This window comes from Eurosta solidaginis, chromosome 1 (genome assembly GCF_040869045.1).
Source record: "Eurosta solidaginis isolate ZX-2024a chromosome 1, ASM4086904v1, whole genome shotgun sequence".
Taxonomy (NCBI): Eukaryota; Metazoa; Arthropoda; class Insecta; order Diptera; family Tephritidae; genus Eurosta; species Eurosta solidaginis.
In genome coordinates, this window is record NC_090319.1 from 96,745,308 (window position 1) to 96,797,327 (window position 52,020).

The 52,020-nt window shown below is 37.4% G+C and overlaps 7 protein-coding genes across 17 annotated transcripts; 3 read left to right on the forward strand and 4 right to left on the reverse strand.

Moving 5' to 3' along the window:
- Positions 1-905: 905 nt before the first annotated feature.
- Positions 906-1,866, forward strand: awd (nucleoside diphosphate kinase). Its single transcript, XM_067759713.1, has 2 exons — positions 906-1,148; positions 1,425-1,866. Exons 1-2 carry the CDS (start codon positions 975-977, stop codon positions 1,755-1,757), a joined length of 507 nt encoding a protein of 168 aa, XP_067615814.1. The 5' UTR covers positions 906-974; the 3' UTR covers positions 1,758-1,866.
- Positions 1,867-4,146: 2,280 nt separating this feature from the next.
- LOC137236533 (uncharacterized) lies at positions 4,147-5,054 on the reverse strand. Its single transcript, XM_067759265.1, has one exon. It carries the CDS (start codon positions 5,026-5,028, stop codon positions 4,222-4,224), a length of 807 nt encoding a protein of 268 aa, XP_067615366.1. The 5' UTR covers positions 5,029-5,054; the 3' UTR covers positions 4,147-4,221.
- Tbca (Tubulin binding cofactor A) lies at positions 4,982-5,830 on the reverse strand. 2 transcript variants are annotated; one of them, XM_067759267.1, is made up of 3 exons: positions 5,762-5,816; positions 5,442-5,707; positions 4,982-5,312 (listed from the first exon to the last, which is right to left on the reverse strand). In XM_067759267.1, exons 2-3 carry the CDS (start codon positions 5,648-5,650, stop codon positions 5,183-5,185), a joined length of 339 nt encoding a protein of 112 aa, XP_067615368.1. In that variant the 5' UTR covers positions 5,651-5,707; positions 5,762-5,816; the 3' UTR covers positions 4,982-5,182. The 2 variants fall into 2 exon arrangements, with proteins under 2 accessions (XP_067615368.1, XP_067615367.1); XM_067759266.1 differs by having other exon boundaries at positions 5,442-5,830.
- A 7,657-nt stretch (positions 5,831-13,487) lies between these two features.
- On the forward strand, positions 13,488-25,939 carry LOC137236535 (protein Jade-1-like). Of its 7 annotated transcripts, none has more exons than XM_067759268.1 (10): positions 13,488-13,989; positions 14,046-14,923; positions 14,989-15,109; positions 20,171-20,365; positions 20,426-20,641; positions 20,731-20,920; positions 21,157-21,701; positions 23,639-23,738; positions 25,218-25,431; positions 25,497-25,939. In XM_067759268.1, exons 7-10 carry the CDS (start codon positions 21,666-21,668, stop codon positions 25,564-25,566), a joined length of 420 nt encoding a protein of 139 aa, XP_067615369.1. In that variant the 5' UTR covers positions 13,488-13,989; positions 14,046-14,923; positions 14,989-15,109; positions 20,171-20,365; positions 20,426-20,641; positions 20,731-20,920; positions 21,157-21,665; the 3' UTR covers positions 25,567-25,939. The 7 variants fall into 7 exon arrangements, 5 of the variants coding, with proteins under 5 accessions (XP_067615369.1, XP_067615370.1, XP_067615371.1 ...); XM_067759269.1 differs by having other exon boundaries at positions 14,046-14,320; XR_010948477.1 differs by having other exon boundaries at positions 13,489-13,989; positions 23,639-24,659.
- A 4,183-nt stretch (positions 25,940-30,122) lies between these two features.
- Positions 30,123-32,858, forward strand: LOC137236538 (protein transport protein Sec24C-like). 4 transcript variants are annotated; one of them, XR_010948479.1, is made up of 6 exons: positions 30,123-31,222; positions 31,287-31,696; positions 31,753-31,800; positions 31,858-31,935; positions 32,066-32,200; positions 32,254-32,858. XR_010948479.1 is itself a non-coding variant. In XM_067759275.1 (6 exons), the coding sequence occupies exons 3-5, from the start codon at positions 31,648-31,650 to the stop codon at positions 32,169-32,171; spliced, it is 411 nt and encodes a 136-aa protein (XP_067615376.1). In that variant the 5' UTR covers positions 30,135-31,222; positions 31,287-31,503; positions 31,569-31,647; the 3' UTR covers positions 32,172-32,200; positions 32,254-32,854. The 4 variants fall into 4 exon arrangements, 3 of the variants coding, with proteins under 3 accessions (XP_067615376.1, XP_067615377.1, XP_067615375.1); XM_067759275.1 differs by having other exon boundaries at positions 30,135-31,222; positions 31,287-31,503; positions 31,569-31,696; positions 31,858-32,200; positions 32,254-32,854; XM_067759276.1 differs by having other exon boundaries at positions 30,135-31,222; positions 31,287-31,488; positions 31,569-31,696; positions 31,858-32,200; positions 32,254-32,854.
- On the reverse strand, positions 30,209-36,271 carry LOC137236537 (uncharacterized). The gene is made up of 4 exons (XM_067759273.1): positions 35,874-36,271; positions 35,624-35,818; positions 34,167-34,336; positions 30,209-30,559 (listed from the first exon to the last, which is right to left on the reverse strand). Exons 2-4 carry the CDS (start codon positions 35,814-35,816, stop codon positions 30,341-30,343), a joined length of 582 nt encoding a protein of 193 aa, XP_067615374.1. The 5' UTR covers positions 35,817-35,818; positions 35,874-36,271; the 3' UTR covers positions 30,209-30,340.
- Positions 36,272-37,685: 1,414 nt separating this feature from the next.
- Positions 37,686-41,812, reverse strand: LOC137236747 (uncharacterized). Its single transcript, XM_067759723.1, has 5 exons — positions 41,743-41,812; positions 41,493-41,687; positions 40,002-40,171; positions 38,963-39,074; positions 37,686-38,803 (listed from the first exon to the last, which is right to left on the reverse strand). The coding sequence occupies exons 3-5, from the start codon at positions 40,154-40,156 to the stop codon at positions 38,549-38,551; spliced, it is 522 nt and encodes a 173-aa protein (XP_067615824.1). The 5' UTR covers positions 40,157-40,171; positions 41,493-41,687; positions 41,743-41,812; the 3' UTR covers positions 37,686-38,548.
- Positions 41,813-52,020: the final 10,208 nt, after the last annotated feature.

Consider the following 52,020-nt stretch of genomic DNA (forward strand, 5'->3'; position numbering starts at 1 on the left):
ACGCTTCCTCATCCGCACCTCAAACCAACGCTGAGCTCAATCTTTAAGTACGTTTTTAATTTATTATAATAGAAAAAGCCTTTGAAATATGTTCGTTCTTAATACATAAGATTTTAACCAAATAAACGTATTTAATATAATGAAACAATGAAAATTTCGCAGATTTTAAATAATTGAATTTAATTGCGCATCACTTGAAAATTCTCATTAGAAACTCATTAGAATTTGACGTTATAATTCGATTAGAATTCTAACCCTTTTCTCGATATCGAGAACGAAGTCCCCTTTTTGTCGAGAACTCTATAATTCGCGACAATTTCGCAAATCGTCCTCTAACCTTCTACCTTAGAGAAATACATTAGAATTCGATTCGTCTTCTAATCGTTTTCTAACCTAAATATTTGTTGGGTTATGGATCTAATGAGTACTATTTGTCACTAGTTCAAATATGCCATTAATGCAACCATTCAGAGCTATTGTGATTTAAAAAATGAGAATCGATCACGGGATCGTAACACGTAATACGGGCCCTGATATGAGTATGTTGACGATACATTCATATTTATGTTGAAATACCCCATCATTATATTATTTTCTGATTCCTTTACATATTCAGTGATGGTGTCATTGAGAACCCTTTTACCAAAGAGGATAAATATGATATCTCTTGGGTCCTCTAAAAGCTCAGAGAAGCGAGTAGGGGGAAATCCATTGTGTACAAGTGTGTATTTCTTCTTCCTGCAGTTTTTGACTAATACTGACTGTTAGGGAACGGGCTTCATTGAAATTTGTTCATATACATATTAAACAAAGCTTGTTTTGACATAAGCCATTCGAATTTCCAAGAGTTTTGTGCAACCCTGGCCGGCAGTCGTTTGTCAAATTTCCAATATCTTTTGCGCAACAACACGAAACTTGCCTTCCCGCTCTTTCAACCGGCCGAGCAAGCAAATTAACTCGCCAAAAAAGTTGCCATGATTGGAACAATTTTGGCATTCTTCTCGTTGTTCTCGTACGCAATGGCAGCAAATAAAGAGCGCACTTTCATCATGGTTAAACCCGATGGAGTCCAACGTGGACTTGTCGGCAAGATCATCGAACGCTTCGAGCAGAAGGGCTTCAAATTGGTGGCTATGAAGTTTACATGGGTAGGTGCTGCACCTGGTAGAGACAGTCTACTATTCGAATTAGCTGTATTCGCTTGCAAAATGGGGTAGATTGGAATTCGTACATTCCAGTGTGGATTTTCCCGGGAGACAGTGAGGTTATGTCCCTTGGAACTTACATATATGTACGCCACATTCATAAAATTTGCAAAAACAAATGCCGATAATTTGACAAGAAACGGATTCTTTTGACTTTACTGCCATTTCTAATATGGGAATTAACTTGAACTTAACTTTTTGTTCTCCATTTCTTTACAGGCATCAAAAGATCTCTTGGAGAAGCATTATGCTGATTTGTCTGCCCGTCCCTTCTTCCCCGGTTTGGTCAACTACATGAGCTCTGGCCCAGTGGTTCCCATGGTGTGGGAGGGTTTGAATGTTGTGAAAACTGGTCGCCAAATGTTGGGTGCCACAAACCCAGCTGATTCCTTGCCCGGCACCATTCGTGGTGATTTCTGCATCCAAGTCGGTCGCAACATTATTCATGGTTCCGATGCAGTTGAATCGGCTACCAAGGAAATCGCTTTGTGGTTCAACGAGAAAGAGTTGGTTTCATGGCAGCCAGCTGCTGAAAGTTGGGTTTACGAATAAGATGTATTATTTATTTATTAACTTAAAAAAAACACCATAATTCAGAATATGTTAGGAAAAAAGTATAAGTTTTGCCATTGAATTCCAATAAAAGAAATATTAATGTTGATAGATCGTTGTTCCATTTGTTTCCAACCAGAAAATTGGAAAAGTTTTGTAAGGTTAGCATTTAACCGACATTCATTCAAGAGTTATTTCCTCACATGACGCCAACCATCTCTTTAATTGTAGAGTGGAACCAACGCCTCTTAACACCGCTCTAATTACCCCAGCGGGTCAGGGAATCAGAATATACCCGCGGTAGGTATGCCTGTCGTAAGAGGCGACTAAAATACCAGATTCAAGGGGCTGTGTAGCGCAACCCTTCAGGTTGCCAGCGCCATATATAGCTTCTTTAAACCCAATTGTCAACCTCACCTATCCGCGGCGAATCCTGTTTCACTAACAGACGAAGCTCTGGCGACCCAAGATCGTGGAACTTGTGGGTGGGGAGGGAGGGAATGGCCTGAAGGTTTAATGTGGCCACATAAATCGTTCCCAAGATGGTCGGGATAGCACCTTAATGGTGCTGTGTTACCGGAGCGTACCGGATCTGTATCCGGCAAAGGACCATCACATCGATAACACTCCCGAAAGCCTTCGGGGAGCAACCTTATCGCTACAACAACAACCCCTCATTATGGTCCACCCCTGTTGAAAAAGCAAGTTTCCTTGGACTCCCTTTAGAGGATATTGATGACAATTTGTGATCGGTACCACCTATTGGATGGGGCGAAGCAATGCTACAAAAATAACAACAGTTATTTCAAAGATTCAACTGGCAGCACAAAATATAGCTGCTCCAACCCAATTGTCAACCTCACCTATCCGAGGCGAATCCTATTTCATTAACAGCCGAGACTGGCGACCCCTAACTCTTCATGGATCTGGGAGGCGGGAGGACGGTATGGCCCAAAAGGTCGCATGTGGTATTAGCAAATCGTTCCCGATAAGGTCGGGCTTGGACCGGATCTGCTTCCGCCAAAGGACCATCAACATCTATAACACTCCCCAAGGCCTTCGGGAAGTGTCCTTATCGCCACAACAAGATTTTCTGGCATCATTATTTTGCTTCCGCGGCAGTCGCCATGCAAATTAACGTCTTAGTTTACATATGTTACGCTCCGCTAGAAAAGGCCCCTAACTGGAAAAACTATTTGGTAAAAGCGGAGAAAGATATCTTTATTACTTTTAGAGTTATGAGCAGGCAAAGTTGTAGCAGAGCTTCGCCACATCCAATGGTGGGACCACTCACTAATTGTCATAAATGTGCTCTAACGGAAGTCCGAGGAGACTTGCAGTTTCAGCAAGGTTGGACCAAAGTGATAATGGTGTTACAGGTGTTGGTTCTACATGGCAATTGAAAAGATGGTTGGTGTCATGTGAGAACATATTACAACCGGGACATAACTTGGGCATTCGGGTGGGTTGATTCTGGATAAGTTAGAGTTTAACCTATTACATTATCCTCATCGAAGTTGAGTTAGAGTGAAGCGCGTCTCCATGGAAGAGTTTTTTTCATAATTGCGAGTTCCTGGTTGTTTTCTTTCTGATTTCCTTATCATGCTTCCTTTTTCACACCGCTAAATTCTTAAGTGTCGGATTTCTTAGTAGTGCTTACAGAGATGACTTCTTAAGTTCCTGAAATCAGATGAAAAATGTATGTACAGCTTTCAATTCGAGTTACAGAACAAGACCCTACTCTCAAGCAAGTCAGGGGGCTAAGAATATACCCGCGGCAGATATGCCTGTCGTAAAAGGCGACTAAAATACCAAATTGATTCAAGGGGTTGTGTAGCGTAACCCTTTCAAGGTGTTGCTAGCGCAAAATATAGCTTCTCCAACCCAATTGTCAACCTCACCTACCCGTGGCGAATCCTGTTACTTTAGCAGCCGAGGCTCTGGCGACCCCAAGCTCCTCACGGATACAGGGGGTGGGGGAGTGGAATGACCGTGAAGGTTTCATGTGGTCATACTAAATCGTTCCCGAGATGGTCGGGCTGGTGCGTTAACGGTGTTTGGTTACCGGAACGTACAGGATCTGCATCCGGCAAAGAACCATCAATATCGACAACACTCCCCATGGCCTTCGGGGAGTGTCCTTATCGCTACAGCAACAACAACTCTCCGAGTCAGATATCTAACCCAAATTTAGTGTTAGAGCGAAACTTTGAACAGCAAAGTGCAACACATTTAGATTGGTGATGAAAAATGCAATAGGTCGGCGGATAGTAATCCTGTAAGCTTAGAAACCAGCCCGTCTTTCAGCGCGAGCGACGTAATACGGAAAAGTCGAAGTGCCTGACTTACATCCCTCTCCTTCCGTAAATATAGATAGTTTACTGCTAAATTAATTTTTTTGCAAATTATCAAGTAATTTTTATTTCAAGTTTAATGCAACAAAAAATGTATCAATTGTAACTTATCATGTGGTTCTGTATTTCTGCCAAACTGCCAAAGCATTTTCATGAGGTAAAACCCAACCGCATGGTATGGAGCTACCCTGCTTACTACGAGTTAAATAACTATCCCAAATGTGACGAACACGTAGGAAGTCACTAGTTTTGGGCGGTTCACCACCATAGTAGGAATGTACTCTAGCTCCAAAAAAAACCTCATTCCATTGATCTTCTACTTGTTGCTCGTGTCTACATTCTGGACGATTATCTTCTAATACTTTACTCCAAGTGGCACGTAAATCGCTGAGTTGCTCTGCAAATTCTCTAGTACTTTGCGAATCTTGACTTCGTGTATAATGTAGCATTTTTAGCAACTCAAATGTGCGTAGAAAACGCTGAGCATCATGATGTCTTAGCAAACGATTATGAAGTTTGCTTCCTCTGCTTTTGGCACTTTTTATTGGTGCTAGCTCGACAGCATCGACAGAACTGGTAGATGTTTCATTTGGTGGCGATACTTTAGTTGTTCTGGATTTCTGGACCGTTTCGTTGTTTTTGAAGCACTTTTTTATGTGGTTGAGTCTCAACTTTTTGCGCCTGCGTAACTGTTTCCTTTTATTTAATTTTTTCGCATAATACTCCAAAGGCGCGTTCTCCAGCCGTTTGAGCAGTTTATCAGTATCGTGCTTTAGTTTGGCAACATTTGCTACAGATGCTCTGTCATCGTGTAATGAACGCTCCAAATCGTTTATATTAGTAAGGATATTATAAATACTATTTTTTAACAATGCAATACTTGGAATTTTAAGGTTTGTTCTCTCAGAATTAGACATTTTGATTTTTTTAAGAGTGCTTCCTCCTCCGCAAAACTAATTATATCTTTATGTAGCAATAAACTAAGTTATTATTTTAGAAATGAAATTAATGGCAAATTTTGCTAATTATATAAGAAAAGATACTTATTTTCTATTTTTTATATCACTAATATTAATCCGTTTTTGCAAGCACTTCTTTAGCGTCGTTTACCACCTGCAATGCCGTCTCGTATTCCTTTGTTTCTTTTAGCTCTTCCTCATCTAACAAAAATTTCTCCAAAGCTTCCAACTCCTTTTTCAATCTGCAACAAAAATATACCATCTGTTCACTACTAAACAGTACACACGTATATACATGCATACATACGCCATCTGTTCGCTTAAATCCATGGTTCAATTGAGTATATAGTTGAACCATGCTTAAATCTTACCTCCGCAATGTATCAGGCAACATCATGAAACATTCTGAGATTACTTCCTGTTGTTTGTTTAAAACATGCTCGTCTGCACCTTCACCTTTGAAACGTTCTAGGCGCTTCTGCTCCGTCACCACTTCTTTCTCGCAGACGGATTTCTCCTTGGTCAAACGCTTCACAACTCCAGTTTTGATTGTTAGTTGTCTCAAACGGGGATCGGCCATGAAGTCTGTTGTTGAGGCTGCTATCAAATGTTAAACGATTTTGGCCACTTTAATAAGCTGAATATTAGCTGATTTATATTTTATTTCTATTAAATTGTTGTTCAACTCAACCCAAATTATAATGTGTCATTTGTTGCAATGACTCAGAAATCGACCGGCTTCCTCTGAACATAGTGTACCTATCATTGTGAATGATGACAAAGTGTGATCTCTTCTGCATAAACGTCAAAATTCCAAAGTTATTGGATCACCTGATACGTATTTGACTATCGCTGTCTCATTCTGTATCTCTTTCTATCACCCGCTGAAGATAGGCGCCGCCATATTGAACAGCCTGTCAAAAAGCTGAAAAGTAGCCATATTGAACAGCCTGTCAGGCAGTTGACAGATAAGAGATCACACTTTGTCATCATTCACAATGGTACCTATACCATAGTCTACCTATACAAGTGTGTTCACTAAGCGATAAACGTCAAAACTACAAACAGCCTCGCTCACCTGATGCAAATCTCAGGTCTAGAGTTGCATTTTTGGTACCTAAGAGTACTTCAAGCTAAGTTGCATTTGATAGTTTAATAAAACTTTATAGTATTTACAGATGAAATAGTTGCATATATTTCCGCGGGTAATAGTCTAGTTGAGGGGTCGACTGCTAATACGCTATAAAAAATATCGAGAGAGGTGTCAAACGACGCGTCTTGACATCAGTATTAATACTCCGAAGGCGGAAAATAAAAATATTAACTCGTTTAAAAGATATTAACGAAAAACCGAAAAAAGACCCGCGGGTACCTCCGAAATCGGGGGTGGAATCCATAGTATTTTTGCGCAGAACACCTTTCTGAGTTGGCGGCCTTCGGCCGCGCTTATAAAAAATAACCCTGGGGTACGCCATGCCAAGTTCGGGTGTGTGGTATAACCGTGGCTACCGCCACGGTGATGCACAATTTTTTTTGGTGGGTACAAACACAACAACAACCACATGAAAATCGCCAACTTCAACTGCAAATATCTCCGGATATAGATAAAATTTTTCTTTTCCGCCATCGGATTATTGTTCTCGGGATTAATACGCGTCTTTTGACACCTCTCTCGATATTTTTGGTAGCGTATTAGCAGTCGACCCCTCAACTAGACCTTTCCGCGGAAATAAGAATACTGGAAGATTTGTAGCCTGCAACAATGCGGACACATACGGAAAGCAAAATTTATTTAAATTAGAGTCAAAATATAAAGCGCCACACGTGTAACATGGAAGAATTTCACTTCTAAGGCTGTTTACACAAATGCATAAGGGCAAAATTATATAAACGCTTTGGTCGCTTCAAATAACGTACGGCGTTTTATTGTTTTTCGTATGGCGTTGTCAAAGCGTAGGCACGCAACCAAAGCATTTATGTAAATTATTCGATACTTCGCCCCACAGATAAATTAATGAATGCAATACAACTAAAGCGTCTGTGGAAATCCGAAAAATACAACGTAGTTCATTAAAAACAAACAAGCCAGGTTGTATTTCGATTGGGTTTTTGACATTAGGCGGTTTTTTCTTTATTTTTTCTGACAAATGAAAATTTTGTTTTTAGTTTCAAAATTTTGTGCATAAAAACACAACTAAATTCATAGTGTAAATTGTGTGTGCAAATGAGTTTTCAATAAGTGTACATTTTTCAGTTTTTCATACTTAAAGCTTGGTACGCAGATCACAAGTAATTGCTCAAGAAAAATGTTGCCTTTTTTCTTGCGTGAAAAATAGTAGTATGGAAGTAATTTTGACGTTAAAAATCTACGGTGAATAGTGAAACAAGCAAGAGGAAGAGTACATAAACAAAAGAAATATAAAGAATATCACTTCCTTATTAGGGAAAGTATTCGCAAACATATATTTTTGATAATTTTCTGTCTAATATATGTTGTTATTTTTCTGGAGTGGTCCTCAAATTGGTCAGCTACACCACCAACATCAATTGCCGGCAGTGTTAAATCTCCATACCAGCAAACAGATGAACAGCAAATGCCACCGCAACTGGGTCCAATGCCACGACAGCCTGGTCTAATGCAGTCAAAATCCGGTCAAATGCCACCTCAACACCCTATGCGCCAGTCATCTGGTGGCCATGAGGGTAATAGTCTAGTTGAGGGGTCGACTGCTAATACGCGACGCAAAAATTCGAGAGTGGTACATAGAGACGCGTTTCGGCCCCAGGATCTCGAATCCGGTGGCGGAAAACCTCTATCTCTGATACTTCTCGAGATATTTGCGAAAACCCCCCCAAAAATGCCCTATCTTTAAACCCCACTTAAACACTCACTGCGCACTAGAGTTGTGCTTTTTCGTTCATTTCAGAGATTCGATTCTTTAGTTCTTTTTCAGATGAACGAACAAGTTGTTCTTTTTGTTCATCTGTTCTTTTTTGTTTTCAAGCAAATTTGTTCACTGCTGCTTGCACCCGCGAAAAAAGCCAACAAGTATAGATGAGGGTGTGTATGCAGCAATGCTTTGTGTAGGTATTTTTAAATATGTTATGAATAAATAAGTTAATATATACATATATGTTTAATTAACTTCAAAAAAAGTTACAAATTTCGGAAGATCCAGGAAATTGAAAGAGTACAGACACAAATTGTAAATATGATCTTTTCAAGTTTAATAAATGTAATTAGTTTCTTACAAAATATGTTTTTCATAATTAGTCCATACCATAGTGTACCTATACAAGTGTGTTCACTAAGCGATAAACCATAGTGTACCTATACCAAGTGTGTTCACTAAGCGATAAACGTCAAAAATACAAACAGCCTCGCTCACCTGATGGAAATCTCAGGTCTAGAGTCGTATTTTTGGTCTCAACGACAACATTTTTGACTACCAATCGTATCGACTTTTTCAATTTTTCAATCATTCGGCGCACTCGGTAATGGTATCCATTTTGAATTCGCTGTCATTCCGAATCCAGCGAGTGCCTGTCAGAATGCTTGACAGATAAGTCAACACACTTGTACTTGTACACTATGCGATAAACGTCAAAACTACAAACAGCCTCGCTCACCTGATGGAAATCTCAGGTCTAGAGTCGCATTTTTGGTCTCAACGACATTTTTGACTACCAATCGTATCGACTTTTTCAATTTTTCAATCATTCGGCGCACTCGGTAATGGTATCCATTTTGAATTCGCTGTCATTCCGAATCCAGCGAGTGCCTGTCAGAATGCTTGACAGATAAGTCAACACACTTGTACTTGTACACTATGGTCCATACATATATTGATGTAGCAGTGCCACACACAAAGTGGCATCATCGACATTCGTGCTCAGAATTTCTGCGTATGTATGTATGAATTTACAATGTTCGCGAACGAGAAGTGAGAAAGAGTAACATTAGATAAAACGAACTAAAGGAACAAATGAACTAAAAGAACAAATAGAACCGAAATCGAAGATCTAGTTCACTTGTTCAGTTGAGAGACCCGGTCAATTGAACAAGTTCAGAACGAAACGACCCAACTCTACTGCGCACTGACCACTCACTTCACCACTTTTAATCATTTTATTAACATGTTTTCTCTTTTTTTTTATCAAAACATTCAACCAAAATGGTTTTATTTTTATTATTTTCTTTGTTTTATAGCACTCACCATTTATGCCCGAAAAAATTTTTACGTGAAATTGCCAGCGTTGCCACCGGACCGGCGTTTTTTAGGACCTTGTTTTCCTTACATAGAGTCTACACTTAAAACTTGTTTGTATTTTGGTCTTAAAATCTAATTATACAATTAAAGAAAAAAACTTTATAAATTCTAATAATATCATCATAAATATTCTATACGCATTTGAATGCTACGAGTTGAGTATGACTACGGGGAATAATGAAATATCAAACGGTAAAACTCTATTTGAGGGATTTTGCACGCATTTAATTTTGATCCCACCCCATTGGTGGACCGCCCACCGTAATTTTTTATAATCGCGGCTGCCAACCCAGAAAGGTGTTCTGCCCAAAATTCTGTGGATCCCACAGTAGTAATTTTTCGAGTTTTTGTTAAAATCTTTTGAACGAGTTAAGAATTTTCTTTCCAACTTCGGATTATTATTGTCGAGGTAAATACGCGTCTTTTGTCACCTCTCTCGATATTTTACCTGGGTTACGCCCCAGGGCTCAGAGCCACATAGTCACATTTAACTCGTAGAATACTTGACAAACTTAAGTTGATTTGAGAACTGTCACATAAGTTGCGGGCTCTAAAGGTCGAAGATAATGCGTAGGTCTTACAACCTTAGGCTAACAAAGTTGCTTCTATCATTAAAAAGAGAGGGCTGTAGACTCATTAGGGGATTTTGACTGGACACTGCCGTCTGGCATCACATTCCTTTAACTTAGGCTTGGTCAGTGATATCAGATGTAGGAAGTACGGGTTGGAGGAGGAAACGATCGTGCTCCTGCCCTGCGCTTATCAGGATTCAGCTATTAGGAGTGATACATAGGTTCTGGGTTTTATAAAGCTATTCAGTTTGGTCATTAAATAAACTTCTAGTAACACTACGGACCCATTCAGTCTATGTGAAGTATTCACGGACCGCCCAGTTCAACCTAATGTTAGTTGTCTCATAAGATCCTTTTTAGTGAATTCTACATGGCTACTCAACACAAAGAATAATTTACTTGGTATTTCATTACCAAATATATATGGATACTCGTAGCAGACTGAAGTTGATTTGCGAACTTTCACATAAGTTCTGTTGGTAATTGTATACGACAGCATGACACCGCTAATACGCGTCCAAAAATATCGAGAGAGGTGTCCAATGACGCGTATTGACATCGACAACAATAATCTGAGGGCGAAAAAAAAAATGTAGCTCGTTCAAAAAATATTAACGAAAAACCGTAAAGCAGGGGTGGGATTCATAGTATTTTTGCGCAGAACACCTTTCTACATTGGTGGCTTTCGGCCGCGCTTATAAAAAACTAACTTGGGTGGGTCCAACAACGGTTTGGAAACCAAAACTATACCCGAGCAAAACACCTATGCGATCCTAGATCCAAAACACTTTTTTTGATACCCCTCTTGATGTTTTTGGACATGTATTAATAGTGTCATGCTGTCGTTAGAATTACTGTTCCGTTTAATGACTTTTGCATGTAATTGTTTACTCAACACATGGAATTACTTTACATGGTATTTTATTACCAAATATGCTGCAAAATTAAAAGTGTACATACCTAAAGCTGTTCGTTTTTTTTTGTGGATGCTATTTGGCACTGTTGTACTTCTTAGCAACAAAAAAAATTTAGTAGTTGCTATCGAAAACTGCTTAAAATTTTTATTGTTATATTACAAAGAAATATACTTATTTACTTTCAAACGAGCACTTAATTACATCTTTCTTTAATATCCATATATTTTGGACAATTTTATTTAACAAATTGTGATACTTTATTACCGGGGAAGATTGCTAAAACACGACCAAAACCGTCGGGGGAGGTATTAATAGACGCGTTTTTGCCTGGCTTCCAATAATTCGAATACTTTTCCGCCTTTGGACTATTGATAACAGGACAAAACGCGTATTTTCATTTTTTTCAGCTTTTTTGGACGGGTTATTGCAGTCGACCTCGGTTTCAAACTGTTTTTCGCGGAGAACTTTTGAACGGGTAGAAAAACTTAACTCCCGTGTTTGTATTCTTAATACTGGAATAACTACGCGTCCTCAGATACCCCAATTGAAGACTTTTTTATAATTTTCTATGGGTGCACTTAAAATTTCCTACTAAATTCGTTTAAAAAAATTTACCATCACAGCAACCCATATCTAATATTCCGATCCCTTTTTTGCTTCCCTGTGTCGCTTTCGACGAAGCAACCCCGGTAATTTTGACACTTCGTTCAGTGTCAAAACTCATGTTCCACGCAGGTTCCACGCTAGTTTGACACTGACCTAAGTGTCAAACTGCCGTGTGTTAGAAAGGGAAAGAAATTGTTTCCCTCTCATACATATCATACTTGTAAACCTGTACAATGTACACAGCCACGCTCACCTGATAAAATGCTTGTTCTTGTTCGTTTTTTTTTTGTGGATGCTATTTGGCACTGTTGTACTTCTTAGCAACAAAAAAAATTTAGTAGTTGCTATCGAAAACTGCTTAAAATTTTTATTGTTATATTACAAAGAAATATACTTATTTACTTTCAAACGAGCACTTAATTACATCTTTCTTTAATATCCATATATTTTGGACAATTTTATTTAACAAATTGTGATACTTTATTACCGGGGAAGATTGCTAAAACACGACCAAAACCGTCGGGGGAGGTATTAATAGACGCGTTTTTGCCTGGCTTCCAATAATTCGAATACTTTTCCGCCTTTGGACTATTGATAACAGGACAAAACGCGTATTTTCATTTTTTTTCAGCTTTTTTGGACGGGTTATTGCAGTCGACCTCGGTTTCAAACTGTTTTTCGCGGAGAACTTTTGAACGGGTAGAAAAACTTAACTCCCGTGTTTGTATTCTTAATACTGGAATAACTACGCGTCCTCAGATACCCCAATTGAAGACTTTTTTATAATTTTCTATGGGTGCACTTAAAATTTCCTACTAAATTCGTTCAAAAAAATTTACCATCACAGCAACCCATATCTAATATTCCGATCCCTTTTTTGCTTCCCTGTGTCGCTTTCGACGAAGCAACCCCGGTAATTTTGACACTTCGTTCAGTGTCAAAACTCATGTTCCACGCTAGTTTGACACTGACCTAAGTGTCAAACTGCCGTGTGTTAGAAAGGGAAAGAAATTGTTTCCCTCTCATACATATCATACTTGTAAACCTGTACAATGGTCAGAATAAAAACAAAAAAAAAATGGAGTCTTGCAAACAATTTATTACTTGTAGGACGCTCACAAATCGTTTTTAAATGATGTAAATACCAAATTTTTCGCTGTGTATGATAGTCATGGGGGAGTCGAAGTGACAATGTATTTCGCCGGTATGTTATCACAATTTTCCAAAACCACAATCCCCATATTAACGTGACAGACGCTATGCAGCAGTAATAGCTGATCATTGTACAGGTCTACAAGTAGGATATGTAGCAGCACGCACATACACAGCCACGCTCACCTGATAAATTGCTTGTTCTTATTCGTTTTTTGTGTGGATGCTATTTGGCAGTGTTGTACTTCTTAGGTCCAAGAAAATTTAGTAGCTGCTAACGAAAACTGTGTAAAATTTTTATTGCAAAATTACAAAGAAATATCCTTATTTACTTTCAAATGAGCACTTAAATTCATCTCTTTTTAATATGCATATGTTTTAGACAATTTTAATTAACAAATTGTGATACTTTATTACTGGGGACGATTGCTAAAACATGGCCACAACCGTTGAGGGAAGTATTAATAGACGCGTTTTTGCCTCGGTTCCAATAATTCGAATACTTTTCCGCCTTTGGACTATTGATAACAGGACAAAACGCGTCTTTTCATTTTTCTTTCCGCTTTTTTGGACGGGTTATTGTAGTCGACTTCGGTTTCAAACTGTTTTTCGCGGAGAACTTTTGAACGGGTAGAAAAACTTAACTCCCGTGTTTGTATTCTTAATACTGAAATAACTACGCGTCCTCAGAATGAATTGAAGACTTTTTTTATAATTTTCTGAAGGACCCATATGGGTGCACTTAAAATGTCCTACTAAATTCGTTCAAAAAATTTACCATCACAGCAACCCATATCTGATATTCCGATCCCTTTTTTGCTTCCCTGTGTCGCTTTCGACGAAGCAACCCCGGTAATTTTGACACTTCGTTCAGTGTCAAAACTCATGTTCCACGCAGGTTCCACTGGGTTCCACGCTAGTTTGACACTGACCGAAGTGTCAAACTGCCGTGTGTTAGAAAGGGAAAGAAATTGTTTCCCTCTCATACCTATCATACTTGTAAACCTGTACAATGATAGCTGATGCCACTAATGAAGGTGTTTTAGATCTGATCCAGATTCTAAGCCGCAGGGCTCTTCTACATCAACAGCAGCTATATTAGATGCCGATGACGAACCTGGGCCGAGTTCGTCGCGTAAAGCCATATCAAGCACTTCGTCATCTAAAATAGAATCAGGTCCTAGTTCTTCAAACAACAGGAATACAATAAATATGGAGACCGATGAACCAGAAGAGGATTATACCGTTCGAGTGCAAACAAACCCAATAACAACAACAGCGCAACCATTGAGACGGAGAATAATACAAAATCTGAGAGCAATGTAGAAAAAACGCCAACAAATAGTCCGGCAGGCACAGAGGCTACCACTGCAAATGCAACATCAATCGCCACCAATTTTGGTGAGTGTGCTTTATCGTAGGTGCCCCCTAATTTAGTATATGATTTATTCTTATAGCATTCGTCATATGCATAGGTTTTCTAAATTGGATAACATTTGCAGTGATGTGTTAATTAACAAAACGAATCGTTGTCTGTTAATCACACAATATTTTCGCAAGATGTCGAGTCCCAATTGTCTAGTTTATCAATTGGCGATAATAATAGTACTGGCTATGACAATGGAAAATCAAATATGGATTCAATGCCTAATACTTGGCGGCCTATAAAGACACAATACACATTATGCTGCTTCTATAAATAGGACGTGTAAAGCACCGAAGATCGATGAGAGTACGATCACTATTTTATTCAGGAGCAAACGTTATATATGTAGTACACATAGCAGTCAGGTCTAAGTATCACAGTGGATCGGTCTGATATTTCCGGCCAAGGATTGTCACACCGATGTTTTAACAACAACATTAACTTTAACGTATTATTCCTGATATTCTACTTTCATTTCTTTAGATGAAGGTCTCATAACTCCAAATAGAACTTTAGAGTCCTTGGATATTGTAGAAGCTGAATTGGCTCCGTTTTTAAAGACAGGACGATCATTTGAGCCAAATGATTGTATTCCGAAGCATCACGTTGCAATAGTTGTTCCGTTTAGGGATAGTTACGCTCATTTGGCAGTTTTCCTGCGAAACATTCATCCATTCCTAAGGAAACAGCATATCGATTATAGAAATTTCTTATCGAGCAAACAAATGGAAAAGCTTTCAATCGAGCTTAACTAATGAATATTGGCTTCCTAGAAGCATTAAAAATATTTCCATGGGACTGCTTTATTTTCCATGACTTTGACTTGTTACCTTTAGATAATCGAAATTTATACACATGCCCGCGGCAACCGCGGCACATGTCGGTTGCTATAGACACATTAAACTTCAAGTAATTCATAATTCACATTTTAAAACTTGCATTTTTTGGTCTAAAACTTGCAAATACGTTTTCAGGTTGGCTTATCGATAAATATTGGGGGAGTATCTGCTATGACACGTAAACAGTTTCAGCTGGTGAATGGCTTCTCAAATTAATACTTCGGTTGGGTGGGGAATACAATGATATGTCGAACAGGTAATATTTCTTTGTTGTTTGGTATTGTTTCTAGTGTTCCAGTAAGTACATACCTATGAGTTAAAATGTGTATCAAGCAAGCGCTAGTGACTATATGGCTGATGATTGCAAATAAATTATACAAATCAAGCAGGACTAAACGGGGGAGGCAACGGATGGTGCCCTACTTCCACTTTCGTTGATTCTCTCCATCAGAAGGAGTCAATATAGTTACGCATACAATGCGCCTCGTAATTTCCAATCCTGAGATGGTCGGGCTAGTACCTTAATGGTTTTTGTTACTGGAACGTACGGGATCTACATCCGACAAAGGACCCAAAACCTTCAGGGAGCGCCTTTATCGTTAATACAACAACAACGGCAGAAGTTTCATAGCAGGAAAAATTATAAAGACGCACTACAGACTTTAAAAGGACATTAGAAGACATTAAAGAGCTTCTAAAAGCAATAGAGTAATGACATCAATTTAAAAATTAAACATCATGCAATCAAGAACTATTACGCCTGTATTTGCAAGGATAAAAAAATCGTTTAATTATTCCACAACACTACACATAAAATCATTCTTAGGAGCATACCGTTGTTATTGTAGCTGTGTTGCAGGAGCATACCGCCGCAAATGTTCGTTCGACCACGTCGAATGAGTTTCTGATTTACAAACTCAAACTTGGTACTCAGAAATGCCACGGTTGTCTCTGGAAATGCTCAATATTTTGAACCGCAGACAACTGCTTGATGCGGCTACGTCTCCAAGACGGTTAAGGCACGTCCGCTATGTTATTAAACCCAGATTTGCATCACCCTGTTCGCCTTCGATCTGCAGTTAGGTTAATGTCTAAATAACGTGATGTAAATCCTGTATCCGATGTACAATCGACGCCTCAAACAGCAACTTTTTTTGTCAATCTTGGTCATACTACTACTTTCCTTGGACTTCCTTTAGAGTGTTTCGAGGACAGTTCTTGAGTGGTCGTGTACAGAAAAATTAATAGAATTACTTATAGTTACAATGATTCAAAATAAATAAAAGGTAACTGTTTTATAATCGGTGTGAAATGTGCTAATGTTAATTTCAAACAACTTTTGTTGTTGTTGTAGCAGTGTTTCGCCCAATCACAAAAGGATCGGTTTTGGCACCGGTCCTATTTAACATATATATAAATGATATATCTTCGGCGCTAAAACATAGTAAAATAAGGCTGTTTGCGGATGAACTGCTCGAAGTAAGTGAACTTGATATCATGTTAGCTAGGAGCAAAATGCAGGAAGACTTGAACATCCTATACAGGTGGCTTTGTAACAATAAGCTTAAACTTAATGTTAATAAAACCCATTTTATGGTCATATCTAGGGCGACGAATAGGGAATCTTGTAATATCGAGCTAAAAATAATGAACTCAAACATTAACGAAGTTAAAACTTTCAAGTACTTAGGGGTTCAGATTGATAATAAATTAAAATTTAATGATCATATTGATTATATAGTTGCCAAAATAGGCAAGAAAATTGGTTTTTGGAAAAGGTCATGCAAATTTATCAGTAGAAAATACAAACTGAAAGTGTATAAATCCATCATAGAGCCGCATTTCATATATTGTCCCACAATATTCTTTCTGGCCAATGTAACTCAGGTAGATAAGCTACAAGTTATGCAAAATAAAGCTATGAGATTTATATTAAACATGAGGTATGATACTCCCATTAATAACATGATAGAAGCACTAAACTGGTTGAGTATAAAACAGCTCATATTCTACCACAGTATGAAATTTGTATTTAATATTAAGCACGGTAAATTACCAACATACCTCAGCGAAAAGCTTAGATATGTAAATGATGCACATTCATACGTAATCAGAGAAAACAATAATTTTAGATTACCTCTTTTCAAAACAGAAGTCGACAAGCAAAATATATTTTATAAGGGCCTGAAATATTTCAATGAACTTCCTAATCACTTAAAAAGTAGTAATAACTTCAATACCTTTAAAAAAAGTTTATTGGAGCATTGTAAAACCCTTCCAATAAGATAAAGTTTTTTTTTTTCTTTTATTTTTTACATGACATACCGATACTGGAGCGCGAAAAGGGAATGGTAATACTGGTAGCAGCAAAATACAATGCACCCGGCCCTATGGAAAAGAAAATCAGTCGCCCCACCTGTAACTCCAGACAGTTCCAACAACAAATTTCGCTGGAATCCGGTATTTTCAGCCTATATTTACTGTTGCTGATCGGGATCACTCGCATTCCGACAGCATTAATATAACAATAAAATTATATGATGTGTAACCAAAATAAGGTCAAACAAAGGTTGGAGCAGGGGGGATTGGAAACACGTCCTTTTCAACCTCCCAATATATTTTGAGATGTGCTGATCGGAATCTTCATGCGTTCCGACAGCGTCTACTAAACAAAGTTGAGGGGTGTTTGGGTACACTTCAATTTCCAACATCCAAAGACATGTTTAGCTGTGTTGATCGGAGACCAATACATTCCGACAGCTTAAAATACAAATATAATTGAAAAATATAAGTTCCAAATTTTGTTGCCTTAAGCTGGGAGCCCTGGAGGATTGGAAACGCGTCCTTTCCAACCTTCCTTAAATGACTGGCTCCCACACTCGTCCGTTTGTTACGCCAGTAAATATGCTGATCGGAATCACATGGCATTCCAACAGCATATTCAATAGAAATAAATGATATAATAATGAATTGTACTTAGTAGTTCAAGTTTTAGGCCTAAACAGCCGTAATAATAAATAAATTAAATTAAATTAAATAAACAAATTGTCATCAATATCCTCTAACGGGGGTCCAAGGAAACTTACTGTTTCAACAGGGGTGGACCATAATGAAAGGGGTGTTAGAGGCGTTGGTTCCACATTACAATTAAAGAGATGGTTGGTGTCATGTGGGGACACTTTGCAAGCGGGGCATACATTTTGTATGTCGGGGTTGATTCTAGATAGGTAAGAGTTTAACCTGTTACAGTATCCAGAACGAAGTTGAGCAAGAGTGACACGCGTTTCCCTGTGGAGTATGCGTTCCGCCTCCACAAGTTTTGGGTACTTTTCTTTGAGTACTGGATTCACCGGGCAATTCCTGACATAAAGGGCCGACACCTGTTTTTGGAGTTCGCCAAGGACCTGCTTGTGTTTTTTTTGCTTCATACGGCTGGGTTCTCAGGTGCCGTATTTCCTCAAAATGCTTACGGAGATGACTCCTTAAGCCCCTAGGCGGTGTTGGCTCATCAATCAGATGTCTGTTTGGATGCCCAGGTTTCTGGGTATTCAACAGGAACTGTTTGGTTAGCATCTCATTTCTCTCCCTGATGGGGAGTATTCTCGCCTCATTATGCAGATGGTGTTCTGGGGACATAAGAAGGCAGCCCGTGGCGATTCTTTGAGCAGTATTTTGGCAGGCCTGTAGCTTCTTCCAGTGAGTAGTTTTTAGGCTTGGTGACCATATGGGTTACGCGTAGTACGTAAACGGCTGGCCAATTGCTTGTATGTAGTAACGAGCGTTTCTTTATCTTTTCCCCAGGTACTGCCAGTAAGGGATTTGAGGATTTTATTACGGCTCTGGATTTTCGGATTTGTCGAGAATGTGACGTAGTTCTCCGTTGTAAGCTCCTTTCATATTGGCGCCGTTATCGACAATCTTCAATCAAGTATGGAAAATTAGATCAGTTTCTGACCAGTTTTTTGGTTACAATTCACGAAAGTCAAAAACCGTTCTTGAATTGAAAAATTTGTTACTTGGCTTTCTTGCGTTGATCTAATATAGTTTTCCTTACGTGTTTAGCACAAATTTCTGTAAACTCGTTCTGAATGTCTGGGGAAAGATAGTGAACTTGTAAACGTTTGTGCTGCTGTTGTGAAATCCTAACTTTCTCCAAATGATGTCTAAGTATTGGATCATAATGGCTTATGAGACCTTAGATGCCCAAAAAATGTCCATCGTTTCGTTCACCTTCGCCTTGAAAATTAGACCTTTTTCACCCAAAAATAAAATAGTGTCTAAAATTCTATATACAATTTCTTTCCACTTCGGAGTTTCAGTTATTAGGTGGTCATTGTTGATAAGTGTATCAATTGTAGCCTTCTTTTTTGAATAAGATTTTGTAAAGATCATCATTGAATTTAACATTTATGCTATGCATAGATGTTATTTGAGGCTAAAATACTTTTTTATTACATTTTATTACATAATATGTATACTTTTTATTACTTAATATATATATATATATCATACACGTCTGTGAAATGAATGTGATATTTAAAATTTATTGTGAAATCAAAAAATATGTAAAAATAATAGTAAATATCAATCTAATCTAATTTAATGTGATGTTGAGTATTTTCGTGTGATGGCAGTTTATCGTATAGCTTCTTCCATACTTGGAATTTCGAATATCCGCCAGGGCAACAAATTTTAGGCGACTTAAAGTATTGGTGCTTAACAGACGACATGGTAGGCAATAAAAAGCATTGCTACTGGCACTCCACACTAACCAGTCAGGAAATGGCTCGTCATGACAATCACGAAGTCGTTTAAATAATCTGGACTTTGATACAGAGTTGGTGGTATTGTTGGAAGACTTTTTGAAGATGAAACTTTATCAGTGTCACCACAAAACTTTACGATTTCGGATTCATGTAAACATACATTTTTGTTTGATGTTTTTATTGTCTCCTCAGGCCCATGCAAAAAATCATTATCAATATTCGTTGCTTTTGAAATTAGGCTTAAAAAAGTGGGTTTTTGCTAATAGAACGTATTCTAGCGTATGGGACTAAACTTATACCATTCAAAAATGCCTTAATACCAGAGATTGATTTTTTTGAGTTGTGTCACTTCTGAAGCGGGGGTGCGATATCCTAATAGAAATATCGTAACTAAGATGCCTTGTTAACAAGGAAGGTTATAACTGAATAAATGTTATTTTTTTACAAAGTTGTTTAATTTAATTAAGTTTAATATGGTTTAATTAAGTTTAATATGGTTTAGCGGTACATATAAGTTTAAAATTTGAATTTGTTTTCTCTTTCACTTACAGAAAGGATGTCATAAGTGCAATGAAAGTGCCGGATTCAGAGCCTTTGGCTAATTACGAGTATCTCATTGTAAATGATCAATGGAAGCAAGAGTGGGAGAAGGGCGTGCAGGTGCCTGTCAATCCTGACTCTTTGCCAGAGCCAACCGTTTATGTGCTATCAGAACCAATTATGCCGCCTTCGCATGACTTTAAACTGTAAGTTCTACATGTTATTCACTCAAGTTTAATATGCTTAATAAATTTTTGTAATATTAGCTCCAAATACGCTTCCTGCGTATAACCAAAGACGATACCTACTCGAGCGATTTGCATTGTCTAACAAATGTGGTTACGCAAGCGGAAAATACATGTACCTACGACAATGACCCGGTCGATGAATCATGGCTGCAATTACTCAATTCCGATCGTAAGCAATATGGTGCTTATTCCATAACGGAAACGCAATTTGAGCGCGTCATCGAAGAACTGGAGGTACGCTGCTACTTTTCTGTTTAATTTGTGTATATACAAATGTATACATAACATAGTACTGAAAGAAATATATTTTTATATATGTACAGATACGATGTTGGAAACAAATACAGGTGATCCTGAAGAATGAGGAAGGCCTTGGCATTGATTATGATGAAAATGTTATATGCGATGTGTGTCGATCACCAGACTCAGAGGAAGCAAATGAAATGGTTTACTGTGATAATTGCAATATTTGTGTAAATCAGGCATGTTAGGGTATTACAGCGATTACATCAGGTTTGTTTTTGTTTTACTTTTAAATAAAAAATACATATTTGAACCTAATCAAAAGAACAAAGATATGAAAGCGTTTAGAAATAGTTGTTAAATGTGTAAATTAACTTCATATCCCACCTATAAATGATTTTCGCCTCTTACGAATGTTCACTTAAAAAAATCTAATTATCAAAAGTATTTTATATTAATTGAACAATCACTAAATTTAAACAAAATATTGTTTTCTTTTATACCAGGACAATGGCTCTGTCGGACATGTTGAATGGGTATTAATCCAGACTGTTTGCTCTGCCCAAATAGGGCTGGCGCCATGAAATCAACCAAATCAGGCAAACATTGGGCACATGTTTCCTGCGCTCTATGGATACTCGAAGTAAGCATCGGTTGTGTTGATCGCATGGAACCAATAACAAAAATATCGAGCATTCCATCGAGTCGTTGGGCACTCGTTTGTATTTTGTGTCGAGCACGAGTCGGTGCTTGTATACAATGTTCCGTGAATACATGTAAAACCGCCTATTATGTGGTTAGCGCATTTCAATATGGTCTTGAGATGCGTGCAATTAATTAGTGTTAAATTGCATTGCTACTGTCAAAAAGATAGCGTTAGTAAAGGCAAAAGGGAAGGTGGCGGTGGTGCTCATAGCAGTAACACAAACAAACATAATACAACACATGGAGCAGCTAATGATGAGGACGATTGCCGACGACGTAAAAGCCGAAAATCAGATATGTGTTCTGAAGAATGATGATGAATGAAGCACGGGCGCATCGATTACAGGTAAGTTATTGTTTACGTGAAAATTTTCTTTTTCAACGAAGTCTGTTGAGGCGGCTTTTTCCAGATTTTGAAATATTACTATATCATTTTATCTTACTATACAAAAATAAAAAATAAACTAAAAGAAGTGACAGAAGAAATTCGTGAGCGAGTGGATGAAAGTTACATTGCCTTCTTACCACTTCTTGATCACTCTAAAGCTTTTGATTCTGTAGACCACACTCTGCTCTGTAGGAAGCTGGTAAACTTATTTAACTTCTCTGGTCATGAAGTTGCCCTTATAAGATCATATCTTGGCGATAGGACTCGAGCAGTATGTATTGATGGTGAAAAGTCTGACTTCCTACATGTCTTAAGAGGCGTCCCTCAAGGCTCTATCCTGGGTCCTCTGTTATTTGTTCTGTATATCAATGACTTACCCGATGTCCTTAAGTATTGTAATGTTCATATCTACGCTGATGATGTGCAGTTGTTTACGTGTTGTCCTCGTGATCAAACTAGCTTGTGCATAAGTAACTTAAACCACGATTTGAATTAAATATTTTCATGGGCTAATATGACTGGCTTATGTATAAACCCGAATAAGTCAAAATGTATTGTTATTCATAGAAGGTCTTTTCCCACTAATGATTTAGAGAATGTTGTAACAAGTGGTTGTGTTAAGTGCTATGTTGAGTGATTAAAGACAACAACGATTGTTATTTTAATATAGTACTTTAATTCTATAAGTTTAACATGTGGTGTTTGCCACGTAGCATACAAGTAAAGTTAAGTAAGTAAGTAAAATTATATGTGTGTATAGGCCAGTTCACATTTGGTGGAAACGCGTTCGATTATTTTGGTAATATTGTAAATCGTATATAATATGGTGGTTACATTATCAAGCTATTATTACAAATGTAGTGTTCGACAATTCCGTTATAGAATACGTAGATACAGCGAAAAACTTAGGTGTAATTTTTAACAAAACATTGACATGGAAAGACCATATTTTTATAACGGTTGGAAAAGTGTATGGAATGCTTCGTAAACTATGGTTAACACAGTATTTCACGCCTTTGCACATAAGACTACTTCTGGCTAAAGCGTACTTAATACCTACGCTACCCATGGTTGTGTGATTTACTCAAACTGTGACTATCTGTGCAAGAACAAACTAAATGTTGTTTACAACAACATTGCTAGATATGTTTATGGGTTGAAAAGACTTGACCACGTATCACAACATGCTGAAAGGTTGCTAAACATTTCTTTCGAAAATCTTTTAAAAGTCAAAACACTGTCCTTCCATAAATTGATACACACGAAGAAACCTGACTATCTATATTTAAGTAGTGCTCTGCACTTCAAAAAAGAGCTAACATCATTTTTTAACGACTCTTAAACTGGATCGCAAATTGTTGTTAAAATGTTCATTTCTAAGTCCTTTTCCTTTCTCTGTGTCTTCTTCCTTTATTTGTTAAATACTATTCGATCTATAACCAGCCAAAGGCTATCATCACTACTGCTGTCTTTTAATATTTATTAATTACTTTTCTTTAGTTTTAAGATTTACATTTACATACATAAATATTTCACTATTATCCGTTATATTTAATTTGATTAATCTAATTTATTATTATTATAAATGTTAAATTTTTATAGCTCATGCTATTTATGACTAGCACTGTTAAATAATTTGTCAAAATTGTTGTGCTAGGAACAAATTTTCAAATAAATACATACATACATACATACATACAAGTAGCTACTGAAATTTATTAATTAATTAGAAGACAAATAAATTCTAAATCTTTTGTTGCAGTTATACTTTGTTGTATTTTCGTTAAACATAGAACTTTGCTAAATATTTTTTTAAATAAAATTTTTTACTTTGGCAGAACTTTTTTTGAATGAATGATATACATTTTTTAATTAAAATTTTATCTCTTCAACAGCATGGCGATTCCACTAAAAGTTTAAATCGAGAGAAACAACAAAATACGGAGTTATATACTGAAAATGAACGCCTAAAATTGCAAATCAATGAAATGACGGGTGAGGTTAAAAAGAGTGAAGTTATTAACATGGAAAAACGAGCCTTAGAAACACAAATAGAAACTCTTACATTTGATTATAAGTAGTTAGAACGCGAACATGAATAATTTTAAAAAGAGGAACAAAAACACGCTACAAATAGAACTAACGAAATAGCTGAATCAACTGCTAAAATACGCTTACAAACATTTCCAACAATCAGCGCTGGACGTGTCACTTACCTTGCGTGAATTCAAGAGCTTCGTAGCAGAAAGCACCACGGGGCTAATTAGTTGGCAAGCATCGATTGCCTTAGCTGATTATCTTGCACATAATACGGATATAGTAAAAGGGAAAATGTGTATTAGAGTTAGGCGCTGGTACCGGTTTCTGTGGGATGATACTAGTGCAATGCAGCGATGTGCGTCACGTGCTTATAACTGATGGTAGCCTCGAATGCGTTGAGTCGATGAAAGAAAATGCGCGACGAAATTTCGTTGATGCCGAAACTTGACACGATTTATTTATTTATTTATATAGTATACAACATAGCTGCAAATAATGTATATAAAAAAACAGGTACATATGTACACTCAAAAGTGATGATTAATCACAATATATACAACACGAACATATTCACTGCGAAAACTTAGAACCAACCCAAATTTAGAGAATGCATTTGGGGGACACATCGTACACAAGCTTGCCAGCGAATGTCAGCGCACTTATATAAGACAAACTGGAAGTCATTAAAAAAATTAGAACAAAAAGGCTAATACACGGAGTTCCACAATCATATAACATGGTCGGAAATGTATATTGCTAGCAAATATCAATAAAACCGTCTAGTATGACTTGACGCCGAAATAGTGGTGTCCCCGCACCAAATATGGGAAAGGATGTCGCAAAATCCCTAAAATATTCATCAACGGCAAGTGGCTAGTACGTAAGGAAGTATTTATTACAAAAACAAAAATTTTGTAAAAATGTAATACATACTATTTTAGCTTAAATAATTATATAGGAATACATTTATTACAGTTGCAAACAGAAAGACTTGCAATTTTTGTATGTACATATTATGTTTCCAATACTTTATAAAGATCATTCGTTTGTTACCATGCTATTTTACTATAGGGGAGTTCAGGACTTTGTGCAAATGGTCTAGCATCATAGTATTTGCAAACTGGTGTAGTACTTTTACACAAAACGACAAAAAATTATATGGATATGCATTTTCTACGTCATGGTAAATACGCTACATCAAAAACCGTAGTTTATTTTTTCAACATTGAATAGCAAATCAGCACTTGCCAATACAAAACAAAATGTGAAAAAAAAATTTTGAAATGAAAAAAGCTGCTCACAATCCATAGCTTATAATTGCTATTGCTACGTTTCCAATATCAAATGCACAAAACTCTTGTACTGCCTTTATGTTTATTTATTAATTTCTGATACTCAAATAAATTTGTTCCATCTCTTTTTTATGAAAACTAGAAAACTGTAAAAATGAGAAACGTTTGAATATGGAAAAATTACAAATATATTACATTCCTGCTAGGAACTCTAGGAAGTACATAGAACCGACTGCCTTGGGCAGCGCGGTTACATGGGTCAAATTATGCCACCAACACAATCTCGACAGGCGTCAATGCCCAGTCGGCCACCCATTCCGGGTCAACCTCCAATACCCGGACGTCCTGGTTATAATGTATGCTAATACAACTAATATATTTCAAATATTGCTGATGATTCTTTTTATATTATATTCTTTAGCAACCACCCGCACCTGGTACTGGTATGTATCAACAGCCGCAACAGTATGCTCAAGCCCAACACCGTTTAGATCCCGATCAGATGCCAAATCCTATAAGCGTTATGATTGAAAATCAAAGTAGCTTCTTCAACATGGATAGAGGGCCGCTCTCCACTTTATCGTAACGCCAACAACGAATCACATTTTGGTGAATCGCATTATTCGAACAATTCACATTTCAGTGGACGTCCTCGTGACCGTGTTCGCTCAAGAAAAAATAAAATTTTAGATCAGTTATTAAAAATAAATGTTTGCTCTTTTTTTTATTTTTTGATGGCCCTGATAAGGGCCTCTTATGACGTCCCGAAAGGACGAAAGTAATATCAATTAGTTAAATTTAATCTCTTTGTTAATTTTTTGGTGGCCTTGATAAGGGCCTTTTGCGACCTCTCGAAAGGATCAATAAATGTCTGCATATATCTGAAAGAATAATAAATTTAACATCTTTTTTTACATATATACTTTTTACTCACCATGCTAAGGTTGCGTTGCTCAGCTTAGGGACCATGCGGCGGGAATTCCTAGTGCCTTAAGTGCCGCTTGGAGCATCATATGTTTTCCAGCAATCGCTTATTATAGTAGTTCCAGGCGCTATTTTTTCCTTAATAACCTGGAGAAGTGTTTCCCTGGTCCTGTCTGAGACAGCCGAGACAAACATTTTGCGAGACCCTCTCTCTGTGCCACCAAACACCCATTGGCCCTCTATCATTCGGCCGCGATTGTACTTTCTGCGGCCCATTTTGGCCTCGTCTATTTCCACGGTTTTTTCCGGGACCGCCTATCGTACTATCCCCGTTGTGTATGCTCCAGTCTACCAACACCTCTCTAATGAAGCTTACCCAGTCACTGCAGCTTTGCTTTGATATACTAAGGTCTTCCATTATTGCGTTTATAAAAAGCACCACAAGCTTGCAAATGGTTCTTGTGCTGAGCCTGGCTCCCGAAAAGAAGGTGTTGGCTTTTCGGCTATGTTTAAAAGAGCAAACGACCTTACGTTTTTTATTGGTGTTTGTGGTCATGGTCCTCTGCCGAGTGCATACCCACATGTCGTCTACCAGTCTACATGGGTTGGAGCACTGGCCGCATGCCATGGCCCCAGCTAATACGCCATGCGCCACCAAAAAATCGTCCAAGTCCTCGTCATTTAATTCCATGAATGATGACCGCGTAAATTGGCACAATTGGCAGTCCATTATTCTAAACAAAAAAGTAAATTTACCAAAAATCTTTATTTTCGAATAACGTATTCGAATAGTAATGGAAGGTATTTTAATTTCATTTTATTTATTATTCGAATAAAGAAATAAAAATTTCTAATAAATATCATTAGACAACATTTCGATGAAAAATTAAATTTAAAAAATAAGGAAAAACATCAATTATTGTTTTCAATATTTTATTTATATGTCCTTGTATGTGTATGTTACATAATGTTGATGAACTTTGATTTTGAAATTTTTTGTAAACAGTTTATCAAAAACAAACAAACATTTTGTTTATTAAATAGAACAACTTAATACATTTGTGGGGAGGATCCTTAAATCTAGAAAGTAAAATTTTCAAGTTTTTTAATTAGAAAATTTTGAAAAAATATATGGGCTATTCACGTTAGCCTGCTTATCAAGTTATCTACTTAAAATTTTTTTTCTATCTAATGCATTTTATTTTTGTAATTGAGTAAAAAAGAGAACTAAATGAGCTGATAACCTGATATGTTCCCCAAATGATCCCGAAATTATCCAGAAAAAGCCACGAAATGATCCCGACGCTATCGCGGACGGATACCGAAAGCCATCCAGAAACGCCCCGGAAGGGTCTCCAAAAGTTCCCGTAATAGTCCCAAAAAAAACCCGAAATGACACCGACACGATTCTAGACTTATCCAGAGAACCACACAGAAATGATCCCTGAAGGGTACCAAAGTGATCCCGAAAAAGTTCCGAAATTACCCTGACGGGCTCCCGGACGAATCTCAAAAACCATTCAGGAAGGGCTCCTAAATTATCAAGATCGCGACAACCATAGAGAAATGATTCCGGAAGGGTCATAAAATGGTCCCGAAATAGTCCGAAAATGGCTCCGATGGGATCCCGCACGGATCCAGATGTGATCCCGGAAGGGTTCCAAAACTATCCCGAAAAAGTAACAAAAAAAAAATCTCAAAATGACTCCTACGGCATCCTGTACGGATCCAGAAATGACCTCGGAAGGGTTCCCAAATGATCCCAACATGGTACCGAAATGACCCTGATGGATCCGGCAAACGATCAATAATTGATGCCGGAAGGGTCCCCAAATGATCCCGAAATAATACAGAAAGTCATGGAATGACCCCTTAGGGGTCCCCAAAGGATCCCGAAATAGTCCAGAAAAAGTCCCGAAATTACCCTGATGGGTCCCCGTACAGATCCCAAAATCCATCCAGAAGTGATGCCGGAAGGGTCCCCAAATGATCCCGTATTAGCCCCGAAAAAGTCCCGAAATAACCCCGACGGGATCCCGGACGGATCCCGAAAACCATACAGAAATGATCCCAAAATAGTTCCTAAGAAGTCCCGAAATGTCCCTGGCGGGATCTCAAAAGGATCCCTAACTGACCCCGACGGGATCCCGGACAGATCCCGAAATTCATCCAGGAATGATCTTGGCCCAAAATGATCCCGAAATAGTTTCGGAAAAGTCCACAAATTACCCTTACGGGATCCCGGACGAATCCTGAAAACCAAGCTTAAATGATCCCGAAAAAGTCCCGAGATGACCCCAACGGGATCCCAAACGGATCACGAAAACCATCCAGAAATGATGGCAGAAGGGACCCCAAATGATCCCGAAAAAGTCCCTAAATGACCCGACGGGATCCCGGACGGATACCGAAAACCATCCAGAAATGATGCCGCTAGGTACCACAAATGATCCCGAAATGACCCCGTCGCGATCTCGCACGGATCCCGAAAACTATCCAGAAATGATGCCGGAAAGGTCCTCAAATGATCCCCTAATAGTCCCGACATGACCTTGACGGGATCCCGGACGGACCCCGAGAACCATCCAGAAATGATGCCGAAAGGGTCCCCAAATGATCCCGTATTAGTCGAGAAAAGTCCCGAAATGACCCCGACGGATTAGATTAGATATTTGATTAGATATTAAATAAGCTTAGATATTAGATTAAGATTAAGATGTATTTAAAAGATATTTAAAAGACCCTATACGAGTAGACAATATCTTTGCTAACGTGGTTAGTCGTCGAAACACTTGATAATATTTAGAACAGGGGTAGAGATAAAAATTTTATTTTCCGGTGGGATCTACAGTATTTAGACAGAAACTTTTCTGTTTTGGGTTAACGTTAACCACGAAGGAGTCATTTCTTAAGGTAAGCCAATTACGCTGCACGACATGTAGCAGCAGCGGCGCTTTACAGTACGACATATTTTGGTAATTCATATTAAAGGCTTGATTTCCTAGGAAAGCGGTACCGCTTTCTTGTAAAGTCAGGTGTTAACGTAATTATTCTTTGTCAAATTATATCCGTCATTATTTTTGACTGTCCAATATTGTTTATGTTTATAAAAGTCAACATATCTTAATGCACTTCACCGTGTTATATTTATGGAAAACTCGCGCCGGTGATCGCGGAAACCACTTCAAGAATTTTTATGAAATCTGGTCAAGTCCCTTTTACTTGATACAAAATAGGCTACTCTATAATTTGTATCTCAATCCGAGAATCAACTAGGGGCCGACCTATACGAAATAATCAATTTATTTGCACAGTCTATTCTTGGATTGGGTATTCCTATACATAGCTGATTTGACATTGTAGAGCCACTCATGCTTTCGCACAAAATCAATAAGTGCCTCGTCCTCTTCGTTTCTCCTTGTTTTCGTTTCCATTTTCTAATCTGTTAATTAAAGATTAATAAGTATTCACGTACTTAAATATATTCCCTGCATTCCAATGAAGAGTATCTCGATAAAAATTTAATATGCAAATGCAATAATAATCACATTGTTGTTGCATTTGTATGTTAAATTTCTATCGGGATCTGGATCACTGTTCATTGCCTTACCTTTTATGGCAATAGTTCCAAAGTACAGTAAATAAAATAAAAAATTAATGTTTATTTTTCCAAAAGAAATTTTTATTTTTGAAAAGCAAAATGACTTGAGTTATCAATCACATTCAAAAATCATTAAACTGAACTTATCTGACAGTTGTCAAATCAACTTAAGTCTGCCAAGCATCATTGTGGATTAGACAAGTGTGATAACTTCTGCATAGACGTCAAAATTACAAATAGAACCGATCAACTGATTTTTAATTTACTATCATGGTCTCATTCTGCATCTCTTTCTATCACCCGCTGAAGATATGCGCCGCCATATTGAACTTGCTGTTAGAATCACTAAAAGGTAGCCATCTTGATCACCCTGTCAGGGAGTTTACGGATAGGATATCATACTTGTTTTATCCACAATGCCAAGCATGACAGTTCTCAAATCAACTAAGTCTGCCAAGTATGCTACGAGTACCCATATATATTTGGTAATGAAATACCAAGTGAAGTATTTCTATCCTTATGTGACAGTTGAGTAAGAGGCGCTGAGCTATGATGAAATACCATCATAGGTATAAAACCCATTTTTCGGAATAAATAAAACAAACGTGTAATTTATGTAACTTATATAATTTAACGTGGTTTTATAGTGGTTGACAATAATTTATTGAAATAAAATTTTTTTTTTGAGAATGTTAAAAATAGATGTTTTCAGCATTACTTTTCGATCTTGCGTTGCCTTTTCAATATTTCTCGTGATCCTTTAGTAGTTTTACGTAAAAGTAACAAAAACCGGAATGACGATGGCGAGTGTAGGTAAGATTCCGTGGTATATTTGTGGAACTTGTTTCTAAAGCGCATAGTGTAAGCGGGGTGTAATAAATGGAACTAAAAGTAGAATCCAGTGGCAAAGTTGGCAGTTTTTCATCGCAAATATTTTGGTGGAACATAAATTTATTGTGCTATAAAACAAAGAAAATAATAAAAATAAAACCATTTTGGTTGAATGTTTTGATAAAAAAAAAGAGAAAACATGTTAATAAAATGATTAAAAGTGGTGAAGTGAGTGATCAGTGCGCAGTGAGTATTTAAGTGGGGTTTAAAGATAGGGCATTTTTGGGGGGTTTTTCGCAAATATCTCGAGAAGTATCAGATAGTGGTTTTCCGCCACCGGATTCGAGATCCTGGGGCCGAAACGCGTCTCTGGGTACCACTCTCGAATTTTTGCGTCGCGTATTAGCAGTCGACCCCTCAAGTAGACTATTACCGCCATGAGCAACAAGGTCCTCCAGGTATGCCGCCCGAATCTACTGGACCAGGTGGGGCAATGACACCACATCCAGTTATGCCAAGGTATATACCACAACAGCAACCGGGTTATGCAATGCCACGATAACAGCAGCAACAACCTCCCCAGGATGGCTATCTGCCAATGCCACAAAATCCGGGCTATCCACCACAACTTCAAAATCCAGGTTATCCTCTACAACAACCAGGTGCACCACGTGGTTACATGGGTCAAATGATGCCACCAACACAACCTGGACAGACGCCAATGCTCAGTCAACCACCCAAGCCGGCTCAACCCCCAATACCCGGACACGTCCGGACGTTCTGGTTATTATGTATGCTAATACAACTAATAATTTACAAATTTGCTGATGATTATTTTTGTGTTATTTTCTTTAGCAACCACCTGCAACTGTTACTGGTAAATATCAACGGCCGCAACAGTATGATTAAGCCCAACGCCGTTTAGATCCCGATCAGATGCCAAATCCGATAAGCGTTATCATTGAAAATCAAAATAGCGCTGGTGGTGCTTTTATTACTAATGAACAGGGTTTATTACCACCATTGGTGACCACAAAATATGTGGTAGAAAATTAGGGTAACTCCTCGCCACGTTACGTATCGATAATCGAAATTAATGTTTTGTTTGGCAATTACATTGATCTTTCTTCTTTGCAGGTCGTCTTTGTATTGCATACCTGCCACAGCTGATTTATTAAAAACAACAGCTTTGTCCATTACACTTACCGTCTCACCAATGGCACGCACGGTTGAGGGTGAATATGAGCCACCCATTATAAATTTTGGTGAATTGGGTGCAATTAGATGTAATCTTTGCAAGGCTCATATATACAATTTGTAGATGCTGGTCGTCGTTTCCAAAGTCTTGTGTGTAAAGTAACAACAGATGGTAAAAAAAATCTGTAAATTTTGCTTGTGTTCATTGATCCATATTTTTTCTCAACAGTGCCAACTGAATATTTCCAACATTTGGGCCACACCGGACAGCGTGTAGATAAATATGAATGTCCTGAACTTGTATTGGGTACGTATGACTTTTTGTGTAAAAAATGTTTGGGTACCGATAGCTCTCAAGGTAAACCTCAACTCATATCCAACATCAATGCCTCGCAATCAATTGTGGACGCTATACGCACTACATTGGGTCCACGCAGTATGGACAAGCATATTGTTGATTCCAGTGGTAAGGCCACAATTTCAAATGATGGGGCAAGCAGTATGAAACTATTGCATATTGTGCATCCAGCCGTAAAACTCTAGTCGACATCGCCAAATCTCAAGATGCTGAGGTAAGTTTTTTGTTATATTAAAATGTGTAGAATAAAAATGTTTCTCTTATCAGGTCAGCGATGGCACCACTTCAGTAGTACTTTAAGCAGGAGAAATCTTAAAACAAGTTAAGCCATATGTTGAGGAAGGCGTGCATGCACATATCATCATTAAATCTATACGTAAAGCATTACAATTATGCATGACCAAAATATGACATGGCTGTACATGTAGAGGCGCCAATCAAAGGAATAACAACGTACTTTATTGGAAAAAGGCGCTGCCATAGCAATGTCCTCCAAACTTTTTCATCAACAAAAAGATTTATTTTCTAAAATGGTTTTGGACGCTGTACTTTCCTTGAATGGACCCAAAGTCATACAAAAAATATAAAATCGCAAAATTAAATATAGAATTGGAATTGAAGGCTTTTATTCAGTCTATAAATTTCACTTTCAGACAATGTATGTATATACAAAGAAACATTAAAAACTAAAAATAAATATACAAACAAACAGTGGCTCCGAAATCTATAATAGAAGCCACCTAAACCAAAGTTGCAAAAGCTACAAAGAATAAATCAAACTTTGAAAAACGGACATCAAAATGTGCATCTTTTTTGGCAGAGAGTCTAGCAAATTTTTGAGTACGCAGTTTTGTAGCCCAATCAATTTCAAAATAATAATGTAAATGGTAGAACGACTAAAAAGTTTATCTGAATTTTCAGAACTTTTTTGTAGAGGCTGTTCAACATTTTCTCCATACAAAAGAAAATTTTTCTCATGCGTTGTATGGAAGAAATTTCTCAACAGCCTCTACAAAAAAAATCTGAAAATTCAGATAAACTTTTTAGTCGTTCTAGCATTTACACCATTATTCTGAAATTGATTGGGCTACAAAACTGCGTACTCAAAAATTTGCTAGACTCTCTGCCAAAAAAGATGCAAATTTTGATGTCCGTTTTTCAAAGTTTGATTAATTCTTTCTAACTTTTGCAACTTTGGTTTAGGTGGCTTCTATTATAGATTTAGCTATATTTTGCAAATTAGAGTGCCTTTTTGTTATGCAAATTATACAGTACAATGTTAACATTTTTTGAAGTATACACACAGAATTCATGACAATGGATCAAACTTCAAAAACTTTTTTTTATCAAAACTTGAATTTTTTTATCCGAATTTCAAAAAATTTTTCGAATATGCAGTTTTGTAATGTCCAAGTTAGAAGTTTCTCAGAAGTTTCCCCGAATTTTCAAAACTTTTTTTGTAGACAGTGTTGGTTATTTTCTTAAAAAAAAATAAAAATATTTCGTTTTTTATTCGATATTCAAAAGTTTCATTTCGTTGATATCAAAGTAAAAAAAAAATTGATTTTTATAGTTTGAGTATGTTTTTCCATACAAAAAACGCTCAAAAAATTACTAAAAAATTCTAAGTTTTTGATGTTGTTTCTGATGCCAACATAACGAATTTAAAAAAAAAAATGAAAAAAATTTGTTTATTTCGTTGTGCAGCCTTGTTTTCTTCCATACAACTCATGCACAAAAAGTGATTTTTCAATCAAAACATATGGAAAAAATACTCAACACTCTCGACAAAAAAAAATTCTGAAATTTCGGGGAAACTTATGAGGTACTTCTTTCTAACTTACACATCTATCTATATATATAAAAATCAAATTATGTATGTATGTATGTAGGTATAGATCGAGTTGCGTCCTAAACGTATCAACCGATCACAACCAAATTTGCACAACCCACTAGAAACCTTCCAAGGATGGTCATAGGCTAAAAATAATATCGATATATAAAAGGGGCGTGGCACCTCCCATGCAAAATGAATATTTAGTACTACATAACTCTGAATATATTCATGCTAGAACATTGAAATTCAGTAAGGAGTTATATGAGGTCAATCCCCAACACAAACAAAATGTGGGGAGGGGGAGGTCATCGGGAAGTTAGTTAAAAGTGGATTGCAAAATTACCTTCGTTTTTGTGAAACGTTTGGCAAGAATGCCATTTCCCCGGCAAACTCCCAATATAGCCGCATCCAACGCAGCGCCGCCGCTACTGCCACTCTTTTGCCGCTTGGATGCTCTGGCGTGGTAGCAATAGCTTTCCCGAAGGGTGGTCCACGCATCTTTGCTTTCAATCACTAATGTAAATAACACATAGAATTAAATGTGATATTTTGCATTTGCTCACAATTGTTAAAACATGTCCAAAAATGTCGCGAGAGGTATATAAAGATAGGTTTTGACTTCCGTACCAATAACACACTTGCAGTTTTCGGAACACGCAATACTTGTGCGTACACGAACCAAATGGAAATTACAGAAAATTTCCAACTTTGCTTGCAAATACCTATTTATAAAAGACAAAACGCGTCTTTTGACACTCCTCCATATATTTTTGGACGTATATTTTTGTATTTTAATTGGTAATTATTTACTTTAGCTCACAACTGCAAAAACCCGACCAAAAATATCGGGAGAGGTGTCAAAAGATGAGTTTTGATCCCAGGACCACGACTCCGAGAGCGGAAACTCAAAATTTTATTTCTGTCAAAAGTTATTTCCAAAAAACCGAAAAATGGCCCCGGAGCGCTTCGAAACCGGGGGTGGGATCCATAGTTTTCTTGCGCAGAACATCTTTCTGCATTGGCGGCCTTCGGCCACGCTTACAAAAAATTACCCTGGGTACCCACAGTTTTTCTTGTGGGTACTACAAAGCCATCAAAATAACAACCACATGAAAATTTTCAATTTTGTTTGCAAATATCGGTAATAGTCTAGTTGAGGGGTCGACTGCTAATACGCTACGACGCGTCTTGACATCAGTATTAATAATCCGAAGGCGGAAAATAAAAATTTCAACTCGTTCAAAAGATATTAACGAAAACCCGAAAAAAGACTCGCGGGTACCTCCGAAACCGGGGGTGGGATCCATAGTATTTTTGCGCAGAACGCCTTTTTGCGTTGGCGGCCTTCGGCCGCGCTTATAAAAAATAACCCTGGGCTACGCCATGCCAAGTCCGAGTGTGTGGTATAACCGTGGATACCGCCACGGTGATGCACAATTTTTTTTGGGGGTACTAACACAACAACAACCACATGAAAATCGCCAACTTCAAATATCTCCGGACAGAGACAAAATTTTTCTTTTCCGCCTTCGGATTATTGTTCTCGAGATTAATACGCGTCTTTTGATACTTCTCTCGATATTTTTTGACGCGTATTAGCAGTCGATCCCTCAACTAGACTATTACCCAAATATCTCCGAAACGAAATAAAATTTTGAATTTCCGCCTTCGGATTCGTGATCCTGGGTGCAAAGCGCGTCTTTTTACTCCTCTCCCGATATTTTTGGACGAGTTTTAGCAGTTGTGAGCTAAAGTAAACAATTACCACAAATATACATACAAAAAGTTTTATTAACATACCTTCTTTCCCAAGGGAGCTACTTAAGTGGACCCAGGCCTGATCCACTGCATTTTTGTTGCAATGCAATGGATCAGAAGTATCCCATATCCTGGGCCACTCTTTCACTTCCCTTATCAGAGCCCGTTTCTCCTCCGCCGTGAAATTTAATACGCGCTTTTTGCGTTTTGGTGCTGCAGCAATATTTATTTCCATTTCTGAAATAAAATAATAATTATTTATTGCAGAAAAATTAAAAAACCATTTGCTTACCTAATTTTTCCAGTTGTTTACCTTTTTTTCTTCAATAAATATATGGCACTTGACATATTTCTTGCGGAAACCGGTGTTGCCGTATGTAAATTTAATGGAAAAATAGTAGTAAAGTATCGTACTAAATTTCTTGTAAACTGCGTACTACTTCAAGAAAATTTACCACAAGGAATTTTCTTGAGCGTTTTTTATATGGAATTTATACTTTCTTGTGATCTGCGTACCACGCTTAAGGAATTGACCTCCAGATTCTTGTGTTACCAAAATATAGTGAACTTGTGTACAGAAATTCAAATTAAAAAGTTTTTCACAATAATTTGAAAAACTACGTTTTCTCTGCTTTTAACACTTAAAGGAGTAACCCTCCGTAATAAATTAAACTTTTAATGAAAATCAATAACTCTGAACTGAACACTTTTCGGCATGATATAAAATTAAAATTCTGTGGAACATGAGCAACACCTTTGTGACTACATAAACCCTGTTTCAATCTTTGACGTCTCTGCACAGAACCCTAATTGACCGTTTTCAACCGAAACAACAATGGCAACCCAGATTTTCCCGTTAAATTAGAGTGCCTTTTTGTTATGCAAATTATACAGCCTTCCTGTGATGCATTTTAATCGAGATTATGATACAATATAGAATATTTAATGGTTCATCTAATGACCTGATTAGATCAAAGTTTAAAAAATGGCACACTCACGCTTCTGGCAATCAAGTGACGATATGTACAGTGTGCGCCAAAACTAAAGCACCGAAGTCTCTGTTGCTTTTGGTTAAGTAAAATCTTAAATGCAAGTTCTTAATTCAATGGGGCGTATACTCTAAATTAGTTGCAACTTTTTTGACAGATAGCCCATTGGAAGTTTTGTCAAAAAGCTACAACTAACTTTAAGTACCCACTTAATTCTGACTATGGATATGCCCCAATATTTTGCTTTTATTTGTGAAGACCACATCGACAGCTGAGTGGAACATCACCGTATTTCAAAACATTTTTCGAAAATTCCCTTTCTCAGAAATTGTTTCACGAGCGCCTTAAATTAGAACTTGTTTCAAAAATGCCCTATTTCAAAACTTGGTTCAAGAACGTCCTATCTCAGAACGAGTTTCAGAAACGTCCTATCTCAGCTGCAAGTGTATTTAATTTTCGTTCAAATATGACCTTTTGTCCACTCATTCTAAGATACGGCGTTTTGGAACTAAGTTATAAAATAGGGCGTTTTAGGAAAAAATTCTAAGTTAAGGCGTTCTTGAAACAATTTCTGAGAAAGGGCATTTTTTTTTAAATGTTTTGAAACAAGGTGATCTCCCACTCAGCCGTCGATATACTAAACATTTATATATTATATTGAGTATATGTTCTTCCTTAATAAAAGAGACTTAACATCCTAGAACTTATTATTTGACTTTTGTTGAGCTATGTAGATGTTCTGAAAGGAATTTCGGTGCTTTATTTATGTCGCACACTATATATCATAAATTTCACCAACAGACTTCAATATTTACTCTTGGAGAGCTCATTAATAATGCAATACAATAAAGAATAATAAAGGCATGCTTTAGATAAGCGCCTATAAACTTCCCCTCTTATCCATAAAAAAATAAAATAGGTTTAATGTCATTTTAAAATGCTTTATAAACCTTCAATATTTTATATGAATAATGGGATTAAATAAGTATACCCCCTTATACATAAAAAATCATGAGGGTTTATAAAGATTTTTAAAATGACATTTCCATACAAATTTCCAATTATAAGAGCTTAATAAACCTATTTTATTTTTTTTATGAATAAGGGGTATAATTTATAACAAACATAAAATAATATTTCTTTTTATCTAATAATATATTGGGTAATATGAACAAAAGAGTTTGCTAATAGACTTCAATATTTGGACGCTTTAAGAGCTTATTAAATTCATTAAATGTATACTTTCAATAACGGCCTGTATTAGGCTGAGGCGATTTGGCAATTTATACCGTGCTGTCGAAATTATAGTTCCTCATGTTCGTACCAACCAAAAATTTAATGTTGTTATACAAAAAATTAAAAACTTAGAAGGAATCATTCGCAAATCTAATCTTTTCCATTTTGAATTCAGAAAACGTCAACTGAATTTCAGAATAGGTAATTGGATTTCAGAATAGGCAATTGAAATTCAGAATGTGTGAAGTGGATTTCAAAAATAGACAATTCAATTTCGGAAGGCATCAATTGGATTTCAGATATCAAACAATTTATTACGCAAAGTTGGAAAATAATTTGTAAGTTCAAGGCATTTCATAAATTCATTTAAATGTAAAATGGTTCGAAAAGTATTTTCTGAAATCCACTTGACGATTTCTGAAATCCAATTCACACATTCTGAATTCCAATTACCTATTCTGAAATCAAATTAACATATTCTGAAATCCAGATAACTATTCTTAATCCAAATAACAAATTTTGAAATTCAATTAACTATTCTGAAAGGTGTAGTTGACCGATCAATTATGTACCTATTAATTTGGCAATGAGTGTATGTTGTAGACCAATTTTTTGTTCGTACCAACATAAGGAATCATAATTTCGACGGCGCGGTCTAGCCTGCTTACTTAAATATAATTTGTAACAATTTTTCATGAGGACGATATGTGATCACAGGTGGTGCACTGACGTACAGACCAATTTATTCTGTGGTCTGGCTGGATTTGTGTTCCACGATTTTCTGTAGAAGGATACTGTTTATGTGAAGACACATGTCATCTCCGACAGAACGTGGCAGCTTATTTAGCAGCCAGTCAAAAGTCGATAATGCCTGGGCGTATGGGGATTTCTTACGATCCTCCAAAAACTCCTCTTGCTTATTTAAAATTCTATTGAAGCGCCCCCACTTCTCATCTGGACTTTGAGATAACGTATACGGTTTCGAACGCTTTGGATTCTGTAAATACAAAATGATAGGACTATTTATATATTTTATTTATTTATTATTTATAGAACATCATGCTGTTGCGCATATTGCCAGACATCAACGCAGAATGTGATGCTGGTGCAAATGCGCAATACTGCTGTCGATATTACCATCTGCACCCATACTCACATAGTCGTATTGGGAATCGTTGTCACTAATTTGCGTGCTGTTCAAGTCCTCTGAGGGATCTAAGGGAGATTGGCTTGATTCCTCACTGAAATTCGATAAAGATGTTAATGTCCTGCAAGGGAGTACATGTACAATGTTAACATTTTTTGAAGTATACACACAGAATTCATGACAATGGATCAAACTTCAAAAACTTTTTTTTATCAAAACTTGAATTTTTTTATCCGAATTTCAAAAAATTTTTCGAATATGCAGTTTTGTAATGTCCAAGTTAGAAGTTTCTCAGAAGTTTCCCCGAATTTTCAAAACTTTTTTTGTAGACAGTGTTGGTTATTTTCTTAAAAAAAATAAAAATATTTCGTTTTTTATTCGATATTCAAAAGTTTCATTTCGTTGATATCAAAGTAAAAAAAATTGATTTTTAGAGTTTGAGTATGTTTTTCCATACAAAAAACGCTCAAAAAATTACTAAAAAATTCTAAGTTTTTGATGTTGTTTCTGATGCCAACATAACGAATTTAAAAAAATTTCGTTGTCGAAAAAAAAAAATTTGTTTATTTCGTTGTGCAGCCTTGTTTTCTTCCATACAACTCATGCACAAAAAGTGATTTTTCAATCAAAACATATGGAAAAAATACTCAACACTCTCGACAAAAAAAAATTCTGAAATTTCGGGGAAACTTATGAGGTACTTCTAACTTACACATCTATCTATATATATAAAAATCAAATTATGTATGTATGTATGTAGGTATAGATCGAGTTGCGTCCTAAACGTATCGACCGATCACAACCAAATTTGCACAACCCACTAGAAACCTTCCAAGGATGGTCATAGGCTAAAAATAATATCGATATATAAAAGGGGCGTGGCACCTCCCATGCAAAATGAATATTTAGTACTACATAACTCTGAATATATTCATGCTAGAACATTGAAATTCAGTAAGAAGTTATATGAGGTCAATCCCCAACACAAACAAAATGTGGGGAGGGGGAGGTCATCGGGAAGTTAGTTAAAAGTGGATTGCAAAATTACATTCGTTTTTGTGAAACGTTTGGCAAGAATGCCATTTCCCCGGCAAACTCCCAATATAGCCGCATCCAACGCAGCGCCGCCGCTACTGCCACTCTTTTGCCGCTTGGATGCTCTGGCGTGGTAGCAATAGCTTTCCCGAAGGGTGGTCCACGCATCTTTGCTTTCAATCACTAATGTAAATAACACATAGAATTAAATGTGATACTTTGCATTTGCTCACAATTGTTAAAACATGTCCAAAAATGTCGCGAGAGGTATATAAAGATAGGTTTTGACTTCCGTACCAATAACACACTTGCAGTTTTCGGAACACGCAATACTTGTGCGTACACGAACCAAATGGAAATTACAGAAAATTTCCAACTTTGCTTGCAAATACCTATTTATAAAAGACAAAACGCGTCTTTTGACACCCCTCCATATATTTTTGGACGTGGTTTAACAGTTTTGAGCTAAAGTAAATAATTACCAATTAAAATACACAAATATGGTAATTGTTTACTTTAGCTCACAACTGCAAAAACCCGACCAAAAATATCGGGAGAGGTGTCAAAAGACGAGTTTTGATCCCAGGACCACGACTCCGAGAGCGGAAACTCAAAATTTTATTTCTGTCAAAAGTTATTTCCAAAAAACCGAAAAATGGCCCCGGAGCGCTTCGAAACCGGGGGTGGGATCCATAGTTTTCTTGCGCAGAACATCTTTCTGCATTGGCGGCCTTCGGCCACGCATATAAAAAATTACCCTGGGTACCCACAGTTTTTCTTGTGGGTACTACAAAGCCATCAAAATAACAACCACATGAAAATTTTCAATTTTGTTTGCAAATATCGGTAATAGTCTAGTTGAGGGGTCGACTGCTAATACGCTACGACGCGTCTTGACATCAGTATTAATAATCCGAAGGCGGAAAATAAAAATTTCAACTCGTTCAAAAGATATTAACGAAAAACCGAAAAAAGACTCGCGGGTACCTCCGAAACCGGGGGTGGGATCCATAGTATTTTTGCGCAGAACGCCTTTCTGCGTTGGCGGCCTTCGGCCGCGCTTATAAAAAATAACCCTGGGCTACGCCATGCCAAGTCCGAGTGTGTGGTATAACCGTGGATACCGCCACGGTGATGCACAATTTTTTTAAGGGTACTAACACAACAACAACCACATGAAAATCGCCAACTTCAAATATCTCCGGACAGAGACAAAATTTTTCTTTTCCGCCTTCGGATTATTGTTCTCGAGATTAATACGCGTCTTTTGACACTTATCTCGATATTTTTTGACGCGTATTAGCAGTCGATCCCTCAACTAGACTATTACCCAAATATCTCCGAAACGAAATAAAATTTTGAATTTCCGCCTTCGGATTCGTGATCCTGGGTGCAAAGCGCGTATTTTTACTCCTCTCCCGATATTTTTGGACGAGTTTTAGCAGTTGTGAGCTAAAGTAAACAATTACCACAAATATACATACAAAAAGTTTTATTAACATACCTTCTTTCCCAAGGGAGCTACTTAAGTGGACCCAGGCCTGATCCACTGCATTTTTGTTGCAATGCAATGGATCAGAAGTATCCCATATCCTGGGCCACTCTTTCACTTCCCTTATCAAAGTCCGTTTCTCCTCCGCCGTGAAATTTAATACGCGCTTTTTGCGTTTTGGTGCTGCAGCAATATTTATTTCCATTTCTGAAATAAAATAATAATTATTTATTGCAGAAAAATTAAAAAACCATTTGCTTACCTAATTTTTCCAGTTGTTTACCTTTTTTTCTTCAATAAATATATGGCACTTGACATATTTCTTGCGGAAACCGGTGTTGCCGTATGTAAATTTAATGGAAAAATAGTAGTAAAGTATCGTACTAAATTTCTTGTAAACTGCGTACTACTTTAAGAAAATTTACCACAAGGAATTTTCTTGAGCATTTTTTATATGGAATTTATACTTTCCTTTGATCTGCGTACCACGCTTAAGGAATTGACCTCCAGATTCTTGTGTTACCAAAATATAGTGAACTTGTGTACAGAAATTCAAATTAAAAAGTTTTTCACAATAATTTGAAAAACTACGTTTTCTCTGCTTTTTACACTTAAAGGAGTAACCCTCCGTAATAAATTAAACTTTTAATGAAAATCAATAACTCTGAACTGAACACTTTTCGCCATGATATAAAATTAAAATTCTGTGGAACAGGAGCAACACCTTTGTGACTACATAAACCCTGTTTCAATCTTTGACGTCTCTGCACAGAACCCTAATTGACCGTTTTCAACCGAAACAACAATGGCAACCCAGATTTTCCCGTTATGCTCACTTAAGCGAGTTCCTGTCAGAAAGAAGTCAACACACTTGTACTTGTACACTATGCCTCTGAATCATTGTGAATGATAACAAAGTGTGATATCTTATCTGTCAAATGCCTGACAGGATGTTCAATATGGCTACTTTTTAGCGTTTTGACAAGGTGTTCAATATGGCGGCGCCTATCTTCAGCGGGTGATAGAAAGAGATACAGAATGAGACAGCGATAGTCAAATACAAATCAGGTGATCCAATCACTTTAATTTTGACGTCTATGCGGAAGATATCTCACTTGGTTATCATTCATAATGCTCTGAACATGGTACAATGGTATTGTACCATGGCTCTGAATTTCCTTTTCGGGTTTTCGAAAAATGTCAAGAAAACAAAGAAAATGTGTCTGTATCATTTTTCAATTGCAAGAGGTTTAAGGGCCAATTAATGGTGACTTATCCATAACCAGATAAAACAGCTGATCGAACCAATCTTATGGAAATCAATCACAAATCACGCACAGAAGATTGCGCATGTAAACAAAACATCAGCTGTTTTTTATGGGCAATTCAGACGACATTTTCCTTTATCTCTTGTTTTATTCTCTCTATCCTTCATTCGCTCAAGCAGTCAACTGTGACGTAGTTGCACAGAACGAGCAATTTTGAACTCGTTAATGCGCAATCTGGGTGAGTGATTTGTGGAGCGAATGAAAGAAAGAGAAAAAAAATAAGAGATAAAGGAAAATGACGCATGAATTGCCCATAAAAAACAGCTGATATTTTGCTTACATGCGCAATCTTTTGTGCGTGATTTGTGGTGGAAATCAATATAATGGATTAATGGTGGCAGACCATAACGGTAAAGCCATAACCATCCCTTCAAAAAACGCGAGTACTCTATAAATAATGTAAGGAATACTCCTTTGGGAGTATAGGACTGCTCCAAATCTAATCTGTATTCATACAAAAAATGTGCTCCAATTAACATTGCGATGTCCTAGGAGAGGAGTAGGTGATCCCACTCTCGCTTTGTTTGTGAGTATTCCATAGAGTACATACGTGAGAGTACTTTCCAAAGTACTTTCACTGTAGTACTCCATGGAGCACCCACAGAGGATCATATGCCAAAGTACTAAAGAGGAATTGTGTTTGAAAGAATTATCGAATTTAAAATGAAAGTAAATGAAGAGGGGCAATACAACTTTTATATTTTATACTACGAATATTCTTATGTTATTTAGCATATGCGTGAATAAAGAAACTAATATAATACGCATACGCATACGTGAATAAAGAAACTAATATAATATGTATACATAAAACCAGTGCGCTGTTGCATTTTATCAGAGTTGCCAAAGTAAAATTTTATTCTTAGTTATTTGCATGCAATATTTTACTTTTGGCAACTCTCTTCGATCGTCATCGTGTCGTGATCACTGTCGTTAAAAAACGAACAATGATCGGCTGATGGTGATCCGCAAACGCATTGCAAAAGAGTATTGTTAGAGTACTCCAACATGAAGAAAATGGAACACGTAATCCAACAATTTTTGCTGGGATATCATAGCCAACCAATTGGTTTTTGGTTTCTCGCCATATACATAACCTAAAAATATTTGAGTTGGAGAATTTAATAACTTTTTGTACCGGATTCCAATCAGCTCGATGCCTGACCCATAAGGTTATACTGCCGGAATGCATACGATTCCGGTTAGTGACTCATGAAAAAGCATGTTTTTTACGTTGTTGGAATGCACCAGATTCCAATCAACACAGTACTGTCTTGTTCCTTCTTAATGATACATGTTGATAAATGTTCCTCCATCCTTAAGCGAGATAGTTCCTGTTTTTTATCGAAGGAATAAAATGCCGGCAAATTAAATTAGCTTGTATCTCTTAAATTAGATAGGCAAGTATTGCATTACGTATAGTGCCAAAAGTACATTCAAGACTGATGCAGCTATACAAGTCATTGTAGTGCGCGCACCAGATAAGAAGAGGATTATTTTTAGCAAAGTTTCGTCGACAAAGGGGTAAATAGAAAGGAACGTAGTGTCTCGATACTCTAGGGGGAACCGCAAAAAACAAGCAGCTGAGGAGGTCATCGCAATCAATTTCTCCAATAATGAGCTTATGGATGAACAATACCCCCAGTAATATTCTCCGATTTTCCAGAGTGGGTAAGTTAATAAGAAGAAGTGTACTTCTGTATGGAGGAAGGTGGAGACTTGAGTCCCAATTAAGGCCGCGCAATGCAAATATCAAAAATTGCTTTTGAACTGACTCAAGACGCTTTATATGCTTTTGAGAAACAGGGGACCAAACGCATGATCAATACTCGAGTATTGGACGAACCAGCGATGTGTAAAGAACCTTAGTGAGGTACGGATCATCGAACTCTTTAGCCCATCTTTTAACAAATCCAAGTAAACCCAACGCTTTGTTGGCTATAGATGAAATATGCATGTTAAAATTCAATTTCGGATCAAAAAGGACACCTAGATCATTTGCAATAGATATACGCTCCAAAGGCGTACCATCTATTACATAAGATTTCAATGCTGGCTTCACTCGGTGAAATGTCATATGTTTACATTTAGAGCAATTTAAAGTTGGTAAATTTGTTGTGCACCAACATTGGAACGAGTCCAAGTCGGCCTGAAGAAGATCCAAGGAACTCAAATCGGTAGGACAGTAAGTGTAGCAAAGTTTTACATCATCCGCATACATTATAGTATGGGAATATAATATTGTCTGTGGCAAGTCATTAATGAAAAGGGCAAAGAGCAAAGGGCCTAGATGACTTCCCTGGGGTACGCCGACAGATTGCACTTGAACAGGACTTTTTGGGTCCGGTTAGAAAGACAGCTTTTCAGCCACATTAATAGGTGAAACGGAAAGCCCAGTAAATCAAGCTTATGAATAAGCAACTCATGGTTGACGGTATCAAATGCTTTGCTGAAGTCCGTGTAGATGACATCCGTTTGCTTGTTCGCTAAAAATCCTTCCATAACTATAGAGGTGAATACAAGCAAATTTGTAGTGGTTGACCTTTGACGAATAAAACCGTATTGGCATGCAGATAAAAGACTAGAACACTGATATTGCAGTTGACTGGTGACAATCTGTTCAAAAACTTTAGGAATGGCTGAAAGTTTAGCAATACCCCTGTAGTTTTCAACTTTTGACCTACTACCTTTTTTATGCAGGGGTATAATAAAAGACTGTTTCCAAAGTGCCGGGAATGACGCAGATCCCAGAGATAGCTCAAATAATTTTAAAATAGGCTCATACATGTTTTCGGCGCAGTACCTAAGCACGCAAATAGGAACACCGTCCGGTCCCGGAGAAAAGGTGGGCTTCAAAGATTGAAGACTCTGAAGAACAATATTACCATCAACAACATTTACAACAACTCAAGTAATTTTTATAACAAAGCTGATTAAGACGGTGAAATTTAGAACGAGCTATTAGATATTTAGAGAGGTCTGCAGATGCTCCAGATTTCTTGAACCTCTTATAAAGCCTATATTTAATGTTATTAAGTCTGATAAGTTGCCTTGAAAACCAAGGGGGCTTATTCGAACATAGGGTATAGCGAGTAGGAATGCAGGTATCAAAGAAGCCATCAAGCGTACTGTAAAATATAGAGATAGCCGAATCGACATCAGTGCAAGCATAGAGATCCGACCAATCATGGGAAGCCAACAGATCATTGAGCATAATGAAATTCGCTTTGTAGAAGCATCTAGATCGGGGACGAGACTGTACTTGAATCCTACGGGGTAGGCTGATATCAAGTGATATCTCTAGCGTAGGGTGAAGAGGGTCTTCTGGAAGGGATAAAGGTAGTATTCGCGTAAGGGCAGTACCCACCGAGCATTCCACAAATACTAAATCCAGCATTTTATTTCCACTATTTGGAACATTGTTAATCTGTAAAAGAGATGAGTCTAACAAGCAATTGAGAAACTCATGTTGAGCAGTGGGAGTTAAAAAGTTTGAATCACTTATATTAACCCAACTAACTGTTGGCAAGTTAAAGTCACCAACAACAACAAGTCGATCGTTATCTCCCAACTGCGAATGCAAATCACAGATGGCCGAGCTATGGCTAGCATAAACATCCATATCCGAACGAGGTGGTATATACGAACAGCAAACAATTACGCTATAGCTACCGAATGAAAGCCTAACTGGTATGAATTCGATATGAGAGATATTGTCCAGCGAAATCAACTCAGACGATAGGTTAGATTCAACAGCAATAAGGACACCTCCCGCTCTAGAGATGCGATCACGCCGATAAACAGCATATTTATTTGAAAAAACCTCAGAATTGTAATTATCAGGCTTTAGCCAGGTCTCCGTAAAAGCTACAACTTGTGCAGAAAAGTTGCAAGAATTAAGGAAGAATGGAACAAGTTTTGATCGTAAACCACGAACATTTTGGTAATTAATGAGAAGACGGGACTGATCAGCAATTACCTTTGTGTTGTTATTACTGTGTTCGTCATACCGTTTTTTGGCTGTAATAAAACAGGTTCGGCCCTCGCCTTTCTCGTGAACAAGTGAACCACAGTATGCTTGGGCCAAAAAGAGGAATCAAGTACCTTATCGAAATATTCATCTGAAAGGGATATTTTAAATGAGGAGATGTCTCTCTCATATTTAAAGTTAAATTTATACACATTGATGTTACTAGTGGGTGCAACACCAAGTTTAGAGCAAACGTAATGAGCAATGTCATTTTCGGTAAGCGAGGCGTGTAATCGGGACACAAATACAGCCCTACGAGGTGGCACGGCAGTCACCTGCAAAAGAGTAGCGGATAGCGCACCAGAGAGCTGGGAAGGTGCGGCCGTTATAGCGTTGGTTATCGAGCTCGTACTATTTTTTTCAGGTACACTTGTATCGCTAGCAACAACCCCAGTATCGGTAACTGTTATTGTTGGAGCTAAAGATACCGGTGGAGGTGGAGGTGTAGGATGAATTGGGGAGTCCAGCGAAATCAACATTGGTGACGTAGAACAAACAGCCGCAAAGGTACCACTATTAGTTCGTGCATCGTTTAATTTGTCAGAGATCGTCTCACTGGAAGTCTCGACACAACCTTGTGGAGATTCTTGTGGAGATTCCTGATCTGCATTGTTCATAACGTCTTTGGTAAGCCTGTTCGTATCAGTCAACGCGGTTGAAGGGACATTCGTAGGAGGACAGCAGTTGGACGAGTTTTAGCAGTTGTGAGCTAAAGTAAACAATTACCACAAATATACATACAAAAAGTTTTATTAACATACCTTCTTTCCCAAGGGAGCTACTTAAGTGGACCCAGGCCTGATCCACTGCATTTTTGTTGCAATGCAATGGATCAGAAGTATCCCATATCCTGGGCCACTCTTTCACTTCCCTTATCAAAGCCCGTTTCTCCTCCGCCGTGAAATTTAATACGCGCTTTTTGCGTTTTGGTGCTGCAGCAATATTTATTTCCATTTCTGAAATAAAATAATAATTATTTATTGCAGAAAAATTAAAAAACCATTTGCTTACCTAATTTTTCCAGTTGTTTACCTTTTTTTCTTCAATAAATATATGGCACTTGACATATTTCTTGCGGAAACCGGTGTTGCCGTATGTAAATTTAATGGAAAAATAGTAGTAAAGTATCGTACTAAATTTCTTGTAAACTGCGTACTACTTTAAGAAAATTTACCACAAGGAATTTTCTTGAGCGTTTTTTATATGGAATTTATACTTTCTTGTGATCTGCGTACCACGCTTAAGGAATTGACCTCCAGATTCTTGTGTTACCAAAATATAGTGAACTTGTGTACAGAAATTCAAATTAAAAAGTTTTTCACAATAATTTGAAAAACTACGTTTTCTCTGCTTTTTACACTTAAAGGAGTAACCCTCCATAATAAATTAAACTTTTAATGAAAATCAATAACTCTGAACTGAACACTTTTCGCCATGATATAAAATTAAAATTCTGTGGAACAGGAGCAACACCTTTGTGACTACATAAACCCTGTTTCAATCTTTGACGTCTCTGCACAGAACCCTAATTGACCGTTTTCAACCGAAACAACAATGGCAACCCAGATTTTCCCGTTATGGTCACTTAAGCGAGTTCCTGTCAGAAAGAAGTCAACACACTTGTACTTGTACACTATGCCTCTGAATCATTGTGAATGATAACAAAGTGTGATATCTTATCTGTCAAATGCCTGACAGGATGTTCAATATGGCTACTTTTTAGCGTTTTGACAAGGTGTTCAATATGGCGGCGCCTATCTTCAGCGGGTGATAGAAAGAGATACAGAATGAGACAGCGATAGTCAAATACAAATCAGGTGATCCAATCACTTTAATTTTGACGTCTATGCGGAAGATATCTCACTTGGTTATCATTCATAATGCTCTGAACATGGTACAATGGTATTGTACCATGGCTCTGAATTTCCTTTTCGGGTTTTCGAAAAATGTCAAGAAAACAAAGAAAATGTGTCTGTATCATTTTTCAATTGCAAGAGGTTTAAGGGCCAATTAATGGTGACTTATCCATAACCAGATAAAACAGCTGATCGAACCAATCTTATGGAAATCAATCACAAATCACGCACAGAAGATTGCGCATGTAAACAAAACATCAGCTGTTTTTTATAGGCAATTCAGACGACATTTTCCTTTATCTCTTGTTTTATTCTCTCTATCCTTCATTCGCTCAAGCAGTCAACTGTGACGTAGTTGCACAGAACGAGCAATTTTGAACTCGTTAATGCGCAATCTGGGTGAGTGATTTGTGGAGCGAATGAAAGAAAGAGAAAAAAATAAGAGATAAAGGAAAATGACGTATGAATTGCCCATAAAAAACAGCTGATATTTTGCTTACATGCGCAATCTTTTGTGCGTGATTTGTGGTGGAAATCAATATAATGGATTAATGGTGGCAGACCATAACGGTAAAGCCATAACCATCCCTTCAAAAAACGCGAGTACTCTATAAATAATGTAAGGAATACTCCTTTGGGAGTATAGGACTGCTCCAAATCTAATCTGTATTCATACAAAAAATGTGCTCCAATTAACATTGCGATGTCCTAGGAGAGGAGTAGGTGATCCCACTCTCGCTTTGTTTGTGAGTATTCCATAGAGTACATACGTGAGAGTACTTTCCAAAGTACTTTCACTGTAGTACTCCATGGAGCACCCACAGAGGATCATATGCCAAAGTACTAAAGAGGAATTGTGTTTGAAAGAATTATCGAATTTAAAATGAAAGTAAATGAAGAGGGGCAATACAACTTTTATATTTTATACTACGAATATTCTTATGTTATTTAGCATATGCGTGAATAAAGAAACTAATATAATACGCATACGCATACGTGAATAAAGAAACTAATATAATATGTATACATAAAACCAGTGCGCTGTTGCATTTTATCAGAGTTGCCAAAGTAAAATTTTATTCTTAGTTATTTGCATGCAATATTTTACTTTTGGCAACTCTCTTCGATCGTCATCGTGTCGTGATCACTGTCGTTAAAAAACGAACAATGATCGGCTGATGGTGATCCGCAAACGCATTGCAAAAGAGTATTGTTAGAGTACTCCAACATGAAGAAAATGGAACACGTAATCCAACAATTTTTGCTGGGATATCATAGCCAACCAATTGGTTTTTGGTTTCTCGCCATATACATAACCTAAAAATATTTGAGTTGGAGAATTTAATAACTTTTTGTACCGGATTCCAATCAGCTCGATGCCTGACCCATAAGATTATACTGCCGGAATGCATACGATTCCGGTTAGTGACTCATGAAAAAGCATGTTTTTTACGTTGTTGGAATGCACCAGATTCCAATCAACACAGTACTGTCTTGTTCCTTCTTAATGATACATGTTGATAAATGTTCCTCCATCCTTAAGCGAGATAGTTCCTGTTTTTTATCGAAGGAATAAAATGCCGGCAAATTAAATTAGCTTGTATCTCTTAAATTAGATAGGCAAGTATTGCATTACGTATAGTGCCAAAAGTACATTCAAGACTGATGCAGCTATACAAGTCATTGTAGTGCGCGCACCAGATAAGAAGAGGATTATTTTTAGCAAAGTTTCGTCGACAAAGGGGTAAATAGAAAGGAACGTAGTGTCTCGATACTCTAGGGGGAACCGCAAAAAACAAGCAGCTGAGGAGGTCATCGGAATCAATTTCTCCAATAATGAGCTTATGGATGAACAATACCCCCAGTAATATTCTCCGATTTTCCAGAGTGGGTAAGTTAATAAGAAGAAGTGTACTTCTGTATGGAGGAAGGTGGAGACTTGAGTCCCAATTAAGGCCGCGCAATGCAAATATCAAAAATTGCTTTTGAACTGACTCAAGACGCTTTATATGCTTTTGAGAAACAGGGGACCAAACGCATGATCAATACTCGAGTATTGGACGAACCAGCGATGTGTAAAGAACCTTAGTGAGGTACGGATCATCGAACTCTTTAGCCCATCTTTTAACAAATCCAAGTAAACCCAACGCTTTGTTGGCTATAGATGAAATATGCATGTTAAAATTCAATTTCGGATCAAAAAGGACACCTAGATCATTTGCAATAGATATACGCTCCAAAGGCGTACCATCTATTACATAAGATTTCAATGCTGGCTTCACTCGGTGAAATGTCATATGTTTACATTTAGAGCAATTTAAAGTTGGTAAATTTGTTGTGCACCAACATTGGAACGAGTCCAAGTCGGCCTGAAGAAGATCCAAGGAACTCAAATCGGTAGGACAGTAAGTGTAGCAAAGTTTTACATCATCCGCATACATTATAGTATGGGAATATAATATTGTCTGTGGCAAGTCATTAATGAAAAGGGCAAAGAGCAAAGGGCCTAGATGACTTCCCTGGGGTACGCCGACAGATTGCACTTGAACAGGACTTTTTGGGTCCGGTTAGAATGACAGCTTTTCAGCCACATTAATAGGTGAAACGGAAAGCCCAGTAAATCAAGCTTATGAATAAGCAACTCATGGTTGACGGTATCAAATGCTTTGCTGAAGTCCGTGTAGATGACATCCGTTTGCTTGTTCGCTAAAAATCCTTCCATAACTATAGAGGTGAATACAAGCAAATTTGTAGTGGTTGACCTTTGACGAATAAAACCGTATTGGCATGCAGATAAAAGACTAGAACACTGATATTGCAGTTGACTGGTGACAATCTGTTCAAAGACTTTAGGAATGGCTGAAAGTTTAGCAATACCCCTGTAGTTTTCAACTTTTGACCTACTACCTTTTTTATGCAGGGGTATAATAAAAGACTGTTTCCAAAGTGCCGGGAATGACGCAGATCCCAGAGATAGCTCAAATAATTTTAAAATAGGCTCATACATGTTTTCGGCGCAGTACCTAAGCACGCAAATAGGAACACCGTCCGGTCCCGGAGAAAAGGTGGGCTTCAAAGATTGAAGACTCTGAAGAACAATATTACCATCAATAGCAGGATTCCTAATGTAATTTGAGCTATCTAAGTGATAGGGATATTGACCGGAATGAAAACCACTGGATGGATACGTGGACTTAAAGAACTCAGAAAATAGTTCAGCAACGTCGTCATCAGTGCAAGCTTTTTTACCTCCAAAGGTTAATGAGGAAGGATACCCAGAAGTTTTCCGCTTTGAATTTACGAAACTGTAAAACTTTTTTGGATTT

Excerpts from the sequence above, each read along its gene's own strand:
- awd (XM_067759713.1), top strand. The coding sequence starts at position 975 with ATGATTGGAACAATTTTGGCATTCTTCTCGTTGTTCTCGTACGCAATG. Across the intron at positions 1,149-1,424 it reads TGGCTATGAAGTTTACATGG|GCATCAAAAGATCTCTTGGA; the intron begins GTAGGTGCTGCA and ends ATTTCTTTACAG.
- LOC137236533 (XM_067759265.1), bottom strand. The coding sequence starts at position 5,028 with ATGTCTAATTCTGAGAGAACAAACCTTAAAATTCCAAGTATTGCATTG.
- Tbca (XM_067759266.1), bottom strand. The coding sequence starts at position 5,650 with ATGGCCGATCCCCGTTTGAGACAACTAACAATCAAAACTGGAGTTGTG. Across the intron at positions 5,313-5,441 it reads TTGCCTGATACATTGCGGAG|ATTGAAAAAGGAGTTGGAAG; the intron begins GTAAGATTTAAG and ends TTTTTGTTGCAG.
- LOC137236535 (XM_067759268.1), top strand. The coding sequence starts at position 21,666 with ATGATGATGAATGAAGCACGGGCGCATCGATTACAG. Across the intron at positions 21,702-23,638 it reads CACGGGCGCATCGATTACAG|CATGGCGATTCCACTAAAAG; the intron begins GTAAGTTATTGT and ends TCTCTTCAACAG. Across the intron at positions 25,432-25,496 it reads CCGGACGTCCTGGTTATAAT|CAACCACCCGCACCTGGTAC; the intron begins GTATGCTAATAC and ends TATATTCTTTAG.
- LOC137236538 (XM_067759274.1), top strand. The coding sequence starts at position 31,528 with ATGTTTTGTTTGGCAATTACATTGATCTTTCTTCTTTGCAGGTCGTCT. Across the intron at positions 31,697-31,752 it reads GCCACCCATTATAAATTTTG|ATGCTGGTCGTCGTTTCCAA; the intron begins GTGAATTGGGTG and ends TACAATTTGTAG. Across the intron at positions 31,801-31,857 it reads GTGTAAAGTAACAACAGATG|TGCCAACTGAATATTTCCAA; the intron begins GTAAAAAAAATC and ends TTTTCTCAACAG.
- LOC137236537 (XM_067759273.1), bottom strand. The coding sequence starts at position 35,816 with ATGGAAATAAATATTGCTGCAGCACCAAAACGCAAAAAGCGCGTATTA. Across the intron at positions 34,337-35,623 it reads TAGCTCCCTTGGGAAAGAAG|TGATTGAAAGCAAAGATGCG; the intron begins GTATGTTAATAA and ends TATTTACATTAG. Across the intron at positions 30,560-34,166 it reads AACGTTTCACAAAAACGAAG|CACAATAAATTTATGTTCCA; the intron begins GTAATTTTGCAA and ends TTTGTTTTATAG.
- LOC137236747 (XM_067759723.1), bottom strand. The coding sequence starts at position 40,156 with ATGCGTGGACCACCCTTCGGGAAAGCTATTGCTACCACGCCAGAGCAT. Across the intron at positions 39,075-40,001 it reads AACGTTTCACAAAAACGAAT|GACATTAACATCTTTATCGA; the intron begins GTAATTTTGCAA and ends ACTCCCTTGCAG. Across the intron at positions 38,804-38,962 it reads ACGATTCCCAATACGACTAT|AATCCAAAGCGTTCGAAACC; the intron begins GTGAGTATGGGT and ends TTGTATTTACAG.